Source organism: Triturus cristatus, chromosome 10 (genome assembly GCF_964204655.1).
Source record: "Triturus cristatus chromosome 10, aTriCri1.1, whole genome shotgun sequence".
Lineage (NCBI taxonomy): Eukaryota > Metazoa > Chordata > Amphibia > Caudata > Salamandridae > Triturus > Triturus cristatus.
In genome coordinates, this window is record NC_140593.1 from 709,505,383 (window position 1) to 709,577,471 (window position 72,089).

Genomic DNA, 72,089 nt, shown 5'->3' on the forward strand with positions numbered 1-72,089 from the left:
AAGCCTCTGCTTCTTCCCCCAAAAATTCGCTCCCCCTTTCCATCTAATGCAACTGTGAAATCACCAGAGCAAGACGCAATAAATCTCTGTCTATAATTCTTCTATGCACACAGAGTCATGTTTTCACATTAGTGCCAAAACGAAATTTCTTTGCCAATTTCAAAGCACACTTACTGCTCTTTTATTTTTCCAGGGGCAAGTGAAAATCTCTTTTTACAATTTGAAATCACTTTTACAGACTGACACATTATGAAACCACTATTTTTGCTTTATTTAATTGCACGTGACCAAGCTGTTTTTTTTTCAGACCACCACCATGTGCATTCTCTGTGACTGCCTACACTCCACCAAGGGCAACCAGCCTTAGTGATGCTGAATGTATTTGCATTACAGACTTAAACCTGAAAACCCCACTGGCTTGTACATACTGTGCATGACTATACACGGCAAGGACATGGGTGTGGGCTAAGCCTCTGCTTCTTCCCCCAAAAATTCGCTCCCCCTTTCCATCTAATGCAACTGTGAAATCACCAGAGCAAGACGCAATAAATCTCTGTCTATAATTCTTCTATGCACACAGAGTCATGTTTTCACATTAGTGCCAAAACGAAATTTCTTTGCCAATTTCAAAGCACACTTACTGCTCTTTTATTTTTTCAGGGGCAAGTGAAAATCTCTTTTTACAATTTGAAATCACTTTTACAGACTGACACATTATGAAACCACTATTTTTGCTTTATTTAATTGCACGTGTCCAAGCTGTTTTTTTTTCAGACCACCACCATGTGCATTCTCTGTGACTGCCTACACTCCACCAAGGGCAACCAGCCTTAGTGATGCTGAATGTATTTGCATTACAGACTTAAACCTGAAAACCCCACTGGCTTGTACATACTGTGCATGACTATACACGGCAAGGACATGGGTGTGTGCTAAGCCTCTGCTTCTTCCCCAAAAAATTCGCTCCCCCTTTCCATCTAATGCAACTGTGAAATCACCAGAGCAAGACGCAATAAATCTCTGTCTATAATTCTTCTATGCACACAGAGTCATGTTTTCACATTAGTGCCAAAACGAAATTTCTTTGCCAATTTCAAAGCACACTTACTGCTCTTTTATTTTTTCAGGGGCAAGTGAAAATCTCTTTTTACAATTTGAAATCACTTTTACAGACTGACACATTATGAAACCACTATTTTTGCTTTATTTAATTGCACGTGTCCAAGCTGTTTTTTTTTCAGACCACCACCATGTGCATTCTCTGTGACTGCCTACACTCCACCAAGGGCAACCAGCCTTAGTGATGCTGAATGTATTTGCATTACAGACTTAAACCTGAAAACCCCACTGGCTTGTACATACTGTGCATGACTATACACGGCAAGGACATGGGTGTGTGCTAAGCCTCTGCTTCTTCCCCCAAAAATTCGCTCCCCCTTTCCATCTAATGCAACTGTGAAATCACCAGAGCAAGACGCAATAAATCTCTGTCTATAATTCTTCTATGCACACAGAGTCATGTTTTCACATTAGTGCCAAAACGAAATTTCTTTGCCAATTTCGAAGCACACTTACTGCTCTTTTATTTTTTCAGGGGCAAGTGAAAATCTCTTTTTACAATTTGAAATCACTTTTACAGACTGACACATTATGAAACCACTATTTTTGCTTTATTTAATTGCACGTGTCCAAGCTGTTTTTTTTTCAGACCACCACCATGTGCATTCTCTGTGACTGCCTACACTCCACCAAGGGCAACCAGCCTTAGTGATGCTGAATGTATTTGCATTACAGACTTAAACCTGAAAACCCCACTGGCTTGTACATACTGTGCATGACTATACACGGCAAGGACATGGGTGTGGGCTAAGCCTCTGCTTCTTCCCCCAAAAATTCGCTCCCCCTTTCCATCTAATGCAACTGTGAAATCACCAGAGCAAGACGCAATAAATCTCTGTCTATAATTCTTCTATGCACACAGAGTCATGTTTTCACATTAGTGCCAAAACGAAATTTCTTTGCCAATTTCAAAGCACACTTACTGCTCTTTTATTTTTTCAGGGGCAAGTGAAAATCTCTTTTTACAATTTGAAATCACTTTTACAGACTGACACATTATGAAACCACTATTTTTGCTTTATTTAATTGCACGTGTCCAAGCTGTTTTTTTTTCAGACCACCACCATGTGCATTCTCTGTGACTGCCTACACTCCACCAAGGGCAACCAGCCTTAGTGATGCTGAATGTATTTGCATTACAGACTTAAACCTGAAAACCCCACTGGCTTGTACATACTGTGCATGACTATACACGGCAAGGACATGGGTGTGGGCTAAGCCTCTGCTTCTTCCCCCAAAAATTCGCTCCCCCTTTCCATATAATGCAACTGTGAAATCACCAGAGCAAGACGCAATAAATCTCTGTCTATAATTCTTCTATGCACTGTGGAAATGTGGATTTTCCTGGTCAGTTATGTCCCCTATCTTGGACCCCAACGGTTCTATGTGCATGTCACAAGTACATGTATGTTCCCTCCAGTTCCAGTTATGAAGACGCAAATACATGTGCGTCCACCGTCAACATGTCCTCTGTCAGATCCGCCATGAACAGGCCGGATATTCCATTCCTAAATATGAAAGGCCACCGGCTTTATATGGTTCACTTATGCCATTTTTACAGTCCAGGCAAGTAGGCCCTGATTCTGCCATCGAAACTCCTCTTGCCTTCTGCCTCTGAAAGCTCCAGTCTGAGCCTGCATCTGTGACCATGAACTTTGTCTCATTCTCTGCGCGGCTCACGAAGCCTGACATCAGCCTATTCTCTGCCAAGAACTGTATTTCACCTTCGAATTATCTGCTTCCCCCTCAGCCGATGCATTCCTGCCTAGTAGTTTAAGTAAACATTCTTCCAGTTACCAAGCAAAAGGCCCGGCTTCTCTGTCCTCATGCAAGTAATTCATAGCCCTGTTACCATGGAATATTCCTACCCCCTCGCATTTAGTGTAGACACTTAGACGCTTGTACACGCACACACAGTCAGTATAGAATAGATTCTGTCCAAGAGCCCTTCCCTTGTGGATAACATAGTTCTTTAAACATAGGATATTAGATATGATTTGGGATTAGGTTGACATAACCCCAGACTTTTTGTCTCCACATGTAGAGCTAAATGTCAAGTCCCCTTCACCCTCTAGTTGCGCGTCAATCACACGTCATGCTGCTGCGCGCGCATCTCTGCCAAGTATTTCTGCTGACATTGCGAAATCATCTCCAGGTATCCACCCACACATGACAATTTACCCATTATCATCAAGTGGACGCCCACATGGACGCCCACCTTCACGCCTACTTACACGCCCACATGCTCTTATCTCATTCTCTCTTGCTCTCTTGCTTACGTACAATTGAGAAATGTATATATACTGTACTCTGTGAATAATGTTTTGAGAATATTGAGAATACTTTTCAGCCCCGTCCAGATCCTTTTTTGGTGATGGAGATATTCTCCCTTTGACTCGAGTTATTGGAATAAAGCCCTTTATGAATCTGATACCACAGACTCAGCCTCTTGCTTTATGCATGATCTTATTGATATCTGAAAAATTATGACAGCGTGATATTTTATTTACCACAGAATGGCGCCCGAACAGTTTAATCTCTTTCCCCACACGCCGGAGATGAAGGTCCAGTTTTGCCCCCTTCCATAGCCGTGATGGACTTCAAGCGTGCACGTCGCGGGTTTTCCCGCCAACTCCCTCAGGCCACCGAAGGGGACAGACTGCGACCAGGCATCCATACGAGGCGGTGAGGAACGCAGATTGTCTACCCAGAGCCCACCTGCGAGAGAGCTGTGTCCGAGGTATACAGAGGCCCACCAGGTTTTCGAAGTCCCGATGTCCAGAGGGTCCGATGTCCGCAGTCGTCGAGTCCAGTCCATTCTCCGAGGCCTTCCGTTTCAAGGAGCTACCCGGTGAGTACCATCGCCGGGGAGGCGTGTTGACGCGCACATAGGTTGTGCCGGTCAAGACGGATTTGGGTACACAAATCCGGTCTGCACTGTTTAGCAGTGTATATGTACTGTTTAGCAGTATATCAAGTATTCCGAAGTATCTAGTTATTGTCAAGAATTCTGCTTGGTGATTAGTTATGCAGACTGTCATCATTGTTGGTCATTTTTAAAGGTTAAAATGTTTAATGTTTAATGTTTAATGTGTTAAAATGTCCTGCATATTGTGGTATGAATGATTGTTCATTGTTGTGCTTTTTGTATTAAGTGTGTTCAAGATTAAGTATCAGATCAGTTGTCAATATGCCGCTCTTTTCGAAGTTAAGACAGATTACTACTAGAAAAGGGGTGCTTGAAGAAGCAGTTCCTATTCCTCCTAGGGACACTCCAGGGCACTTTATGTATCACAAGCATGGCTTAGACGCCATATTATTCCTTGATCTATGGGTGGACTACACCAAAGAGTTACCAGAAAGTCAGAGATGGCCCGTAGCTGGGACCTGGGATGCCGAATGTATCATGAAAGTCGAAGAAGAGTTGTGGAAGAGGAAAGCTAGACAGTCACAGAAAGACGCTGTTGAATTATGGCGTAAAGAATAGCATAGACGCACAGAGTAAGCGCTCAGAAAAGAAGAGAAAAGTAGGGAGGATTCAGACAAAGCCCGAGAAAACGTGTTGGTTGAGGAAGGTATCTGAGTAAAAGCAGAACAAGTAGACAGACAACGAAACACTCTTATGAAAGAGGAAATGTAGACCAGCTTGGAAGGATGCCATTGAGTTTTTGGCGCAAGGAGTGACATAGAAGGACAGAGTAAGTGTTTCACGAAGCAGAGAGAAGTGGACTGGAGTCTGGAAAAGCCAAGGATGAGATGTTACAGGAGGAATTTGAGCTGGTAAAATGAGCGCAGGCTGACAGAAAAAGAAATACTGACGTTGCTGGTATTTATCCCGTCCTTTCAGAGGACCTAGCAAGAGTGGCCCCAGTAAAAAGACCAGTTATAATACATATATTAATTACATAGTAGCCCAAAGGTTCTTGAGCCCCCCACCAAATGAACAGCGCATAGCTGGTGTTTACATGGTCCAACATTTGACTACGTTGTCAATAGGAAATTGAGAGGGGTGCAGCTAGAGAAGGAGCAACTCCTGTGATTTGATGACACCCCTAATGTACAAAGTGTTAACGAAAAATAATTAGTGACAAGTTTAGCTTGGAAAAAGAATTGTGGGTATTTCGAATTTGCAAATTTTTCATGAATACAGGTTTGTGTTCTTGATGGTCCAGTGAGCCAATGTGCTGGGTCAAGTCGGTAAGATTATGACCCCCTGAGTGCAAATTGTATGTAAAAATAATTTTTCAATTGAGCGAATTATTGCAGTTTTTATGGAATTGAGTAAGTCTTTTTGTCTTTGACAGCTTCAGAGTGAGGAGAAGGTGGGGGCCGTGTAGAGCAGAATGTGATACAGAAATCGGAGACAGATTCTGACCTTGTAGCCAGTGTAGGTGGGGGCCGATGAGAGGAGCAGAACAGGGCACTGCTTAGAAGGCTTCTCTGACATCGCATCTGTGTAATGCCTGCAGCTGGAGAGCCTTGGGGCCAGGAGTAGGAAAAACAAAAAAAAGATGGCTGGCAGCCCAGGCTCAGGCCGCGCTGAGGGGCTATTTTTAACTTCTCTGATAAGACAGGGCAGCTGAGAAATGTAAGTCGAGAAAGATTCCCTTGTTCTATTCTGTGCAAAACAAGTGCCCCGAGGAAATGTCTATGGAGAAGATTTGTTTTATTTTTTAGCAATTGTTATATTGCTTCTGGTCAGAAAGTAAAATGTTGCTCTTGCTTGGAATTTTAAGGGCTATGTGCCTATATAAAAACGATTTTCAAATTCAGACATTTTTGAATTGTGGCCACAAGCTGCCACCAGTTGCATTGGATAAATGATCCAGTGGTTACGGGTCTGTGAGGAAAGATGTGGGATGCATCTTCGACTAGGACATGAGGGTACATTGTGTACAAAGATGCATAGCTCATTTTTATAAAAAAAAAAAAAAAAAAAAAAAAAAGAGACAGGTTCGTGTGTTCGTCATTTTTTGATTATTGTTGCTGATCCTGTGTGTCAGACTTGACGCGGTCATCATTGCGATGACCCACTGCCAGATGGGGTTGTATAGGGCAGGTAAATAAGTTATTGATTATAAGCCTGACAAATTAAGCAGGCCAGAATGTTCGCATCTGAGCTGTAGGTACTGTAATTACGCATCGCTGCTCATTTATATATGTTAGTGTAATTATCTATGCTTTCTGTGCCCGGTATACTGATGGCTTGGCACAATTACTAAATTTCACAGACATGATATTACCATTATCATGCTGTCAAAATAGCAGACAACACGTTATCAGTGTATGTCTAATTGGTGTTGGAGATGAATGAAACAAAAGAAAAAGGCTATGCAAGACTAAAATATTTTTCACATAACTGCCTTTCTCTTATAGACAGGCAGCCTCGGTCATATGTTTCCAGATTGGACATTAAGGAACAATTATGATCTGTGCACTCGCATTTTAACTCTTGAAGGCCTGTTTTAAATAAGGACTGCCACCACAGAGTGACATATAAGGCTCGGTATTTAGGGTAATGAGAAAATATCTGACAGGATTTCCTTTTTAAAGTTTGCTTTAGTAAGCTCATTCTTGTAAGTGGTGGCCCCAAAAGTTGACTTGTTTTTGAATTAGGCTATTTATTGTATAGGTGGAAATTATTGCACAATGACTGATTTCTTTAGCAGATAAATTATTAATTATCAACATTAACAACTGTTCTTAAACTTGGTTTTCCGAATATTTAGGTAATTTAGCATTCCTATTAGGGCCTCCTAGCATTAATATTGACTTCAGGTTGGTGTAGGTTCATGTAATAGGGACATTTGCATATGAGATGTCATTTGGCCAGCTTATGAGCTAACACAATGAGGTTTGTACATTAATTTGAAGGTTTGCTCGCCGTTTCACATACGCTGTGTATCTCCTATAATTTTGCTTACGCCCAGTAGCTACACACAGGGATTAATAGTGTTGACAAGACACAGGGTTTGATAGTGTTTGACAGCAGTGAAATCTGTTTCAGATTTCCTCCTGTCAAAAAAGGGGGGGAAGGAGGAGAATATTGGCTTTCTGCTGGCCCCTGAGGAGGTTCGCTTCCCGCTAGCCCCTTAAGAAATTAAGCCCCTTAGAAATTAGCCCCCTTAGAAATTAAGCCAAGGAAATAGGTATGGTGTTTTCCCCTTTTTCTCATGTTTTATTGTGATCTTTCAGGGGAATTAGTCCAAGCCCCTAATACAGCTTCTACTAAAGTCCTCCCTTGGACACAAGAACACACTGTGGCATTTGAAGAATTAAAGAGAGCTTTATGTCAAGCACCAGTTTTAGCAAACCCTGATTACAACAAATCGTTTATGTTTTTGTGACAGAGCGGGATGGAACAGCACTATCTGTCCTAACACAAGATCATGCAGGAAAACACGAGCCCTGTGCTTATCTTTCTAGTACATTAGACCCAGTAGCACAGGCTTTGCCTGCGTGCCTAAAATCAGTTGCAGCAACGGCCTTAGCCATAAGACAAAGTGACTCGATAGTGCTGGGCCACCCTCTGACAGTACAAGTACCACACGCAGTAGAGGTTCTCTTGAACCGGACACAAACACAACACCTGACTGTAGCTAGACTGACGGATTATGAGCCAACGTTATTTCAACCACACATAGAGATCAGACGATGCAACATACTGAATCCTGCTACCCTTTTGCCCTCCAGTACAGAAAGCGTTTCACCACACAACTGTGTTGAAGTAATACATACCGTGACTAAACCAAGACAAGACTTGACAGATGTTGCACTCCCAGACCCCGAGCTAACACTATATGTTGACGGCTCATGCATGAGGACAGGGGCGGGAGAATTAGTGGCAGCATATGCAGTGACTGCTGATACTGTAATAATAGAGACTAAAAGAATAGACATATTGTCAGCACAAGCAGCAGAGCTCATCGCCCTGACACAAGCGTGCATAAGAGCTAAGCACCTGAGAGTAAACATTTACACCGATTTTCTGGCGAGAAAGAGGTTTCTTGACCTCTCATGGGGCCAAGATACAGCATGGCCCCCTTATTCAAGCCCTACTGGAAGCAATACATTTACCAACAGCCATAGCTATCCTAAAATGTAAAGCACATACTAGAGCCACAGATACCATTTCCCAAGGCAATGATCTGGCAGACCGAACTGCTAAACAGACAGCTCAGACCCCACTAGACATGACAAAATCACAGATACTATCACTGTCCAAAGCCATGACAGTTAGGGATCCTTCCAAGGATGTACAAGACATACAGACACATGCTACTATGGACGAATTAAAGAAATGGTCGGAACAAGGAGGGGTACTGACTGATCAGGGTTGGATGAATAAGGGCAAATTCGATGGTACAAGTGATTATAAATACCGCACATAGTCCTGCACACTTAGGAGAGAAAGCAATGATAGATAGCTTACAGAATATATGGTTCAACAAGCACCTGCGTGCAGCAGCGAAACAAAAGGTCAGAACATGTATGATCTGTTGCCAATTCAATGCAGGTAAAGGCATTCCGATGGAACAAGGTGGATTCCATCCACCTGACCACCCTTTTGAAGTGCTCCAAATGGATTATATCCAAATAAACAGATGTAGAGGTTACAAATATGTCCTGGTACTAATGAAGCAGGTGTCCCTTCTGTTAGGGTATACCTGGAAATTCCATTGTGTGCGACATCCTGAAGCAGCAGGCCTTGTAGAAAGACATAATCAGACATTAAAAATTTGCGCAGACAAAGGTATAGACTGGATGGTAGCCCTGCCGGTTGCCCTCTTTTACATGCGAATTGTAGCTCATTCTAGAACAGGCTTATCTCCCTATGAAGTGGTCTTTGGTAGACCACCAAAATATGTGGGCACTACAATGCCTAAAAGATTACTTATGTTGACAGTAACATGCTGACAGATTACCTGGCTTCCTTGATGTCTGCACTACTCTCTTGTTGTTCGCAGGTTGCTGCCGCCTTGCCTGACAACACCCAGGTCAAAGAATACTCCATCGCTCCTGGATGAAAGGCGCCAAAGACAGTGCTCTGGACCACGGGGACGGCCGTTAAAGTCAAAGTGCACCTTCACCACTCTTTTACAAAGGAAAAAAAAACTTTGAACTTGGATTTTGGATTTTGAACAACATTTTCTAGAGGAGAATGCCCAGAAGTTTCCACAAAGCTAAACCTTGATTCAAAAAGTCAGAACCCGTTTGATCAATTAAGTCCACTAGGTGGTGAAGCGGTTGAACATGTATTCTGGCTCGCATAAGATCTTGGACAATAACATAAAGCAAAAATAAGAGAGCTAGATAAGAAGCAAATAGATGTATAGTGACTGTAATTTTTCAATCTCTTATGTACATCACGATAATATGTATCAGCTTAATACTACATGCTATTTTTCCTCCTATTGCCTCACTTTTACACTCCTCCACTAATGATACCATAAAGCACACATTTAGTGATCTGCCATCCTATGAGCTATCATATCGACTTGCCTTACGCAACAATACCTTTATTCAGATGCTGCACCATTCACATCAGACTAGCAATGCTACAGACTGCTGGGTCTGTGGCCGACTCCCCCCCTATCAGAACTATAAGGGAGTTTTTGCCCCTTTTTCTCTATCCGTTCACACACAATGGCTCCTGTGGAGCATGGTTTAGTTTGATTAATTCCCTAGATTCGAATTCCGCAGTTTATCAAGACAACTGGGTATGGGGAAACCTGAATTTAGTTTTTGCTTAAAGTCTGCTACCCTAACAAGGAGGGACTTCCCAAAAGAACAGGAACTGATCTAAGAAATGAAGTATATGGATTAGGTAATTTTACACTTAACCTCATGATCCTGAACGTTGAATCTGAAGCTACACCAATCTTGCCCGCCATGTCCGTATTCCCAGTAAAAGAGGAATTATGTATAAGAAAGAATGGCTCCATACACATGGGCCATAGTAAATGCACCACTGTAATAAAATTCAGTGATCAAGGCAAGTCTACATTTAGAGCTTCTCGTCATTCCTACTTTATATGTGGCCAGACCGCATATATACGCTTACCTCTAGATTGGGATGGTACCTGTTACATAGCATTCCTCCTACCACCTGTTTTCCTAGCTCCTCCTGATTCTCATAGAAATACTCATTTAGTACACAATAGACAGCAGAGAGATCTCCCAATTGTCAATTACACTGAAACAGCATGGGAAAAATACACAGATTTCAATAAAGGTTTCTTTCCCTATATAGGTACAGTTACCAATAGTAAGCTGATACGTAGATTAACCAGAACCCTTGAAGCAGTAGTGAACGAAACTATTCCCGCCTTAGGCAATTTAACAGAAGAGCAGTCTGCTATGCGGATTGTTGTGCTTCAAAATAGTCTTGTCCTTGACGTTATCCTGGCCGATAGGGGCGGAGCTTGTAGGGTCATCGGATCAAGCTATTGCATTTTTCATACCAGAAAATTCGCCATCTGTATATAAAGCCATAACTCGCCTTCATAAGATTGTAAGCCAGATACACCAGAATCCAGGCACCTGGACTTGGTCCGGTTGGTTTTGGAGTGTATTATCTACCTTTGGATGGAGGGTCCTATCCTTCCTAGGTATTGGCCTTCTCATACTATTCAGTTGCTGTCTATGTCTACAATGTGGACCAGCGATCTGTGGTCTGTGTGCCACATCGTGTATTCCACCACCAAGATTTCATTCAAGATCACGGAAGAAGAAAGAAGAACAAATGATGCTATATGAACAGATCAATGGATTGATGAAGATTGATATCTCTTGAAGGGCAAGTAGGGGACAAGGAGGGAATGTGGAAATGTGGATTTTCCTGGTCAGTTATGTCCCCTATCTTGGACCCCAACGGTTCTATGTGCATGTCACAAGTACATGTATGTTCCCTCCAGTTCCAGTTATGAAGACGCAAATACATGTGCGTCCACCGTCAACATGTCCTCTGTCAGATCCGCCATGAACAGGCCGGATATTCCATTCCTAAATATGAAAGGCCACCGGCTTTATATGGTTCACTTATGCCATTTTTACAGTCCAGGCAAGTAGGCCCTGATTCTGCCATCGAAACTCCTCTTGCCTTCTGCCTCTGAAAGCTCCAGTCTGAGCCTGCATCTGTGACCATGAACTTTGTCTCATTCTCTGCGCGGCTCACGAAGCCTGACATCAGCCTATTCTCTGCCAAGAACTGTATTTCACCTTCGAATTATCTGCTTCCCCCTCAGCCGATGCATTCCTGCCTAGTAGTTTAAGTAAACATTCTTCCAGTTACCAAGCAAAAGGCCCGGCTTCTCTGTCCTCATGCAAGTAATTCATAGCCCTGTTACCATGGAATATTCCTACCCCCTCGCATTTAGTGTAGACACTTAGACGCTTGTACACGCACACACAGTCAGTATAGAATAGATTCTGTCCGAGAGCCCTTCCCTTGTGGATAACATAGTTCTTTAAACATAGGATATTAGATATGATTTGGGATTAGGTTGACATAACCCCAGACTTTTTGTCTCCACATGTAGAGCTAAATGTCAAGTCCCCTTCACCCTCTAGTTGCGCGTCAATCACACGTCATGCTGCTGCGCGCGCATCTCTGCCAAGTATTTCTGCTGACATTGCGAAATCATCTCCAGGTATCCACCCACACATGACAATTTACCCATTATCATCAAGTGGACGCCCACATGGACGCCCACCTTCACGCCTACTTACACGCCCACATGCTCTTATCTCATTCTCTCTTGCTCTCTTGCTTACGTACAATTGAGAAATGTATATATACTGTACTCTGTGAATAATGTTTTGAGAATATTGAGAATACTTTTCAGCCCCGTCCAGATCCTTTTTTGGTGATGGAGATATTCTCCCTTTGACTCGAGTTATTGGAATAAAGCCCTTTATGAATCTGATACCACAGACTCAGCCTCTTGCTTTATGCATGATCTTATTGATATCTGAAAAATTATGACAGCGTGATATTTTATTTACCACAGCACACAGAGTCATGTTTTCACATTAGTGCCAAAACGAAATTTCTTTGCCAATTTCAAAGCACACTTACTGCTCTTTTATTTTTTCAGGGGCAAGTGAAAATCTCTTTTTACAATTTGAAATCACTTTTACAGACTGACACATTATGAAACCACTATTTTTGCTTTATTTAATTGCACGTGACCAAGCTGTTTTTTTTCAGACCACCACCATGTGCATTCTCTGTGACTGCCTACACTCCACCAAGGGCAACCAGCCTTAGTGATGCTGAATGTATTTGCATTACAGACTTAAACCTGAAAACCCCACTGGCTTGTACATACTGTGCATGACTATACACGGCAAGGACATGGGTGTGTGCTAAGCCTCTGCTTCTTCCCCCAAAAATTCGCTCCCCCTTTCCATCTAATGCAACTGTGAAATCACCAGAGCAAGACGCAATAAATCTCTGTCTATAATTCTTCTATGCACACAGAGTCATGTTTTCACATTAGTGCCAAAACGAAATTTCTTTGCCAATTTCAAAGCACACTTACTGCTCTTTTATTTTTTCAGGGGCAAATGTAAATCACTTTTACACACTGACACATTATGAAACCACCATGTGTAACTACAACAAAAACAATTCCCATTTCTATTATTCATTTCTTAAGTTACCACATACATACCCTCTCAAACTGTAAACTCACCTTTAAAATTAGTTAGTTCTGAAAGAAATGTGACACTCAAACAGCAGATTATCAGAGCCAGGATCTCTGTTCTCTACACCTCTCTCCTCTCAGCAGAACCAGATAATGGCAAACTTTCCCTCTATTTTTCCACACATATACATGTAAGTTTCAAATCTCAGTGCTTCCCCCTTTTTTTCAAATGTAATGACACATTTCTATTGGTTGAAAACCAACCCTTTTCCAAAAGTACCCTGCCCCCAACTTGACTTCTGCCTAGTACCCTTCCCCCAACTTGACTTCTGCCTGCTACCATAGCAACAGCTCATGGAACACTGCTGTGTGCAGTTAGGTCAGAAGTTCGACACACAATGTTTCAATTCCACAGAGCAAGAGTGCTTGACTTTTCAAACCTAACAGCAAATCCATAGTACTGTTCTTTGGTTACACATTTTTTTGTACCAATACAAAACATGCTTCTTTTAATTTTCACATACAGCCTAGTTTTTTTTCTAGAATGGTATGAAACAGCCAATCAGTTCTTTTTGTTTTGTAAAAAATATGTATGCCTCCATTTCCAAACTGTCTTTCTTTTCATATTGCCATTCTACTGAAAGACACCTCCTGAGTGCATCCAGTTCTCCTTTGAAGATGTTCACAGTGTGGATTGTAGGGCACAGCTATGTCTTCTGGAGTGAAAAGTTTGCAGAGAAAACAGATATGGTGAGAGACCTTGCTTTGCCAAATGTAGACATTAAATGGATTGGTCAGAGAGGGTTAAAGTGGCACCAATTGATGCCATTGGTGAAATCCTTCATTCAAATCCAACACCCTGACCTCATAATAGTGCACTGTGGTGGCAATGACCTAGGCACTTTGACTGGGGTAGGTCTGGAAATGCTTATGAAGGACACCTTTGCACAACTGTTTACACTTTTCCCTAAAACTGCCTTTGTGTTTTCCAACATATGCCAAAGGCAAAAATGGAACTGGTCCAATCATTTCTGTCCGCAGATTGACAAAGCAAGAAAGCACGTCAACAAATCTGTTTCTGCTTTCCTCCGTGACTATGGTATGGGTGCCATTTACCACAACAACTTGCGTTATGACATGCAAGACATTTATAGAGGAGATGGTGTGCACTTCAATGATGAAGGGAACAGAGTCTTCCTCTTGAACCTTAGACTCTGCATCGGTACTTACTTGTAGGTACCACTAAAAAAATGACTTCATAAACACAACAGCTCTTTTTAGAGCTCCCTAATTTCTAAACTCTTAAATCTGCTTTTCATTTATTTATTTTTATTTTTTTTACCGTACGCTTACCGTAAGCTTACCGTACGCGTACCCCGTGATTTTTTTTAAAATCAATAAATGTTTTTTTTGTACTTTTCTGTCCTTCTTTGACCCCCTTACAATTGTTAGGGGGTCTGTAACTCTCCTCATTGCCCCCTTTCCTTGTTTTCACTCTTTTTTTTCAGAGTGAAATACACAAAATGGCGGCCGCCGCTTCCTGGTTTCGGCCGATTCGAATGTTTACTAAGATCTAAGAGCCAATCAGAATCGCGCTCGCGCACGCCACCGTACGCTTACCGTAAGCGTACGGTAAGCGTACCATAAGCGGGCTCAGATATATATATTGATTTAAAGGCTATTTTCTCAGAATCTACTGAACAGATTTACACCAAACCTACAAAAGGCACTTCCTTGACCTAGGGACTACCTCTCTGCCAAATTTTGAGTCATTCTGTTCAGCCGTTCGGGCTGTAGCTCGTTCTAAAGGTCCTATGGAAAAATGCATGGGAAAAACGCGTTTTGGGACCCCCCTTTTATCTCAGCCCCCGCTTGACGGATCCCCCCGAGACTTTCAGGGTAGGAGCGGAGCGTAGCGCCCCACCTATTTTGAGAAATTCGCGAGGATTCGTCGACCGGCGCCAAAGTTATTCAAAATAGAATGTTGAGGTTTTCCTATGGAAACGTGGTCCTAACTATAACTACCTACTGGCGACCGCCAGTAGGTAATATAGATATATATATATGTCGCTCCAAGTACACCAAAATACGAGTCACTCGTTGCGGGCGGGTGCCGAGTGCGGTGGTGTACCGCACACAATATAGGCTCCAAAGATTCCTCCGTTTTCTAGAAGGAAAAAACGGCACTCACGGGGCTTTGTTTCAGCAGGGTTTAATGGTTTAAACCGAATACAAACAGACGCGTTTCAGAATAGATCCTTCTTCAGTGTTTGCCTAACGCGCTATGAGGCGCCATTAAAAAGGGTTACATCGATTAGCCTAGACATAAACAGGGGACTAGCGCATTTCCATCATGTGCGCCATCTTAGAATGGTCAATTATGCACGGTTTTTAAAATACAGTTGATTAAATACAACGTTTTAAGCATTTCACAAGAAAATTCATAAGCATGCTTGATTCTATAATCATAACCTTGCTATGACCCATCAATTCATTACGATTTAACTGTTTATCGGTCAATTACACCAAACGAATTATGTTACGTGTGTCCCTCGTTTATCATTATTTGGCCGTGTATCGGCAAATGCTTTCGATGCTCCAGGTTTTTCACCAGTCGGCATATCAACGATCAATGATCACATTAAATTACGTAACAATTAGTTACCCAGATGAACTGTTAATTCTTCCCCACCGTTTAACCCATTCGGGGACTTGGATTGGAGATCTATAATATATCGTGATTCAAGTCTTCGCAACTTCAGAACTCTGTCTCCTCCCCTTACATCAAATGGAATGCAGTCTATGCTGAAGTACTGTAACAGATCCCTGTTACTATTGTGTTTAAGGGCAAAATGACGTGCCACAGGGTAGTTAAAATCTTTTTTTGCAATTGCACGCATGTGCTCTAAAATTCTAAGTTTCACACAATGTATCGTGCTCCCTATGTATCTCAACCCACAGGGGCATTTCAGACAATAGACCGCATGGGTGGTATTACAGGTCATGAATTTCTTGATTTTTTTAGGTGCTTTCAGGCCTTTGATCTCATACATAAGCACCCTTCTGCTGTACGCACAGGCCTTACATCTCCCACAGGGGAAAAAACCCTTCATTTCATTAATGGTTCCCTGTTTGGATGGTATAGCATCTAGATGGCTATGAACCAAGCTGTCTTTGAGGGATCGAGCCCTTTTGAAGGTGATTAGTAGTCCTGCTGGAATATCTGTGCCAATAATGGCATCAGTTTTTAATATGTGCCAGTTTTTCTTCATTATTCGTCTTAGACTGTCGGCATCTTCCGAGAAGGTGGTTTTCATACGGAATTTGCCAATTTGATCATCACGGACCTTTTGCTGAAATAAGTCCTTTCTAGGTATTCTTTCTACCTTCTTAAGTGTGTTTTCAAGGAGGCCTGAAGTATAGCCTCTTTCTATGAATCTATTTATCCTTGCTCTGGCTGCCAGTTTAAAATCGTTTTCTTCAGAGCAGTTCCTTTTCAGTCTAAGAAATTCCCCATACGGAATGCTGTTTTTCAGTTTCTGAGGATGGCTACTAGCAGCATGTAGCGTGCTATTTCCAGCAGTCGGCTTTCTATATAAGGCTGTGGTGATTTTCCCCTCCTGTATCTCGACTCTCAGGTCAAGATAGTTTACTGCCACCAAACTTATCTCGCCTGAGAATCGTAGATTGATCTCATTCTTATTTAGATGTTCAATATATCTCTCTGCCTGATTCACCGTGCCATTCCATACCAGGAAAAGGTCGTCTATGTACCTGTACCACGATATGACTTTATTAGTCCAATCTGTATTTACTTCAGACCATGCCACCTGCTCCTCCCACCAGCCCACGAACAAGTTCGCGTAACTGGGGGCGAAGCAGGTGCCCATCGCGGTACCCGAGATTTGTCTAAAGAGGTCCCCCTGGAAGATAAAGATGTTATTATACAGACAGAATCCGATAAATTCCAACAACATCTCGTTATGAGTACTGAATTTCAAGGATCGTTTCTGGAGAAAATATCTCACTGCGTTTATGCCTTGTGTGTGGTTAATACAAGTGTATAAACTCGTGATGTCTAAAACAATTAGGCAATAAGATGGTTGCCAAGTGAGTTTCTCAATCTGTCTTATGAAGTCGGTAGAGTCTTTAATATAGGATTTTAGTCCCAATACGGCTTCAAAAAGGAAATGATCCAAGAATCTGGAGAGATTCTCTGTCAAGCTTCCTATGGAGGAAACTATCGGTCTACCCGGCGGTTGATTTCTATTTTTATGCACCTTAGGTAGGTGATAAAACGTGGGTAAGACGGGGTTATTAGTTCTTAGAAATAAGTATTCATCAAAGTCCAACATTGAATGCTCATACCACTTTTTTATTAAAGTGTGTAGTTGTTCTATGCTTGTCTGGTATTTCGCCATTGTGGTTGTCTCATAGCAACTTTTATCAGAATACTTATTTCTAAGAACTAATAACCCCGTTTTACCCACGTTTTATCACCTACCTAAGGTGCATAAAAATAGAAATCAACCGCCGGGTAGACCGATAGTTTCCTCCATAGGAAGCTTGACAGAGAATCTCTCCAGATTCTTGGATCATTTCCTTTTTGAAGCCGTATTGGGACTAAAATCCTATATTAAAGACTCTACCGACTTCATAAGACAGATTGAGAAACTCACTTGGCAACCATCTTATTGCCTAATTGTTTTAGACATCACGAGTTTATACACTTGTATTAACCACACACAAGGCATAAACGCAGTGAGATATTTTCTCCAGAAACGATCCTTGAAATTCAGTACTCATAACGAGATGTTGTTGGAATTTATCGGATTCTGTCTGTATAATAACATCTTTATCTTCCAGGGGGACCTCTTTAGACAAATCTCGGGTACCGCGATGGGCACCTGCTTCGCCCCCAGTTACGCGAACTTGTTCGTGGGCTGGTGGGAGGAGCAGGTGGCATGGTCTGAAGTAAATACAGATTGGACTAATAAAGTCATATCGTGGTACAGGTACATAGACGACCTTTTCCTGGTATGGAATGGCACGGTGAATCAGGCAGAGAGATATATTGAACATCTAAATAAGAATGAGATCAATCTACGATTCTCAGGCGAGATAAGTTTGGTGGCAGTAAACTATCTTGACCTGAGAGTCGAGATACAGGAGGGGAAAATCACCACAGCCTTATATAGAAAGCCGACTGCTGGAAATAGCACGCTACATGCTGCTAGTAGCCATCCTCAGAAACTGAAAAACAGCATTCCGTATGGGGAATTTCTTAGACTGAAAAGGAACTGCTCTGAAGAAAACGATTTTAAACTGGCAGCCAGAGCAAGTATAAATAGATTCATAGAAAGAGGCTATACTTCAGGCCTCCTTGAAAACACACTTAAGAAGGTAGAAAGAATACCTAGAAAGGACTTATTTCAGCAAAAGGTCCGTGATGATCAAATTGGCAAATTCCGTATGATAACCACCTTCTCGGAAGATGCCGACAGTCTAAGACGAATAATGAAGAAAAACTGGCACATATTAAAAACTGATGCCATTATTGGCACAGATATTCCAGCAGGACCACTAATCACCTTCAAAAAGGCTCGATCCCTCAAAGACAGCTTGGTTCATAGCCATCTAGATGCTATACCATCCAAACAGGGAACCATTAATGAAATGAAGGGTTTTTTCCCCTGTGGGAGATGTAAGGCCTGTGCGTACAGCAGAAGGGTGCTTACGTATGAGATCAAAGGCCTGAAAGCACCTAAAAAAATCAAGAAATTCATGACCTGTAATACCACCCATGCGGTCTATTGTCTGAAATGCCCCTGTGGGTTGAGATACATAGGGAGCACGATACATTGTGTGAAACTTAGAATTTTAGAGCACATGCGTGCAATTGCAAAAAAAGATTTTAACTACCCTGTGGCACGTCATTTTGCCCTTAAACACAATAGTAACAGGGATCTGTTACAGTACTTCAGCATAGACTGCATTCCATTTGATGTAAGGGGAGGAGACAGAGTTCTGAAGTTGCGAAGACTTGAATCACGATATATTATAGATCTCCAATCCAAGTCCCCGAATGGGTTAAACGGTGGGGAAGAATTGACAGTTCATCTGGGTAACTAATTGTTATGTAATTTAATGTGATCATTGATCGTTGATATGTTGACTGGTGAAAAACCTGGAGCATCGAAAGCATTTGCCGATACACGGCCAAATAATGATAAACGAGGGACACACGTAACATAATTCGTTTGGTGTAATTGACCGATAAACGGTTAAATCGTAATGAATTGATGGGTCATAGCAAGGTTATGATTATAGAATCAAGCATGCTTATGAATTTTCTTGTGAAATGCTTAAAACGTTGTATTTAATCAACTGTATTTTAAAAACTGTGCATAATTGACCATTCTAAGATGGCGCACATGATGGAAATGCGCTAGTCCCCTGTTTATGTCTAGGCTAATCGATGTAACCCTTTTTAATGGCGCCTCATAGCGCGTTAGGCAAACACTGAAGAAGGATCTATTCTGAAACGCGTCTGTTTGTATTCGGTTTAAACCATTAAACCCTGCTGAAACAAAGCCCCGTGAGTGCCAGATATATATATATATATATATCAGCAGAACGCTCGCTCTACTTCTCCTTGCTGAGCTGCTGGAAAAAGCGAGAATGGACCCAACTTGGTGCTTAGTAGATTTTATTATGCAAGCACACCTTCCACCATGACGCGTTTCGGCAGCTCCTCTGCCTTGATCACAATATATATATTCACGTAAAAAACCATAGGTTTCACACATGTTATAGTTAGCTGGACATTTCACTCATGAAAAACCATTGAAATTCCCCCGTTATAGTTAGTGCAGGCAACTATAACTCACGCGACCGCAATCCTCTGCTGATGACGTCAGATATTACATCACTGTATTTAGACACTTATTTACCCATGTCTTCTTCCATTAATTTTTAGCTATACATATATTACAAATATTTTTTTTTCAGAAAGACACATATGTCATCAGTGATGTAATATCTGACGTCATCAGCAGAGGATTGCGGTCGCGTGAGTTATAGTTGCCTGCACTAACTATAACAGGGGAATTTCAATGGTTTTTCACGAGTGAAATGTCCAGCTAACTATAACATGTATGAAACCTATGGTTTTTTAAGTGAGTTTGCAAGGTTTTTTAAATGCTAATTCCTAACTATAACGTGTGTGAAACCTATGGTTTTTTCAGTGAATTTTTACGTTTTTTTAAAAGCTAAGTTATGTATTTATTTTTTTTTTTTTAAGGTTATTCACCGTGCGCGTACCGTACGCGTACAGTGCGCTTCGCGCACCGTGCGCGCGCTGTTTGCGCGCAGTGCGCTTCGCGCACCGCACGCCCACGTTACGCAGTTCACGGAATTTTTCCGTTTCTACCGTACGCGCACGCTACGCGCACTCCGCGATTTTTTGAAACAAAATTAAAAGAAATTTTGGCCCTTGGGTGTCCTTCTGGGACCCCCTGACAAAGGCTAGGGGGTCAGGAATTGTCCACCCTGCCCCCTTTTCACGTTCTCCACCTTTGTTTTTCACCCCCTCAGACTGCGAGAGACAAAATGGCGGCCGACACTTCCTGGTTTCGACCGATTCGAATGTTTACTAAGATCTAACAACCAATCAGAATCGCGCTCGCGCACGGCAGCGTGCGCGTACGGTAAGTTTTACCGTACACGCACGGTGCGCGCTTATAGATATATATATGCTTTTAAATGCTATTTTCTCAGGAAATACTGAACAGATTTACACCAGACCTGCAAAAGGCACATCCCTGACCTGAAGACTACCTCTCTGCCAAATTTCAAGTAATTCTGTTCAGCCGTTCGGGCTGTAGCTTGGACTAAAGGTCCTATGGAAAAATGCATGGGGAAAACGCGTTTTGGGACCCCCCCTTTTTCTCAGCCCCCGCTTGACGAATCCCCCCGAGACTTTCAGGGAGGAGCGGAGCGGAGCGCCCCACCTATTTTGAAAATTTTGCGAGGATTCGTCTATCGGCGCCAAAGTTATTCCAAATAGAATGTTGCGGATTTCCTATGGAGACACGATCCTAACTATAACTATCTACTGGCGACCACCAGTAGATAATATATATATATATATATATATATATATATATTGTCGCTCCCAAATTCCTCCTGATTGGTAAAAAAGGAATCTCGAGCACTCACGGGGGGGTAGTTTTCGCAGCTTCATTTATTTCGGCAAAAACAACAAACGCGTTTCGGAGCTAGTCCTTCTTCAGTGTTGTTACCAAATTCATCACAAGGTGCCATTTTATCAACACATGATCGCTTTGTAAACATAGAAATAATAGAAGGGGAGGGGGTGACGGCCAGCATATTGCGAGCGCCATCTTGAAAAGGTCAAATCCTTACTCTTCATTAGTGTTACATACAAAAGCAAAAGAACCAGGTTTCCTAAAAGCAAATAAAACGATCAATTCGTTTATGTGCTTTAAACACATTAACCCATATTGCTTAAAGATATAGCCATGGATCGGCAGCTAGCAACCAATAAAATAAAGGTTGCAAAACCCCTCCCATTTGTATGGATAATAGCTGTGTATCGGCTAAATATTTCAAAGTCAAATTGCACACCGATAAACAGTAAACATTTCAAAAGATATCAGAAAGGATACAAAATCATTTGCCTAATCACCACGTAATTTGCAAAAAATCTATTGCATTACTATACAATAATGGCTACTGGAATACATACTTCTAGATCCCTAGATGTACTATTAATTCCTCTCCAGAATTTAGCCCATATGGGGTTTTGTCTGGAGATCGATTATATATCTCGATTCCAGTTGTCTCAATCTTGACACTCTGTCCCCTCCTCTGGCATGTGCTGGAAGACAGTCAATAGCAAAAAACTGCAAAAGATCCCTGTTACTCTTATGCTTTATGGCAAAATGCCGTGCGACAGGATAATTAAAATCTTTTTCGCTATGGCTCGCAGGTGTTCTAAAATTCTAATCTTGACATTATGGATGGTACTGCCAACATACATGAGCCTGCATGGACATTTCAAACAGTAGACAACATGTGAAGTGTGGCAAGTCAAGAATTTGGTGATGGTCCTCCCTCTTTTTAAACCTTTCACATTGTAGCTTAGTACTCTCTTGCTAAAGGCACAGGCCAGAAAGGAGCAATGTTTGCTGTAATCTGTCTGTTTCTGAAAACAAGCTGCTGACGTAACAGAAAAAAATGATAAAACATGCAATAACACTTTTTTCTAGATATAAATGTTTAAATATTGGCAAATGGCTACGTATTATAAATATCTACGATGCCATAATCAAACAACTTACAACTCCGGAATATGTTTTGTTGCCGCAAAACAAGAATCCGACGCTAGAAAGGGGAACCTGCATCACAAAATAGACACGGATAAATAACTCACGAAATTAATTAAACTAATCGAACAACTGTGTGGTTTAAATACTTTTTGGTTATTGAGTAGTCTATGGAAGGAAGATACGGGTCCGCCTATTTAGATGTCAAGTTTTATAGTTTACACGTGCTCACGTTTTAACTATTTAACTTGTGCACTTGTTGGGAAAAGTTAAAAAATGTGAGGCTGTAAAGGTTTCGATTTACATCGTAAAACGTATAAGGTCCTTAATATGTACAAACGTTGGAGAGTTTAAAAACGGTTACTCGGCAAACTGTGTCATTTGCATTCTCATGATTAAAAACATCTAAATAGAAGAAATAAAAAAAAATAATTCACAATAGAAGAAAAAAAAATACGTGCTAATATTTGTCATCAATATGCTGTTAAATAAAAAAAATGCCAGCATTTGTAAAGCATACAGCTACCCCCGGAAAGGTGTGCCGGAGCTCTGGGATGTTGGAAAGATTAAGCAAGGTGTTGCCCACAGTGAGATAGTGGTGGGCTAACACACTGCTTGAGCCGGGAATCGAACTGTGAACACTGTTGTTCAAAGTCAGGTATTGTAGGTGTTGCGTCACACTTTTACTACACTTATATGTTAATTACTGCTAAGTAAGTTGCAAACATTGTTGAATTATACGTAGGGCTTCCTGTTTTCCATTTTTACTGATTTTTACAGATAAATACAGACAGAAAACTATTTATTTTCCTCTGTTTTTATTTTAAAATGTGGATAAAAATGGAAATTGGGTTATTTTTTGACCGATTCTAAATACTGTCAATCATGACTACCAGGCCAATAGGTCTGTCGTTCTAAAAGTAAAAGGGTTAAAACAATAAAAATAATGTGAAGTAAAGAGCCTTAGCAGCAATATATATGCTCGTAAAAGAAAACATGAACATTTTAATATCAAGGTTGTGCATATTTTATCATCTGAGAGTGTTTATATGACTGAAAACGGTCAGTCCTTCAGGCATGAGTGCATATTTATCAGACAAATGAATTTGGAAATATACTCATTTCAGATTCATTTTTACACAAAACCCAAAATATATATGGGTAAATACAGATACAATTATTTAAAAAAAATATGGATAAATACAGACAAAATGCTTCTGAGCCACAAACGTGTGGCAGGAGCGTTAGCTAGAGAACATCACTCCTCGCAGAGCAGACCTGTGGCTCTCGCTCTTATGATCTTTACAGCCAAAGCAGTTAGTTCGGCCCTTTATGGTGCTGAATTAGGGGGTTTTGACAACGTAGATAGAATTAACAGATCTGAACACAAATTCTTAAGAGATCTAGTGATGCTCCCCTGCAAGGCACCACTAAAACCCCTGATGAGCGACATGGGTAGGCACTCTTTTAAAGACATAGCCAGGCTGCGGCCCTTGTTATTTTGGGCCCGCCTGCGACGGACCCCCGAGCTTGCCAGTTACTCCACCGCGCTCACAGAATTTTTCGCCCTAGATGGCAACCAAAGAATCAGTTGGTTGCTTAATATAAAAAAAACCTCTTTTTGCGCTTGGCCTCAAGGAGTCGTGGGATACCCAAACCCCACCTAGCAAGGCTGAGCTCAAAAAGCGATATTGGCCATGGGTAGATGCCCAAGAGCTTAGTAATTTGAGATTAGGAAGGCTCACAGAAGAATTTTATCTTCACAAGCAGCACATACTTTTAGAACCTTATTTAGATTTTATCTAGACGCCACGAGACAGGGCACTTTATATTCAGTTTAGGATAGGCTCACTCCCGGTACGAGAGCTAACTGTAAAGTGGAGCGCCCCACATCAGACAACAGCGGACTCCCTCTGCTGTAAGGCACCAACTGAAAGTGTGGCCCATCTCATGTTTGCTTGTCCCGCCAATAAGAAGGCTAAAACAAGATGGCTCAAACCAATCTCTAACCAACTGGGCACCCATGAACATAGTGTTGCTTTGCGCATTCTGAAATCGGATGCAAGGACCCTCTTTGAGTGTGGCGTGGCCAAGTACCATGGCAGCGCTTGGATAGTAAGGTTTAAATCCCTACTTGCGACATTTTTATGAATTATCATGTCTTTATATTTTTTATCCTGTGGCCAATTGGTCTGTCTATTTTTATTGCACTGTCACTTTATATACCATCATGCGTATTAGCTGGAATCGAATTAATTGTATTGTTGCAATAAGTTTTGATTTGTAATAGTTTGCCTAAACTATCTTCTGGAAATATAAATGTATTGCTTTTATGGATTGCATATTTTCTTTTAATTGTTGCTTATCTGATAACTCGCATTTTTATTGATGATTATATGAATGTTATTGCTTTTAAGATACTTGTTATCAACTAAAGCTATCTTTGACTAGAAATACCATAAAACCAGGAGCCATAATAAGTTATAAGAACTATTGTTAAGTTAGTTTTCACTATAAAAAAGTATACACGTCTTTTTAAAATTTACTTAAATATATTATAGGTTATAGGGACATTGTAGTTAGAAATTAGCATTTAAAAAACCTTTGAAATTCACTGAAATTCCACCGTTATAGTTAGTTCAGCTAACTATAACTCGCGCCCCCGCAATGCACTGCTCATGACGTCACATATTACATCATTCATGGCATGGTCAGTAACATCACTGATGACATCTCAAATGACATCACTGATGACATCACTGATGACATCATCCACGTGATAATCCGATGCACCTCCTCACACCCTACAACCATTCTAAAATACAGACTACCATTTTTGAAACCATAGAGACATCAATACCAGTTACTACATACGCACTCACTGATTCTTGGGTCTACACACACATTCACTAATTCACCCATACAATCACTTATACATGCAGTCACTCCTCAATACAACACTATCATATGCAGTCATGCACATATTCAAACAGTAACATACCGCCACTCATCCATGAAGTTACTCACAGATCTAGCTAGTCAAGTAAAGAATCAATCACACTCAAATTTACTCACCAATACAGTTATACACACACCACCTCACTAATTCATACAGATAGTAGTGCATACTTACTCTCTTATAAAATCAGTGATACAAGTACACACTCATCCATACAGCCGCTTTCGTAATTACTCACTGTCACATATAGTTATTTATATACACTATCACTCACATAAACTGCCTTTTACATATGTAGCTACTTACATGTACCACTGAGATCTCCATTCACTCACAAACACACCCATACACACTCACCCAGTCATAGAGCTGTTTCCACATGCAGCCTTGAACCCATACACCCAGTAAATCAACTAGTCACACACCTCCAACCCACCCACACACACACTTAGGCACCGCTACAAATACTCAGGCAAACAGTCAATAACCCATATAAACTGTCATCTAGCTACTGACTAACCCATGTATTAGCTTACACAACAACAGACACACTGATACAGACATTCACACAGTTTAGTCACTAATGCATGCATTCGGTAAGATACGTTTAATCAGTCACTTATACAATCAGTCACACACCTCGTAAATCCTTCATCCAGACACTTATACACCCACAGATTCATCAATACAGCTTGGCATATATATAAAACATATATAAACTTTAGAGAAACACACAGTCACTGGATGATGTCATCAGTGATGTCATTTGAGATGTCATCAGTGATGTCACTGACCGTGCCATGAATGATGTAATATGTGACGTCATGAGCAGTGCATTGCGGGGGAGCGAGTTATAGTTAGATGAATTAACTATAACGGTGGAATTTTTATGGTTTTGTACGAGTGAAATGTCCAGCTAACTATAACGCCCCTGAAACCTATGGTTTTTTCAGGGAATTTCTAAGTTTTTTAAATGCAAATTTCTAACTATAACTTCTGTAAAACCTATTGTTTTTTTAGTGAATATATATATATATATATATCTATATTACCTTCTGGCAGTCGCCAGTAGGTAGTTATAGTTAGGACCTATTTTAAATAGGAAATCTGCAACATTCTATTTGGAATAACGTTGGCGCTGATTGACGAATCTTCGCAAAATTTTCCAAACTTTTGGCCAGCTCCGGTCCGCTCCTATCCTGTTCACGGTGATTTGTCAAGCGGGGGCCGAGAAAAAAGGGGGGTCCCAAAACGCATTTTCTCCATGCATTTTCCCATAGGACCTGTTGACGCAGCTACAGCCCGAACTGCTGAACGGAATTAAACCAAATTTGGCAAAGAGGTAGTACTCAGTTCAGACTCGTGCCTTTTGCTTAAATAGTATAAATCCGTTCACTAGTTCCTGAGAAAATTAGAGTTAAAAAGATAGATATATGGGCGGAGCCTAACCACACATCTCATCGTGAGATCTGATTGGCTGTCAGTACTTCATCCAAGAAGTGTTGACAGCCATCTTGGGACCAATATACATGATATCACCTCATTAAAAAGCATTGCAGTTAATAGAAGGTTTTAAGACTTTAGTTACATTATAAATCATTTGTTGATGGTACCATACTTATTTTAGGAATTGTGGTGTGTTCTAAGGTGATTTTGCCACGTGAAAAAGCCTTCTGCTGTGATATCATGAATCATGTTTGAGAGAAAACTATTTTCTCATGCTTTTCCCACAGAGGTTTGAAAGGTGATCTATAAGCTAAACTGAGAGCATATTTTCTGTAAAGTCACATTATCTTTCTCAGTCATGTGAGAATGAAGTCTGACATTCTCACTAAAACATGTACATCCAACAAGGGCAAAGACTGTCAGTTGATTCCTCTGTGTTCTACTGCAGCTTCCAAGAGTGTTCTAACGAACAACTAGAGCGCTAACAGTCTTACTTATGACAAAAGTATGGCACACCGAAAGCCATCTTTATTGGAAGAAAGTAGTAAAACCTAAAACATTTAATTTACAAAGGAACAAAATGAGGGGGTTCATTTTGCCACAGAAATTATGATTAGTGCTGCAGAAAGAAAAATTAGGGCACATTTTGACTTCTTAAATCCTCTTCTATTTCATTAAAAAATTCTGACATGCAGACTGAAACATGCACTTTCAATACCAGCAGCAGACTTCCCTGGTGAGCAATAGCTTTACTACAGTGATCTAATGAGCAACTAGAGTGCTAACGTTCTGAACTTATGGCAAATGTGTGACACATCTGAATGACTTCTTGATGGAATCAAAGTAAAAAACTGAAAGTATTTCCTACTGAGGAGACTGTAGTAAATGAGGAAATTAGGAAACTTCATAACAAATAAGTCTCCCAAAATGGCCACCAGAGACAAAAGAGCCCAAATGTAGCCCAAATATCTCCCAGATGTAGCCCAAGTATATCCCAATGACAGAATGTCCCAGAGTGTTCTAACGAACAACTAGAGCGCTAACAGTCTTACTTATGACAAAAGTATAGCACACCTAAAGCCATCTTGATTGGAATAATGTGGTAACACTTAAAACATTTAATTTACAAAGGAACAAAATGAGGGGGTTCATTTTGCCATAGAAATTATGATTAGTGCTGCAGAAAGAAAAATGAGGGCACATTTTGACTTCTCAAAGCCTCTTCTATTTCATAAAAAAATTCTGACATGCAGACTGAAACATGCACTTTGAATACCAGCAGCAGTCTTCCCTGGTGAGCAGTAGCTTTTCTACAGTGATCTAATGAGCAACTAGAGTGCTAACATTCCGAATTTATGGCAAATGTGTGACACATCTGAATGCCTTCTTGATGGAACCAAAGTAAAAAACTAAAGGTATTTCCTACTGAGGAGACTGCATTAAATGAGGAAATTAGGAAACTTCATAACAAATAAATCTCCCAAGATGGCCACCAGAGACAAAAGTGCCCAAATGTAGCCCAAATATCACCCAGATGTAGCCCAAGTATAGCCCAATGACAGAATGTCCCAGAGTGTTCTTAAGAACAACTAGAGCACTTACTATCTTACTTTTGACAAACGTATGGCACACCTGAAGCCATCTTGATTGGAATAAACTGGTAACACTTAAAACATTTAGTTTAACAACGAACACAATGAGGGGGTTCATTTTGCCATAGAAATTATGATTAGTGCTGAATAAAGAAAAATTAGGGCACATTTTGAGTGACTTCTCAAATCCTCTTCTATTTCATTAAAAAATTCTGATATGCAGACGGAAACATGCACTTTTAGTACCAGCAGCAGACTTCCGTGGTGAGCAGTAGCTTTACTACAGTGATCTAATGAGCAACTAGAGTGCTAACATTCATAATTTATGGCAAATGTGTGACATATCTGAATACCTTCTTGATGGAATCAAGTAAAATACTGAAAGCATTTCCTACTGAGGAGACTGCAGTAAATGAGGAAATTAGAAAACTTCATAAGAAATAAATCTCCCAATATGGCCACCAGAGACAAAAGAGCCCAACTGCAGCACAAATATCACCCAGATGTAGCCCACATGTAGCCCAATGACAGAAGTGTGCAAAACACTTATTTTTTGTGTATTTGCAGTTTTATATAGTGCAGACTTGTCAGGAATTGGAGTGCTTTACATGAGCATTGGTTACATCACACAAGATCGATTTCATTTTGGTTGTTGACATGGGGAGATTAAGTGATTTGACCAGAATCACAGAATGTTGAGCTGAAACAGAAACTCCAACCTGGTTCCCCAGTTGCAAAGTCTGCAGCTCTGGAAGTAACACCACATCCTCTCCCCTAAGATCAACATTTAATCAAGTGGTCAACTGGATAAAAAAACATAAAGATTACAAATAATTTAAAAGTTCTTTGTCGCTATTTGAAAAGTCAGAAAATATGTCCTCAATTTAGTTTTTTAGAGCACAAACCATAATTTTGATGCAAATAAGACCCTCTCATACATGTAATTTCTAAAGGAAATGTTCTAGGTATTACATTTTTGATTACATCAAGATGACATCAGGCGTTCCACACTTTTGTAATAAATACAAAATGTTAGCAATCTAGTTGTTCATTGGGATACTGTTGAGAGGCAGAGGCTAGGGGCATGGACTTTAAAAATTGAAGGCAGGTAGGAGAGTTCAGAGGCAACAATTTGACCACACTGGGCAGACAGGAAGGGCAGTGGCAGCACAACAGACTATGGAGGGCAGTGGAAAGGGGGGCAGGGGCAACAAACCAACAATACAGGACTGGAAAGAGAGGCTGTGGCAATATAATAGACCATTGTGGGCAGAAGGAAGAGGCTGTGGTAGTACAACCATACAAGCCAACAGACCCGTTTCAGCCAGAAAACGTCCAATGTTTTTAAGCTCAAATGTGCTTTATTCGATCTGTCTCCTGTCTACAATCTCCTCTTTTTCAATGTAACTCAAAGGGGAAAATCAATACCCCAGTTTTTTTTCAAAATCTCCCTCTTACCAAGTTCGAATTGTTCGCAAGTATGGTACATTGGATCATGGTAGGCAGGAGGAATTGGGGTAGGGACATGGACTCGGATAACAGAGGACTGGAGAGACATGGAGAGGTGCACCAAACTGACCCTACAGGGCAGGCAGGCATCAGGGTTTGCAGCAGCAGCATAATACACCACACAGGGCATGCGGGACGGGAGTGCAGTACAACAATCCATAGAAAGCAATAGGGAGGGGACAGGACCATTCACATGGACAACAGAGAACAGAGGGGAAAGAGGCAATGGTAGCTAGCTGACCATAATGGACAGACAGGAGAGAAAGCTGCAGCATAACAGACCATAAAGGGCAGGAGGAATGGATCAGGGGCATTACAATGGAACAGACAAGCTAGTAGGGAGGGAATAGGGGTCTGCACATGGAAACAGAGGGCTGGGGGCAAGGGGGCAGGGCAGGAGCAGCAAGATGACCATGGAGGTCAGGTAGGATGGGCACTAGAAACAAGACACACCATGGAGAGCAACAGTGAGACTATGATGGCATAAACACAGACCATGGAGGGAAGGTGGGAGGGGGTCAGGGGCAGCTAGCTGACCACACAGGGAAGGTGGGAGGGGCCATGGCAACACAGAAGACAATGCATGGCAAGCGGGAGTGTTAGTGGCAGCACAATGGCTATGATGGGCAAGAAGGAGGGTGCAGGGGCATGCAAAAAGGACCATGGAGGATAGAAGGGAGGGTCAGTACCTGGGAACAGACAAGAGAGTTCAGGGGAAGGGGCCTCACAACAGACCACGTGGGGCAGGCAGGAGGAGCAGTTGCAGCATAACAGACCAGGGAGGGCAGAAGGGTGTGGCAGTAAAATGGACCATGGAGGACAGGAGGAAGGGGATAGGGGCATGGCATGTGGACAGGCAGGGTGGAAGTGGCAGGGACAGGTTACAGTCACCTGACAATGCTAGGCAGGTGGGAGGGGAGTGGCAGCTCAACAGAACACTCAGATTAGATAGGAGTGGCAGGTCCATGGAAGATGGTGGGCAAAAAGGATGGAGCAGGGGCATGCACAAAGACATCGGAGGGCAGGGGGAAGGAGAATAGGGGTAGCAAGCTAAGCACAGAGGCTAAGCAGGAGGTCAATGATGGGCCATAGAATTGGGCAATGGAGGGCAGGAGGAGTGGACTGGTACATCATGCTAAATGGAGGGCAGTGGCAGCACATCAGACCATGCATGGCAGGAGGGAGGAGGCTAGTCCATGGATTCAGACAACAGAGGATAGGGAGGATGTGGATGGGGCAGCAAGCCAACTGTTCAGAGAAGGTGGGTATTAGGAACTTTACTGTTTTTAAAATGTGTGTCTGTGCGAACTACTTAAAATATGAACAAGTATGCAGCATAATCTCACTTTTATTCAGGAAGAAGAGGACGTTTGTAACTGTGACTCCGGGCTCACTTGGCAGAAACACCCCCTGACCCTCCACCCCCCATCGCAAAATGTAATGCCCGTGAAAATGGTAGGTGGATGTAGTGTTATATAGAACATAGTCCTGAGAGCACGATTGAAAATGAAAAATAGATGTAGTATATGGTATAAACTATGCACCAAAAAGTGTGATATAAGATGAACCGGGGCGTGAAATATAATGTGCGCAATGACAGATTCATTGGAGAGCGCGAGATAGCACAGGCACTAGCGCGTGCGATGCGATATGAGCCTTGGTGTGTAATATGCACTGGGCAGTATTGTGTAACCTAACTAGTCTCTAAAGTTGCAATATAAAATATGTGCTGGGGTGTGTAACGTTGCATATGCACTGTGACAAAGATATGGATCCCAGATTGTAATATATATGGCATAGCGCTGTGCGTTATAACATAGGCATCGAGGAAGGCACGTTAGATGGGGCAATATAACCCGTGCGAAGGCAAGTGTGGCATGACATATTCACAGGGTGGTGTTACAGTGCACATGGGCTAGAGAGTGTCATAGCATACGCACTAGCTGGTGGAATACAACACAGAGGTGTGTGGCACTCTGCGGGAACTGGTGGTGTAACACAGCATTGGGCTCAGCCAGGAGCACGCTGTGACTCTCAAGTGAGGTTCGTCTCCTCTCCGGAGAGTAAAATAAAAAGTATTACTCATCCGGCGGTGGATGTGTGTATTATTAACCGTGAGGGGGGTTTCTTGCATAGTTTGGTCGAATTTTTGTCGAATCCCCTTTGAATGGCTTGGTGTGCGTGTGTATTAAATGTGCCCGTCAATAGCTACCCATGTTTGTATAAATAAACAACAAGGGTGTCTACTTAGAGAGCACCCGCGCTGGGATTAGGCACGGTAGGGCGTCAGACACGTCAGAGCTTCACTAGCGGTGTAAATACATTCCACGTGGATTCATTGTATGCTTAGTCACCTTTTAATGAATATCACGCAAATCGTCATGGTGATAGGTACATATGGTTTGTCCAGCATGTCCTAGGTGTTCTATAAATATATTTTAAAAAAGTAAATAATAATAAACAAAGGCCGGCCCCGGGGGATGGGGTCCTCGAGGCCATAAGTGGCCTGAGGAGGGGGGCAACGCAGCCCCCCACCTAAACAATTAAAAAAAAAAAAGGCCATGACCCGGGGGTCAGGGTCCCCGAGGCCGATTAAGGCCTTGGGAGGGGGCCACTCAGCCCCCTTCCAAATGTATTTTTTTCAACAAAAAAAAATGAGGGTGCAGGCCCTGGGGGATGGGGTACCCAGGGCCAATAAATTAGAAAAAGAAGGGTGGCCACACAGCCCTCCTTCTTAAAAAAAAAAAATAAATAAAAAACCGTCATCGCGCCGGAGGCCACGCCCCCTCTTTCTAGCACTCTGCAAACGCGCTCCCTGGCCAGTTGTAAGTTGGGGAATTAATTCCACTTCAATACTGAGGGTCCCTGAGGGCCAACTAACCCAACAGGTATCTCCAGTATGCGCCAGAGAGCTGCGTTGCAGACAGGTGTTCTGAGGCCACGCCCCTTTTTACACCTGTATGCAACGCAGCTCTGTGACGCTTACTGGAGGTACCTAGTGGGCTAGTTTGACCCCAGGGACCATTAGGATTCAAGGGGACTTAATCTCTCAACTTAGAGTGGCCACAGGGTGCGTTTAGACAGTGGTCAAGGGAGGGGACAGGGCCTGAGGTGACGTGTGCAAACACGCCCTGTGGCGCGTTTTACATTGGGGAAATAATTCCCTTTAAATCCTGAGGGACCCTGGGGGACAACTGGCCCACCAGGTGCTTCCAGTAATCACCACTGCTCTGCATTGCAGAGAGGTGGTGCAGGCCGTGCCCCTTTTGACACCTCTCTGCAATGGGGCTTACTGGACTTACCTAGTGGGCTATTTTGCCCCTAGGCACCCTCAGGATTCAAGGGAACTTAATCTCACAACTTAAAACACAGCCACAGGGCGTGTTTACACAGTGGGGAAGGGAGGGGACGGGGCCTGAGGTAACGTGTGCAAACACACCCTATGGCGCGTTTTAAGTTGGGGAAATAATTTACCTTCAATCCTGAGGGCCCCTGGGGGCTAACTAGCCCACCAGGTGCTTCCAGTAAGTGCCACTGAGCTGCGTTGCAGAGAGGTGGTCCAGGCCGTGCCACTTTTTACACCTCTCTGCAACCCAGCTCTGTGGCGCTCACTGGAGGTACCAAGTGGGCTAGTTGGACCCTAGGCACCCTTAGGATTCAAATGAACTTAATCTCCCAACTAAAAACGGCCACAGGGAGTGTTTACACAGTGGTGAAGGGAGGGGACGGGGAATGAGTTTTTTTTTTTGTGAAATATTTTTATTAAAGTTTTTCAAACAACGCAATGAAGCCAACTACAGAGAAAACCAAAAGGATCCAATCCTCAGTGGACACATCAGGAGAAATCCGTTCTTCCCTCGTTTCCCCCCTAAACCCCCAACCCTCCACCCTCTCTACCCCCACCCCCCCCTGTCAGTGTGCCCGCATCAACCCCTTCTTCTCTTCCGCTGGGAGGGACCGGGGTCCGAGAAGTCCGAGCCCAAGGTAACCCCGAGGGCATGGCCGCTATTCTCAAGATACTGGAAACCCCCCCTCCCCGCCATCCATCCAGACCCCCTCCAGCCACCACTACTATTCAACAGTTACCCATACATTGTGCAAACGCCAAGACCTCCCCAAGCGTACCTAAGTGACTCCATTCAGTGCGGGCTCCCCAGTCGTCCCAGAGGGCCCCACCCCGGGCGCCACATGCCTATCCCCGTCCCCAGGATCCCTATCCTCCACACGTGACTCCTCCGAGGATTTAAGCCCTTCCACCAGAGCCCCCCAAGCCCGTGCCACCTCCAGCGCATTGTCATTAGACACGCGTCTGGTCATCTGCAAGCGCAGCGTCCCCTCGCTCCCGGCCCAGGACAGGAAGCTCACCTTCCATCTCCTAAAACTCGGCCCAGATCTAGCTTTCCAATGCATAGTGAGCTCCCTCTTTGCCATTATCAATCCTAGATCGCAAAGCTTGCTGGTAATCTTGGTTTTGGATGTGTGCGGAAACCACAACAACAGGCAAGTCCCCAGCTCCACCTCTAGCTCTCGCTCCGTCACTTGGTTCAGGCACTCTACCACATCCACCCAATAAGAGCTCAGTCCCACACAAGACCAAAACATATGGCCAAAATCAGCCCCCTCCTCTCCACACCGAGGGCACGGTGACTGGGAGCCTCCAAAGTACTGAAGGAGTTTGACTGGGGTTAGGTAAGCCCTGTGTAAGGTGTAGAATTGGAGCAGTTGGAATCTGGCATTGCGCGTGCCCTTCCATGCCCGCCGCACTATCTGCACCCACGTCATCTCCGGAATGGGCCTGCCCAGATCCCCTTCCCATTTGCCCCTCAGGGCATCCATAGGTGGCACCGTCTCCGTGGATAGCCACCTGTACAGACAGGTGATAGCCTTGAACGTACCCGCCGCCATGGTAATATACTGACACCCCAAAGAAATCGGGGGCTCCGAAAGCCCCTTCTTCCACTGTTTCTGGATCGCCCCTACCAATGCGGTGTGCAACAGATAATCCCCCCTCGGTAAGTCATACGCCTCTCGCAATTCCTGGAACGGCAACAATACGCCATCCCTATATAAGTCCCCTATCATGTGGACCCCCCGCTCTTCCCAGCCAGCCAACGCCGACCAATCCCCGCCATGAAGGAGGGCCGTGCACATGCCCAACGGAATCTCCGGTGCATACGGGGCTGCGAAGCCTGCTCGCTTCTGACTCCGATTCCAGCACAAGCGGAGCGTACGCTCCTCGAGGGTAAGCTGATCCAGCCGGAGGCTCTGCCGCAGCACAATAAAGGACAGCACATGCCGTGGAATGCCCAACCCTGCGGGCCCTCTGGACCCCGAAACTCGCGCGCCACGGCCTGAGTCAGCCACTGTAGCTGCGCCGCCAGATAGTACCATTCAAAGTCCGGGACCGCCAGTCCCCCCTCCTCCCTCTGCCTCATCAAAGTGGACAGGGCCACCCGCCGCCTCCCAGTTCCCCATATGAATCCAACCATCAACGTCCGAAGCATCTTAAAAAAGGTGACCGGGATCCATACCGGCAAAGTGCGGAAAAAGTATAATAGTCGCGGTAGGGCTATCATCTTCAGCAGCGCGACCCGCCCAGCCACCGATAGGGGAAGGGTGCGCCAGAACGCCATGCTACCCTTGAGCCCCCTCAGCGCAGCACCCACATTCCCCTCGAAAAGGTCAGCTGGGGTATGGAATATTCGGACGCCCAGGTATGGCAAGCAGGCCGACTCCCATCTCAAATCTGTAAGCGCCAAAGGCAGCCGGGTGCCCGGGGACAGAGGAAACAGGCAAGTCTTAGCCCAATTTACCTGCAACCCCGACAATCTCCCGAACTCCCGAAGTAGGGTTCTGGCTCCCATCAAAGAGCCCTCGGCATCGGCCAGATACAGCAATAGGTCATCCGCATATAGCGATATGTGATGCAGCTCGTCCCGCAGCTGAACGCCCCCGTAACCCTGCCCCAGTCGGGCATGAGCCGCCAGGGGCTCAATCGCCAGCGCGAACAACAATGGGGATAAAGAACAGCCCTGACGAGTGCCCCTCGTCACCTGGCAGGCCGCCGAAATAGTGCGCCCCGTACGAACCCTAGCCATGGCGGAACTATATAGCAGTCTGGTCCACCGCACAAAGTTATCGCCCAGCCCAAACTCCTTCAGCACTCGGAACAGATACGGCCACTCCACGCTATCGAATGCTTTTTCAATGTCCACTGATAACACTACTGCCTCCGGCATATCCTCCCTGTCTACCCCCATTATCCGCACCAGCCGCCGGATGCACGTCGCGGTATTCCTAGTGGGGACAAACCCCGACCGGTCCGGATGCACCAGAGAACACATGTGACCCAGGAGTCGCGTGGCCAGAATTTTGCTAAGGATCTTATAGTCCACCGAAAGCATGGAGAGCGGCCGGTACGCCGTCCGAGAGGTGGGGTCCCCGCCCTTTTTTAACAATGGGACTATGATCGCCTCCCTCATAGAGGCCGGCAATCTGCCCAACCCCCACGCCTCGCTATACACTGCCTGCAACTGTGGTGCTAGCACCTCTAGATAAGCGGCGTAAAACTCAACCGGGAGACCATCAGCCCCCGGAGTCTTTTTCCTGGCCATGTGCTTAACCGCTGTCTTGATTTCCCCCAAAGATATAGCTGCTCCCAGTGCAGAGGCCTGGTCTGGGTCCAGGTGTGGCAGCCCCGCAGCCTCTAAATAGGCGTCCAGGCCGTCAGGGAGGCCCCTCATCCTGCTCCGGTACAGCGACGAATAATAACCCAGAAACTGATCATTAATCTCCCTCTGTGAATAAACCAGGTTCCCCGTCATCGCAGTCAAAGCCACCACCTGAGACCCCCGCGCCACTGGGTTAGCCAGCCAGGCCAAGAGGGTCCCCACTTTGTCTCGTGCAGCATGGGCCCGCACCAGGTATTCCTTGTAATCGTAGCAACGAAGTTGTTCAACCTGAGAGGCCACCTCCTCGCATGCCGCCAGCACCTCTTCCCGCCCGCCCCAGCTGCGTGACCCGCTAACTCCGCCTGGTGTAGCTGCGCCTCAGCCCAGTCAACATCCCGCAGCAGCACCCTACGCGTCCCCACTACGGAGGAGATACAGATCCCTCTCACCACCGCCTTAAGCGCATCCCACTCCTGAGCTCTACTCGCCGCCGTCCCCGAGTTACCTAGGAAATAGCGCTCTACGCCCTCCCCCAACTCCGCATTGAACACAGGGTCCTCCAGCGTCACTGGATTCAAACGCCATGTCGGAATCGCTTGCCGCTGCTGCGACCATTGAATCGTGATCAAGCAGGGGTTGTGGTCCGAGATTGTCCTCGCCAGATACTCACTATGCCGCGTAAGCTCCAGGGCCCCCAAAGTACACAGAAAGCCGTCGAGCCGGACATGCAAATCATGCAGGGCCGAATAAAAGGAGTAATCCTTGTCTACCGGGTGGTGCACCCTCCAGGCATCCAGAAGGCCCCAAGCTTCCTGCCAGTCCCGCCTCACCTTGGCCACCCTGCGCACCACTGATTGGGCCAGCGACGGATGCGAGCGATCCAGCTCCACATCAGCAACCGAATTAAAGTCCCCCCCGAGGAACACCGTGCCAGCCAAGTACGACGCCAACTTCCCAGAGAGCCGCGCAAAAAAGGCGGAGTGCTCGGAGTTCGGGGCATACACACTGCAGAAGGTCACATCTCTGCCGTCCAAACGGCCAAACACCAGCACACACCTCCCCTCTGGGTCTACGAGTGTGGACAAGGGTTGGAAAGGGATCCCGGCTCTAACCCAAATCAAGGTCCCTCTGGCAAAGGCAGAATATGTAGAGTAAAACAACTGTCCCCTCCATCGCTTCTGTAACGCCTGCCCCTCCGCCCGATCAATGTGCGTCTCCTGCAGGAAGGCAAACACGCCCTGTGGAGCGTTTTAAGTTGGGGAAATAATTCCCCTTCAGTCCTGAGGGACCCTAGGGGCCAACTAGCCCACCAGGTGCTTCCAGTAGGCGCCACTGCGCTGCGTTGCAGAGAGGTGGTCTAGGCCGTGCCCCTTTTTACATCTCTCTGCAACGCAGCTCTGTGGCACTTACTGGAGGTACCTAGTGGTCTAGTTGGACCCTAGGGACCCTCAGGATTCATGGGGACTTAATCTCCCAACTTAAAATGGCCACAGGGCGTGTTTACACAGTGGGGAAGGGAGGGGACGGGGCCTGAGGTGACGTGTGCAAACACGACCTGTGGTGCGTTTTAAGAGGTAGTTTTAATCCCCTGCCCTATTATATACTAGGGGCTTACAGAGGAGGTCATGCTAATCACAGGGGGACCCCAACGCATAGTGTTCCCAAGTGTATGTAGGTGTTTTCACTGTATTCTGAGTGTCTTGTAACATAGCACTGGCTCTAGGACTGGTTAGTCAGACTCAGTTACCACCAGTATCCGTCTGAAAAAGTTGAGGGTACAGGATAATTTTGCAACAAGGCTTCTTTCTGCTCTTCTGGTTGTTCTTTCTGCACGTTATCCTTCTTCGTGCACTTTTCTTCGTCTTTGAGGACTTCTGTTGCTTCTTTCTGCATTTCTTTTTTTCTTTCTGTGTGTTTTTTCTTCTTTCTTCATATGTCCTATCTCTATAGGCATAGTTAGAAATTAGCATTTAAAACACCTTTAAAATTAACTGAAAAAACCATAGGTTTCAGGCACGTTATAGTTAGAAATTAGCATTTAAAAGACCTTAGAAATTCACTGAAGAAACCATAGGTTTCAGGGGCGTTATAGTTAGCTGGACTTTTCACTCGTATAAAACCATTGATATTCCCCCGTTATAGTTAGTTCAGCTAACTATAACTCGCGTGCCCGCAATGGACTGCTGATGACATCACATATTACATCACTCATGACCTGGTCAGTGACATCACTCATGACATCACTGATGACATCTCAAATTACATCACTGATGACATCACTGATGACATCATCCTTGTGATAGAGTGGCAGACCTCCTCTCCCCCTAATATAACCTTTGATACACACATTCAAAAATAGAAACAAAAATTTTCAAAACAATGGACATACCAATACCAGTTACAACAACCTATTCAGTAATTCTAAGATCCACATTCACATCCACTCATTCACCAACAGTCCTATACAGTCACTCATACATGTACTCACTCATCATATGTACTCATACACCTATACATCCTGTTACACAACGCCACTCATCCATAGAGTTACTCACACACATAGTCACTCATGCTAATAAAGAATCAAACATCCATGTACTTGCATATACAGTTATACACTCACCACCACACTTACTTCTACATAAAATTACACATACTTAGTCTTTTAAACAATGACTTATAGAAACACATACTTATTCAAACAGGAACTCTTCCAATCTCTCACTCTCACATATACTCACTTATATACACCAATAGTCACATATACTAGATTAAAACATATGTAGTTACTCATAAAGACACTATTGAGACAGTCATTCACTCACTAACACACCCATGCACACACTCATCCACCCATACAGTCCTGCACACATGCTGTCTTCAACACATACAAACTGTGAGTCACTCATTCATACACCTATGCACTATGTAATACCCCCCAGCGAACCATACAGACACTCAGACACTCATACTGATACTCAAAAAACCAACTAATAACCTATGTAGACACGCATGTAGCTACTCACCAACCCATGCAGCCACTTATACACAAAGTGAGAGACTGATACAGATATTTACATATTTAAACATTACTCACTAAGCCATGTATTCACTAAAATAAACTTAATCAGTCAGTTATACAATCAATTTTTCAAAAACAAATCATCTATTTAGACACTTATATACCCATTTATTCTACTATCGACCTTGAGATATACATATATAAAACATATGTAATTTTCAGAAAACACACATTCACTGGATGAAGTCATCAGTGATGTCATCAGTGATGTCATTTGAGATGTCATCAGTGATGTCACTGACCATGTCATGAGTGATGTAATATGTGACGTCATCAGCAGTGCCTTGCGGGCGCGCGAGTTATAGTTAGCTGAACTAACTATAACGGGGGAATTTCAATGGTTTTATACGAGTGAAAAGTCCAGCTAACTATAACGCACCTGAAACCTATGGTTTCTTCAGTGAATTTCTAAGGTTTTTTAAATGCTAATTCCTAACTATAACGTGCCTGAAACCTATGATTTTTTCAGTGAATATATATATATTCACAGAAAAAAACATAGGTTTCAGGGGTGTGATAGTTAGCTTGCCATTTCACTCATACAAAACCATAGAAATTCCTCTGTTATAGTTAGTTCTGCTAACTATAACTCGCGCGCCCGCAATGCACTGCTGATGATGTCACATATTGCATCATTCATGACATGGTCAGTGACATCACTAATGACATCACTGATGACATCTCAAATGACATCACTGATGACATCACTGATGACATTATCCAGTGAATGTGGTTTAGTTTGAAATTTAAATATGTATTATATATACCAATCTGTATTGAAGATTGAGTGGATATATAAAATGTCTGGATGGAGGATTTAGTAGCTGTCTGACTGTCTGTTTAAGTGAATAATTAAAAGTGTCTCACTAAATACAGGGATAAGTAACTAAACTATGTGAATGTGTGCATCACTGTCTCTGCTGTTGTATAACATGCTGCATCAGTTGGTCACTAACTACATGAGTGTGAATATTAGTTATTGATTAGTTGGGTGAGTATTTGTATGGGACACTGAGTTTGTATGTGGTTGGATGGGGTGTGTGTAACTCTATGCATAGATGTGTGAATGGTTGATTGATTAGGTGTGTAGGTTTAAGAGTGCATGTGGAAACAGTTGTTTGGGTGACTGAGTGTATTTATTTGTATGTTGGTGAGCAAATATATGCTTTAGTTGTACATCTTCAACAAAGTAAAAAAATAAAAGCCATACTATGTGAAAGTTGGTGTATATAAATAAGTATGTGTAAGAGTCAGTGATTGTGAGAGTAAATATATGAATGACATATTAACTATGAGTAACAATGTGTTTGAATAAATGAGGTGTTGTTGGATAATTGTGTGAGTAAATGTAAGTGTGATTAATTTTTTTCATGAGTGAGAAGGATGACTGCATAACCGACTAAGATAACTGCTGATGTGTCAATGTCTATATATGTGCTTAAGTGCATTTGATAGTGTTCTATTAATTAGTGACTGCATGTATAAATGATTCTGTTGTTGAATGGGGAGTTGTGTGTGTAGACTTACAAATCAGTGAGTGGGTATGTAGTAACTGGTATTGGTGTGTCAATGGTTTCAAATATGGTACTCTGTATATTATAGTGAGTGATGAAAGGTTATACTAGTGTAAGGTGAGGTGTGTCAGATTGTCACGTGGATGATGTCATTAGTGATGCCATCAGTGATGTGATTTGATATGTCTTCAGTGATGTCAATATGCGACATCATTAGCAGTGCATTGCGGGCGCGTGAGTTATAGTTAGCAGAACTAACTATAACAGAGGAATTTCTATGATTTTGTACGAGTGAAATGGCCAGCTAACTATAACACCCCTGAAACCTATGTTTTTTTCTGAGAATTTCTAAGGTTTTTTAAATGCTAATTTCTAACTATAATGTCTCTGAAACCTATGTTTTTTTCAGTGAATTTCAAAGGTTTTATAAATGCTAATTTTTAAGTGTGATAGTAGTTATACCTTTTTTGTACTGATTTTCTACAGATTTTTAACTGTTTATTTATAAATATTTTATTTAATTAAATAACATTATATATTATTCTGAAAATTGCAAACAAAATTTTTTAAAACATTCAAACTGAAATATTGATTACTTTTTTGTTTTCATTTTTTATTTTAATATATTTATATTATTTTCTTTAAAAAAAAGAAATTGCGTGGATTCTAGCTGCCATTTTAGAAAAGTTGTGAAGGATCCACGTACGTTGTGCGACGGCTGCATGTTTTTCAGTTACATCATATACATTTAATATTACGTGATGTGTGTGATTGGTATGCGACCAGTCCGTGACTCCTGCTCCCGTGCAATCGCGACACATGCGCATTATGGTATGAGATGCTGGTCCCGCGTGACATCATATACATGCTGGGGCATGCTGGGTGATGACTCCCGCAAAATATGGTATGTTCAAAAATGATATGTATGTGTCTTTAATATACATATTAGGGCAAGAGTTTATCTAAGATATTCATAAAAATAATTTATTTGTACATATAATAAACTTTCGCAAAGTCAGGTGCGTGCATCGTGAGCGTAGAGAACCAGGTCAGCAGAGCTGCTTTAGAGCCAGAGAACCAGGTCAGCAGAGCTGCTCTAGCTGACACTGACTGACTGACACTGACTGACTGACACTGACTGATTGACATTGATTGACACTGATTGACTGACACTGAGACTGACTGACACTGAGACTGACTGACACTGATTGACTGACACTGACTGACCAACACTGACTGACACTGATTGACTGACACTGACTGACTGACACTGACTGACAGGCTGACACTGACTGACACTGTTTGACTGACACTGACTGACTGACACTGATTGACTGACACTGACTGACTGACTGACACTGACTGACTGACATTGACACTGACTGACTGACACTGACTGACTGACACTGACTGACACTGACTGACACTGACTGACTGACTGACACTGACTGACACAGACTGACACTGACTGACTACTCTCTACTACTCTACTACTCACTCTGTACTACTCTGTACTACTCTCTCTCTAGTACACACTCTCTACTACTCACTCTCTTTTACTCTCTACTACTCACTCTCTACTACTCTACTACTCTCTACTACTCATTCGCTACTACTCTCTACTACTCATTCTCTACTACTCTCTACTACTCACTCTCTATTACTCACTCTCTACTACTCTCTACTACTCACTGTCTACTACTCTCTACTATTCACTCTCTACTACTACTAACTCTCTACTACTCTCTACTATTCTCTATCTTCTACTCACTCTCTACTACTCGCTCTCTACTACTCACTCTCCACTACTCACTCTCTACTACTCGCTCTCTACTACTCTCTACTATTCACTCTACTACTCACTCTCTACTACTCTCCTACTCTCTACTACTCTCTCTAATAATTACTATGTACTACTCTCTATTACTTACTCTCTACTACTCTCTCTCTACTACTCTTCTACTCACGCTACTACTCACTCTACACTACTCTGTACTACTCTCTACTACTCACTCTCTGCTACTCACTCTCTACTACTCTCTACTACTCACTCTCTACTATTCACTCTCTACTACTGTCTACTACTCACTCTCTACTAGTCTCTACTACTCTCTACTACTCTCTACTGCTCTCTCTCTGCTACTCACTCTCTACTACTCTCTACTACTCACTCTCTACGATTCACTCTCTAATACTCACTCACTACTACTTTCTACTACTCACTCTCTACAACTCTCTACTACTCACTCTCTACTACTCACTCCACTCACTCTACTGCTCTCTACTACTCACTCTCTGCTAATCTCTCTACTACTCTCCACTACGCTCTACTACTCACTCTCTATTCTCGACTCTCTATTACTCATCTTCCACTCTCTACCTCTCTACCTCTCTCTACACGCAATCATATGCACATGTATATAAGCAAATATATGCATATGCATTTATATATATGTATGTATATATATATATACATACATATATAAACATATATATAATCTGCATATCTATATAAATACAAATATAAATGCATGTATATATATACATATATGCATACATATGCATGTTATGTACATGAACGTTTGAAAAACACTAATCAAAGCAAAGCTAAAAAGCCACCTAATTACAAAAAGAAGTGCTTTAACTTAAACGAGGGCGAGACCTATTGCATTTTCAATGCTTGTTTACTTTAGTTCCATCAAGAAGGCATTCAGATGTGTCACACATTTGCCATAAATTCTGAATGTTAGCACTCTAGTTGCTCATTAGATCACTGTAGTAAAGCTACTGCGCACCAGGGAAGTTTGCTTCTGGTATTCAAAGTGCATGTTTCAGTCTGCATGTCAGAATATTTTAATGAAATAGAAGAGGATTTGAGAAGTCAAAATGTGCCCTAATTTTTCTTTCTGCAGCACTAATCATAATTTCTATGGCAAAATGAACCCCCTCATTTTGTCCCTTTGCAAATTAAATGTTTTAAGTGTTACCACTTTATTCCAATCAAGATGGCTTCAGGTGTGCCATACTTTTTTCATCAGTAAGACTGTTAGCGCTCTAGTTGTTTTTTAGAACACTCTGGGACATTCTGTCATTTTGCTATACTTGGGCTACATCTGGGTGATATTTGTGCTACATTTGGGCTCTTTTGTCTCTGGTGGCCATCTTGGGAGACTTATTTGTTATATGAAGTTTCCTAATTTCCTCATTTACTACTGTCTCCTCAGTAGGAAATATTTTCAGTTTTTTACTTTGATTCCATCAAGAAGGCATTCGGATGTGTCACACATTTGCCATAAATTCAGAATGTTAGCACTATAGTTGCTCATTAGATCGCTGTAGTAAAGCTACTGCTCACCACGGAAGTCTGCTTCTGGTATTCAAAGTGCATGTTTCAGTCTGCATCTCAGAACTTTTTAATGAAATAGAAGAGGATTTGAGAAGTCACTCAAAATGGACCCTAATTTTTCTTTCTGCAGCACTTATCATACTTTCTATGGCAAATAATCCCCCTCATTTTGCTCCTTTTTAAATTAAATGTTTTAAGAGTTACCACTTTATTCCAATCAAGATGGCTTCAGGTGTGCCATACGTTTGTCATAAGTAGGACTGCTAGCACTCTAGTTGGTCTTTAGAACACTCTGGGAAGCTGCAGTAGAACACAAAGGAATCAACTATCATCTCTGCCCTTGTTGGATGTACATGTTTTACTGAGAATGTCAGACTTCATTCTCACATGACTGAGAAAGATAATGTGAATTTACAGAAAATATGCTCTCAGTTTAGCTTATAGATCACCTTCCAAACCTCTGTGTGAAAAGCATGAGAAAATAGTTTTCTCTCAAACATGATTCATGATATCCCAGCAGAAGGCTTATTCACATGGTAAAATCACCTTAGAACACACCACAATTCCTAAAATGAGTATGGTACCATCAACAAATGATTTATAGTGTAACTAAAGTCTTAAAACCTTCTATTAACTGCAATGCTTTTTAATGAGATGCTATCATGTATATTGGTCCAAGATGGCTGTCAACACTTCTTGGATGAAGTGCTGACAGCCAATCAGATCCCACGATGAGATGTGTGGTTAGACTCTGCCCAGATATATCTCTGATTTTACTTTTGATTTTCTCAGCAACTACTGAACATATTTACACCATTTAACCAAAAGTCACGAGTGTGAACCAAGGGCTACCTCTGTGCCAACTTTGGTGTAATTCCGTTCAGCAGTTCGTCCTGCAGCTGCGATTAATGGTTCCTATGGATAATTGCATGGGAAAACGTGTTTTGGACCCCCTCTTTTTTCTCGGCACCCGCCTGATGAATCACCCCGAGACTTTCAGGCTTTCAGGATAGGAGTGGACCGGAACGCCCCACCAGCGAAGATTGGTCAACCGGCACCAAAGATATTCCAAATAGAATGTTGTGGATTTCCTATGGATAATAGGTCCTAACTGTAACTACCTACTGGCGACCGCCAGTAGTAATATATATTATCTACTGGCAGTCGCCAGTAGATAGTTATAGTTAGGACCTATTTTCCATAGGAAATCCGCAACATTCTATTCCCAATAAGTCTGGCGCTGGTTGATGAATCCTCGTGAAATTTTCCAAACTTTTGGCCAGCTCCGCTCCGTTCCTACCCTGAAAGTTCGTCAAGCGGGGCCGAGATAAAAGGGGGGTCCCAAAACGCATTTTCCCCATGCAATTTCCCAAAGGATCTGTTGTCGCAGCTACAGCCCGAACCGCTGAACGGAATGACACCAAATTTGGCAAAGAGGTAGTCCTCAGTTCAGACTCGTGCCTTTTGCATATATGGTGTGAATCCGTTCAGTAGTTCCTGAGAAAGTTAGAGTTAAAAGTACATAAATATCTATGGCCGCGGAGGATCCGCGGACCGCACACGCACCGTAAGCGCACCCTCCCAGAACTGAGCGCGCACCCTCCCGATCACGCGCTGAATGCTAATTGGCTGTCAAGTGTCTCTCTACATTCGAAACCAGGAACTGTTGGCGGCCATTTACTGCCTCGGTGGAAGCGAGGCTGAAGAAGCAAGGGGAAAAAGTGTGTAAAACATATAAAGGGGGCAGAGTGGAAATACTCTGACCCTCTAGAGGTGCTTAGGTGGTCCCAGAAGGACCCCCAGGGCCCCCCCTTTTTAAAAAAAGAAAACGGTGAAATACGCGCACGGTGCGCGCATCCTATCGTGTTGGATGCACGGATTCTCACGCAGTGGGTTCGCGGATCCAAGGGAAAAAAAATGAAATTGTTGGAAAATAAAGATTACGCTTAAGTGTTTTGTTCTTGAGTGGCTCTAAAAAGAGCTGTTGTGTTCATTCAGAGTTTTTGGTACTTATAAGTAAGTACCTACACAGAGTCTAAAGTTGTTGAGGAAGACTCTGTTTCCTTCATCAGTAAAGTGTACTCCATCTCTCCTATACATCTCTTCCATATGAAAGCGCAGATTGTTATTGTAAATGGACCCCATTCTGTAGTCTCGGAGAAAAGCAGAAACAGATTTATTCACATGTTTTCTAGCTTTCTCAATCTGTGGACAAAAATGATCGGACCAGTTCCATTTCTGCCTTTGGCATATGTTAGAATACACAAAGGCAGTTTTAGGGAAAAGTGAAATCAGTTCTGCAAAGGTGTCCTTCATAAGCATTTCCAGACCTACCCCAGTCAAAGTGCCTAGGTCATTGCCACCACAGTGCACTATTATGAGGTCAGGGTGTTGGATTTGCATGAAGGATTTCACCAATGGCATCAATTGGTGCCACTTTAACCCTCTCTGTCCAATCCATTTAAAGTCTACATTTGGCAAACCTAGGTCTTTGTGAATGCCTTTGTTTTTTGCATACCTTTGTGTCCAGAAAATATAGCTGTGTCCCACAATCCACACTGTAAGAATCTTGTAAGGAGGTCTGGATGCACTCAGATGGTCTCTGTAAATGAAATGGCAGTTTGGAAAGTATGATGTTTGTAGAATGGTGGCTAAGATGCAATTTAAAAAAAAGACAAGAAATCATTGGTTGTTTGACAACCTTCTTCACTGAAAGGTAGGGTGCATATTTCTGTTTTTTAAACGCATGATTCTTATTGGTTAACAAAAACTTATTGTAAGGAACATTATATATGATAAGCTGATATGTTGAGAAGTCAAGCACACTTGCTGTTTTGATTAGCAACATTGTGTGTGCTGAACTTGTGACCTGTGCGCTCAGTACAGTGTTCCATGACCTGTTTCTATGGTAACGGGCAGAAGGCAGATTGGGGGAAGGGTTGAAGTTTATGTCATTTGGAAATGGTTGAAATGTTGAACCAATAGAAATGTGTGTTTGCTTTTGAATTTATGTGGGAAGGAATGTGATTTGATGTTTACATGTATATGTGTGGAAAATGAGAGGGAAACTTTGCCATTCTTTGGTTCTGCTGACATGTGCACAGTGCAGAGATTCTGTATTAGAAAATCTGGTGTGTGACTGATATCTGGTGTGTGACTGATATACTTCTTAATCTACAAAACATCTTGAAAGGTGAGTTATTTAATTGTGAGGGGATGTATGTAGACTATTTTTATTTTAATCAGACTAATGTATTTCTTCTGCTAAAGTGTAGGGAGTACGTTTTTATCCCTACAATCTTATTGACAGTGAGTGTGCATGTAGAAATAAGGATTTGTTTTTTTCATATGTTTGTAGACAGATAACTATGCAGTTTTTACATTTTGGTAGAATTAGAAACCAGTCATTGTTTATGAATTTGTGAAATGAGTTATGTTTCTGCAGTAAAATGTAGTACTCCTTGTAGATGAAGAAATGTGTTTTGGTATAGTGCAAAGAATAGTGTTGTGTGTCTAGAATCACACAGAGAGCCTGTGTGCATTTGGGAACCACTGTGAGAGAAGCACTTAGTAATATCTTGTATTTGCTGACAGATAACTCTTTTAAAACCTGTCATGTTGTCAAGTTTTAGTAGCATTAGAAGCCAGTCTTTGCTTATGCGTTGATTACATGAGTCAGGCTTTGACACAAAAGTGCACTTTTGAAATATGCACATTGTGTGCAGTTCCCTTACCACTTCCATAGTAGTAAATAAGGTTTGGTAAACTCGTAGGGATAGTTGTTGATGTCTAGAATCACACTGTGAGTCTGTGTGCATTTGGGAACCAATGTGAGAGAAGCATTTGGTAACATTGTGTATTTGCTGACAGATAACTATTTTAAATCCTGTCATGTTGTCAAGTTTTAGTAGCATTAGAAGCCAGTCATTGCTTATGCGTTGATTAAATGAGTCAGGCATTGACACTAAAGTGCAGTTGTGAAATATGTAGATTGTGTGCAGTTCCCTTACCACTTCCACTGTTGTGAATGAGTTTTGGTAAACTCCTAGGGATAGTGGTGCTAGTCTAGAATCACACTGTGAGTCTGTGTGCATTTGAAAACCACTGTGAGAGAAGCGTTTGGTAACGTCGTGTATTTGCTGACAGATAACTGTTTTAAAACCTGTCATGTTGTCAAGTTTTAGTAGCATTAGAAGCCGCCAGTCTTTGCTTATGCGTTGATTAAATGAGTCATGCATTGACACTAAAGTGCAGTCGTGAAATATGTAGATTGTGTGCAGTTCCCTTACCACTTCCACTGTAGTGAATGAGTTTTGTTAAACTCCTAGGGATAGTGGTGCTTGTCTAGAATTACACTGTGAGTCTGTGTGCATTTGGGAACCACTGTGAGAGAAGCATTTGGTAACATTGAGTATTTGCTGACAGATAACTATTTTAAAACCTGTCATGTTGTCAAGTTATAGTAGCATTCGAAGCCAGTCATTGCTTATGCGTTGATTAAATGAGTCAGGCATTGACACTAAAGTGCAGTCGTGAAATATGTCGATTGTGTGCAGTTCCCTTACCACTTCCATTGTAGTGAATGAGTTTTGGTAAACTCCTAGGGATAGTGGTGCTTGTCTAGAATCACACTGTGAGTCTGTGTGCATTTGGGAACCACTGTGAGAGAAGCGTTTGGTAACATTGTGTATTTGCTGACAGATAACAGTTTTAAAACCTGTCATGTTGTCAAGTTTTAGTAACATTAGAAGCCAGTCTTTGCTTATGCGTTGATTAAATGAGTCAGGCATTGACACTAAAGTGCAGTCGTGAAATATGTAGATTGTGTGCAGTTCCCTTACCACTTCCACTGTTGTGAATGAGTTTTGGTAAACTCCTAGGGATAGTGATGCTAGTCTAGAATCACACTGTGAGTCTGTGTGCATTTGGGAACCACTGTGAGAGAAGCGTTTGGTAACGTCGTGTATTTGCTGACAGATAACTGTTTTAAAACCTGTCATGTTGTCAAGTTTTAGTAGCATTAGAAGCCAGTCTTTGCTTATGCGTTGATTAAATGAGTCATGCATTGACACTAAAGTGCAGTCGTGAAATATGTAGATTGTGTGCAGTTCCCTTACCACTTCCACTGTAGTGAATGAGTTTTGTTAAACTCCTAGGGATAGTGGTGCTTGTCTAGAATCACACTGTGAGTCTGTGTGCATTTGGGAACCACTGTGAGAGAAGCGTTTGGTAACATCGTGTATTTGCTGACAAATAACTGTTTTAAAACCTGTCATGTTGTCAAGTTTTAGTAACATTAGAAGCCAGTCTTTGCTTATGCGTTGATTAAATGAGTCAGGCATTGACACTAAAGTGCAGTCGTGAAATATGTAGATTGTGTGCAGTTCCCTTACCACTTCCACTGTAGTGAATGAGTTTTGGTAAACTCCTAGGGATAGTGGTGCTTGTCTAGAATCACACTGTGAGTCTGTGTGCATTTGGGAACCACTGTGAGAGAAGCGTTTGGTAACATCGTGTATTTGCTGACAGATAACTGTTTGAAAACATGTCATGTTGTCAAGTTTTAGTAAAATTAGAAGATAGTTATGGATTATGCTTTCATTAAATGAGTCAGGCATTGACACTAAAGTGTAGTCGTGAAATATGTAAATTGTGTGCAGTTCCCTTACCACTTCCACTGTAGTGAATGAGTTTTGGTAAACTCCTAGCGATAGTGGTGTTTGTGTAGAATCACACTGTGAGTGTGTGTGCATTTGGGAACCACCGTGAGAGAAGCATTTGGTAACATCGTGTATTTGCTGACAGATAACTATTTTAAAACCTGCCATGTTGTCAAGTTTTAGTAGCATTAGAAGACAGTCATTGCTCATGAATTGATTAAATGAGTCAGGCATTGACACTAAAGTGCAGTCGTGAAATATGTAGATTGTGTGGAGTTCTCTTACCACTTCCACTGTAGTGAATGAGTTTTGTTAAACTCCTAGGGATAGTGGTGCTTGTCTAGAATCACACTGTGAGTCTGTGTGCATTTGAGATCCTCTGTGAGACAAGCGTTTGGTAACATCATGTATTTGCTGACAGATAACGGTTTTAAAACATGTCATTTTGTCAAGTTTTAGTAGCATTAGAAGATAGTTATGGCTTATGCTTTCATTAAATGAGTCAGGTATTGACACTTAAGTTTAGTCGTGAAATATGTAGATTGTGTGCAGTTCCCTTACCACTTCCACTGTAGTGAATGAGTTTTGGTAAACTCCTAGGGATAGTGGTGTTTGTGTAGAATCACACTGTGAGTGTGTGTGCATTTGGGAACCACTGTGAGAGAAGCATTTGGTAACATCGTGTATTTGCTGACAGATAACTATTTTAAAACCTGTCATGTTGTCAAGTTTTAGTAGCATTAGAAGCCATTCATTGCTTATGCGCTGATTAAATGAGTCAGGTATTGACACTAAAGTGCAGTCGTGAAATATGTAGATTGTGTGCAGTTCCCTTACCACTTACACTGTAGTGAATGAGTTTTGGTAAACTCCTAGGGATAGTGGTGTTTGTGTAGAATCACACTGTGAGTCTGTGTGCATTTGGGAACCACTGTGAGAGAAGCATTTGGTAACATCGTGTATTTGCTGACAGATAACTGTTTTAAAACATGTCATGTTGTCAAGTTTTAGTAGTATTAGAAGACAGTTATGGCTTATGCTTTCAATAAATGAGTTAGGCATTGACACTAAAGTGCAGTCGTGAAATATGTAGATTGTGTGTAGTTCCCTTACCACTTCCAATGTATTGAATGAGTTTTGGTAAACTCCTAGGGATAGTGGTGCTTGTCTAGAATCACACTGTGAGTTTGTGTGCATTTGGGAACCACTGTGAGAGAAGCATTTGGTAACATTGTGTATTTGGTGGCAGATAAGTGTTTTAAAACCTGTCATGTTGTCAAGTGTTAGTAGCATTAGAAGCCAGTGCTTGCTTATGCATTGATAAAGTGAGTCATGCTTTGACACTAAAGTGCAGTACCATGTAGTATTGTCTTCACTGCACCAGAACTGAAAATTTTAAATTTTTACCCAGGCACTGTCCTAGAAGTAGTCTGATGATTTAGTCAGTTTCTAAGTACTTATGTTGTGAACCATTCATTACCAAATAGACTGCTTCAAATGTCTATGCAGTATGCATGTAGTTCTCTAACCACCTACACAGTTGTTTTTTACACCTTCAATTCCCTAGTAAGTATCTATACACTTCCAGGAAACACCCTGTCACTCCCTTTGCAGTCTTCTAGTGACCCATTCAGCACCATGTAGTAATCCATTCACTGTGCCAAAACCCAAACACTTATAAATTCACCAATACACTCTCTTTCCAGTACTCTAATGATTCAGCCACAGCCTAAGTATTCATGCACTGAGCCAGGCCTTAGCATATGGACTGCTTCAAACCCCTATGCACTATGCATGCAGTCTTCTAACCACCTAGACACTTGTCTTTTACACTTTCAATTCCCTAGTCAGTATCCATATAGTCCAACAAACATCCTGTCACTCCCTTTGCACTCTTCTAGTGACCCATTCAGTACCAAGTACTAATCCATTCCCTGTGTGAAAAGCCTTCCACTTATAAATTCATCCAGGAAGTCTCCTTGCTGTAGTCTAATCATTCAGTCAGTACCCAAGTACTCATGCAGTGAGCCAGGCCTTAGCACATGGACTGCTTTAAATGCCTATCCAGTATGCATTTTGTCCTCTAATCAGCTACACAGTTGTCTTTCACACTTTCCATTCCCCAGTTAGTATTCATACACTTCTAGCAAACACACTGTTACTCACCCAGTGTGTCTCCTTTTAGTACTGTAATCATTCAGTCAGTTAGCATGTAGTCTTTTAGTAAGGTAGGCTTTAGGGCATGAACTGCTTCAAAGTAGTATGCACTATGTATGTAGTGTTTTAATCATCGGCACACTTGTGGTTCAGGGCTATAGTTTCTTAGTCAGTTTTTATATAAAATGTGTTTGTACAGTAATGGAATACTGTAAACTTTTAAGTTATTAATATACATTTATTTGTGATTCTTTTTTGCAGATACTCTTTTCAACGTTAAAATAGAGAAATTATGCCAGAAAAAGAAAAGAACAGAGACAGGAGGATTATTTGAAGAAACATCAACCACAAGCATTGAATGAACAAGATAATGTGGCTAAAAGGAAAAAATCTTCTGGTAAGATCACGAAGCAATTTATTAAAAATGTTTGTAGGAGCAAACAGAATGTAGATAATGCTGCAACTTCAGAGAATTTTTTAAGTAAGAAAAAAAATCAAAATAAGAGGAAAAGTAAAAAAGCAAATGTATAGTCAAAGTAGATAAAGTATGGTAAAAGAAGACAAAATCAGTATAAGGAATTACGCAAAAAAATATTTTACAAGAGAGTAGAAGATGTGAAGAAATATAAAAAGAGAGATTTATTTTAGAAAAAGAAGAAGCATATTGAAAGCATTGTGGAAAAGCCTTTTGAAGTAAAAAGGAAACTGTTTATTTTAGTGTTAAACAGAATTCGATCACTAGATAAACCAATATATGTAATGAAGGCCAAAAGTAGGAGGAACATTTTTGTGATGTTTTTTTGGGCGAATGGAAACACAGTTCTAGTTCAGAGCCTTTTTTTAATGAAGAGAGTTATTCACTAATTGAAAAATTATTGTATGCAGTTGACACCAGTGGAAGAGTTTATGAGGTTAGTGATGGTTGTGTACACTTGGGATTGCAGTAGTGTTTGTAGTCTACGACAGGAATCTATTGAAAAATTAAGTAGTTTTTTACGAGTCTATACTAAAAAAAGTGTAAAACAAAAGATTAAGCTGATGCAAGGACTAGACCCTTGCAGAGTGAGAAAACATACTGGTTTGCAAGGTCATTCTCTGGCTTGTCTTTCTAGGAAAGTTTGTGAAAGTGTTTTTCACCATTTCAGAATGCTGGCAGTACATCATACTCAAATGCGGAAGTTAGTGAGAAGGTTGTATTATGCAAAAAGTCCAGCACTAAAGTTAAGTGAGTTGAACAGTGCTCTTTTACGTGGGTCAGTTTCAGATGTGAAGCAGGTCTGTGAGGATATTGAGTTTTGTTACTTTGGGCCTCAGCAAGAGAGTGAAGAAACGGACACATTAGTAGAACAAACTGTTGAAGATTATGTAGAACCTGTAATTACAGAAAAATTTGAGGATGAAATCACAAAGTTTAAGGTAATTTCAGGTGAAAGACCAAATGTTTCTTGTATTTGTTGTCGGCGAAGTCACTATAAAAATCAGACTAGGGGTGTCAATCTGTATTTAAAAAGTGAAATAGAAGATAATGATAAGTGGATGGAATTTGCAACTTATTTGTTGGTAGAGGATTGTTTTGATTTGGGATGTGAGCAGTGTATTTGCAAATATTGTTATAATAAATTAGATGAGAATAAAATGCCTGCTAGAGCTGTTCATAATAATCTAGATTTGGTTGCTATTCCTCCAGAGCTGATAGATTTAAATACGTATGAGTCTATTCTGATACAATGTGTTCACCCGTTTCAGGCTATTGTTCGTATGGAGCCCAAAACAAGTAAATTACCTCCATCAGAGTTGCAAAGAGGATTGAAAGGAAGAGTTGTGTATTTACCATTAGATTTAAGGAAAAATGTTGAAACTATTGGTGTAGATCATGCTGAAAATTCTAATTAATGGTGTTCCTACTAAGAATAAGAAAATCTGGCAAGAGTTAGTGGATGTTAGAAAAGTGCAACAGGCATCATTGTATCTGTTAAAAAATAATGAGTACTATAGAAATGTGTTTGCTGGAGAAGAAGAAGAAATAGATTTAGCAGAAGATAGTGAAACATTAAGGTGCCGATTCCGATCCTGTAAAACCCGGGTATGAACCGTCGGACGGAGCGTTTTCTCCGTCTGACTCGTACCCGGGAAAAACATCTTACAAACCCGCAAGTACGATTCGTACAGAAACACCATTTCCATACGAATCGTAAAAAACACCGACCGGCTAAAAGATACCCACAATTCGGATCCGGGACACCGCGTACGCGACATTCGCACGGAGTCAGGCAGCGTTTTACGGATCAGCAAGTATGATTCGTACCCACAGCACTTCGCACGGCAAAATTTTTCCGGGACCCAAAAAGTGCCGGAAAAGCTAAGTACGCCGCGATGCATGATGAAAAGGGGGCCCGGTACGCACCGTACCCACAGCCCCCCCATGTACGCACCGTACCCCAGCACCCATACATGTACGTGCCATACACCCAGCCCCCTGTAGGTACGGAGCGTACCCCCACCCCATAGGTACGGAGCGGACCCCCACCTCCGTAGGTACGGAGCGTACCCCCACCCCCGCACCGTACCTATGGGGCTGGGGGTACGCTCTGTACCTACGGGGGTGGGGTTACGCTCCGTACCTACGGGGTGGGGGTATGCTCTGTACCTATGGGGGTGGGGGTCCGCTCCGTACCTACAGGGTGGGGGTACGCTCCGTACCTATGGGGGTGGGGGTCCGCTCCATACCTACAGGGGTGGGGGTACGCTCCGTACCTACGGGGGTGGGCGTCTGCTCCGTACCTACGGGGGTGGGGGTACGCTCTGTACCTACGGGGGTGGGGGTCCACTCCGTACCTACGGGGGTGGGGGTATGCTCCGTATCTATGGGGGTGGGGGTCCGCTCCATACCTTCGGGGGTGGGGGTCCACTCCGTACCCATGGGGTGGGGGTCTGCTCCGTACCTACGGGGTCTGCTCCGTACCTACAGGGTCCGCTCCGTACCTACGGGGGTGGGGGTCCGCACCGTACATACGGAGGTGGGGGTCCACACTGTACCTACGGGGGTGGGGGTATGCTCCGTACCTACGGGGGTGGGGGTATGCTCCGTACCTACGGGGGTGGGGGTACGCTCCATACCTACAGGGGTGGGGGTCCGCTCCGTACCTACGGGGGTGGGGGTCCAATCCGTACCTACAGGGGTGGGGGTACGCTCCGTACCTATGGGGGTGGGGGTCCGCTCTGTACCTACAGGGTGGGGGTACGCTCCGTACCTATGGGGGTGGGGGTCCGCTCCATACCTACAGGGGTGGGGGTACGCTCCGTACCTACGGGGGTGGGCGTCTGCTCCGTACCTACGGGGATGGGGGTACGCTCTGTACCTACGGGGGTGGGGGTCCGCTCCGTACCTACGGGGATGGGGGTATGCTCCGTACCTACGGGGGTGGGGGTCCGCTCCATACCTACGGGGGTGGGGTTCCACTCCGTACCCACGGGATGGGGGTCCGCTCCGTACCTACGGGGGTGGGGGTCCGCACCGTACCTACGGAGGTGGGGGTCCGCACCGTACCTACGGAGGTGGGGGTCCGCACCGTACCTACGGGGGTGGGGGTATGCTCCGTACCTACGGGGGTGGGGGTATGCTCCATACCTATGGGGGTGGGGGTACGCTCCATACCTACAGGGGTGCACCAAGTCCGCCTCCGGTCGTAGATACGGGATACGGGCATCCGGGTGGAACCATGCCGACGCATAACGGCACTGTGCCACCAAGTAGCACAGCTGAAAGTCCGGGACACTGAACCCGCCTCTATCGTATGGCAGAGTAAGCGTGGACCAACGTATGCATGGTCTCCTACCACCCCATACCAAACGTATCGTGAGTGTGCGTAGCCTACGGAAAAAAGGGTCAGCGAGGGGGATCAAAATGTTGTTGAAATAATATAGAAATTTTGGTAGGACCACCATATTCAAAATGGCTACCCGGCTCGCAAGGGAAAGGGGCAGGCACAGCCACCTGTTCACCTGCTCCTCCAGGTCAGTAATGGCCCGCCCGTAATTCAGTCGAATGATTTGAGCGGTATCCAATGTACGCCCAGGTATTTCACTGAATCGACACACCACTCAAAAGGAAATTCGCAGTCCCACCTGGCCGTGCACGCAGTGAGCGGGAATATGGTCGATTTGTGCCAATTGAAACCCAAACCCGAAAAGCCACCAAAGTGGATGATTTCGCGAATGAGGGGCGGTAGGTTAATGTGCGGTTCCCGCACATATAGAATAGTATCATCCGCATATAGGGAGGCGAGGAGCGGGCCAGTGTTAAACTGAAGCCCTCTCTGTAGGTGACGTTCCTGGAGGTGTCTGACCAGTGGGTCCATAGCCAAAATGAATAGGAGTGGGGACAAGGGACATCCCTATCTGGTCCCCCTGTATAGTCGAAACGAGTTGGATAGGGTGCCATTTAAGCGGAGTCTAGCCGATGGTTAGCTATATAGCAAGGAAACCGTAGCAATGAAACCGAGAGGCATCCCCATACGTCTCATCACCTCCACGAGGAATGGCCATTCCAAAGAATCGCTTTTTCCGCGTCCAATAAGATAGCAGCTGCTGGGACATCAGGCTGTATTCTATGTATGACCGCAAAGAGTGTGCGGAGATTCAATGATGTCGAGCAAGGGGGGACAAAGCCAGACTGCATCGGTGAAATAATGTACTCCATCAGTTGCGAAAGCCTGTTGGCCAGCGCCTTGGCAAAGATTTTATAGTCTAGATTTAATAAAGACAGCGGCCGGTAGGAGCTGCAGAGTGTGTGATCTTTGCTGCAGGGTATCTATAGCATGTTCGACCTCGATCAAAGTTATGGGATTAACCATGAACTCTAACATGTCTTTCTCCAAATACACCAAAGCGACCTCATCAAGATATGCCGTCTGGGCCGTGCCGTCCGGCTCAGCCCTGGAGGAGTACAGCTTGGTGTATTAGTCCAGAAATTCATACCGAATCGCGGCCGTCGATGTAAGGGCGGAACCCAACGTTGAATGTAGTGTAGTGTTGTTGTACGGCGATCACAGCATTTGTGCCAAAACCCTGCCCGGGTGGTATAAGATCATGTCATAATTGCTGCTTAGATGTATATACATGTGCATATATATAGATGGTTTTATACTTGCTACTAAAATGTTAAGAAATGTCATATGTAGTAGATAATTACAGTTATTTGAAAACAAATTGCATACTTCCCCACAAGTTACACATGCACATGAGATCATGTAATTATTGCTGCTTCTATGTATGTACGGCTATTTATATAAGGGATTTTCACCGGCCACTTAAACTGTACCAAGTGTCATAGATAAATATGTCTGCATAAGTTAATTTGTGTTCATTTATAAACAAATTACTCCCTTCTACCTCTGTCCCATCCCTCCTCTCGTTGACTCATTCGAAACCTTTCTGACTACTATGATCTACCAAACATCCTTCTCTGCAAGGGTAGAATCAATATCGATGGCCTGGCTAGACCTTCAACATTGTAAGATAGGTGAAGGTTATTATACAAATAAAACCAATCCTTTGTTTAGACAGAGGAGCATTTTGCTGTCACTATCAAGGTCACACCATGCAGAAATTCCTACCCAGCTGAATCCTGTATACCTTCCTGAGAAGGACAATGGCCTGCTCTGCACAAGAAGGGGCTCCCATATGAAACACACCCAGAGGTAACTGGGGAGTTAGATCACCCTTGGGTATTCTGACAGATGTGCCCCCCTCCAAGCCTACTAGGTTAGGAAGTACCTAGGTAGGATTTTAGATATGATTATATATGAATGCATATGTAGGAGCACAATGGTTGAATTGTTTATGTTTTTTACCATCCTCATAATGTTGACTATTCTGTTCTGTTTCCTTCTAGTAATCATTGTAGCATACATATTTTACACACAAATGTTATTGCTTCAATAAATGACTGAAATACCAAATTGAGTATTTTTTCTGTCTTTTTTGTGCATGCATGCGTTACTAATTATAGGGACTGATCTGTTTCCACGTTTTCCTTGTGGAGAAAGAGTTGTCATGTTCTGACTTTGCACGTACCATCCGGTACTTTGTAAGGTTAGAAGTCCAGGTGGTGTACTGTAAGCTAGCCAGGACTAGGGCCAACATATCCTGATGGTGTTCATGGACTAAGTCTTGCACAGTTTTGACAGTTATATTGTCCAAGCGCACAGTCTTACTGATATAGTATGAATGTACTACACTGGCTACCAACATTCTAGCTTTTGTACTTATTTAATGGGTCTCCCAAGTCATTTTTGTTTTGTGCGCACAAAAACCCCCACTCACCAATAAATTGGACACAACGGTGGTGTTAGGGAAAATATCCCCCTTAGTGAAGTAGGAAACCTCTATTTCTGGCTGTCAGTTGTTCGAGCTTGAATCTTTAAAAGGATTATCCCACAAAGGTTCCCTCCCTGTATTCCAGAATTTTACATACCTAATCCAGCACAGGTGGCTTTGCCACAAAATTGAAGATATGCACGAACACAAATTTTATTACAACATGGCTTCACCCTTGTGGGTGGGGATGTTACCTTTGTGGTAGAGGCAAACGAAGCTTATGGAACAGAGGTATTCTATGCAGGGATCACATTCACAGCATCAAATGCCAACACAGGAAATTTTCACACATACACTGAAGCACGAGTATCAAACAACTATATACCATATGAGAATTTAGAAATCCCATTAACATATCAGGAACACATGAATTGGTTCCTAGGCACCCTACCACATACATTAGAAAATGTTAGAGGTGCTTAAACAGATTCAAACTGAATACAGGACAGTCCCTGCCTTGGATTTGTGGATGGCATTGATGGACAATTTTCCTATAGTAACCAAAATATTATTAAGTAATATAAAAGAAGAAGCAGCAGCATTGACAATATGCCAGTAGTTTTCGCAGGTTGCCCCTGTAGACCTAGAGCGAGAACTAGCTAAAATGTTTGCAGAAAACCTATTCCTCACTAGATCGAGATAATTTGAGAGCCAGACCTAATAAACCACAACTAAAGGGTAATTCTGAAAAGGATAACTCAAAACAGGCACCAGAGTCTTCTAACATAAAATGCTGGGATAATAAGAAAAATAAATAAAAGATTAAATCATGAGGTGGATCTCCTCATCAGGAGTTCTCTGAGAAGAGCAATAAATAAAAATAAATAAATACAATAAATAAATGGCATAAACCTGATACAATTAAATAGCCTGAAAGGTATCAGGATACTGATTCACGTCCTTCTTGTTCCTTTCAGGATTCATCTGAAAAATTGCTCTGAGAGCGAAGGGCGTTCAGAGCACAGATCAGAAGAGTGCATGAAACTTAAGAAGGACTCACCACGCTCTTCTGACTTCATAATAAAAAAGGAAGAAAAACTTCCACAGCAAAAGCCTCAATTGAAAAAGAAGAAGATGACTGGAACAGAGGTCTTTATTCTTGGGAAAAATAAAGAGCTTTGGGGCCCCCAACATTGGCCCAGTGAAATGGGGCCTCTACACTAGCCCACCTCTCAAGTCCGCAATCTGGGATTTATTATTGATAATAAATTATCCATTAAGCACCATGCGGTAAAAACTGCAGCCACCTGCTTTATCATTTTAAAAAGGTTGAAGAAAATCATCTGGATGCTCTCTAATGTTACCCAAAAGACTGTAGTCCAGGCATTTGTTACATCTAGGCTGGACTATGGGAATATTGTTTTTCTGGGAGCAAATAGGGATGTGCTACGAAAGCTCCAGGTGGTGCAGAACTCTGCCGCTAGATTGCTTTGTAAAATCCCAAGAATGTCTTCTACTTCTAATGCTTTGAGAGATTTGCACTGGCTTAGTGTGGAAAATCGGACAAAGTTTAAAGCCCTGAACTATATGTTCAAGATTAAGACTGGTACTGCATCCCAATACCAGCAAAATCTTGTCCGCCCCTATCAGCCTTCTCGCCTGTTACGTTCTACGACTCAGAAAAATTTGTGGTTCTCAGGGTCAAACTCACAAGAATGGGTGGATGCTCTTTTTCTTATCTTGGCCCACTCTTGTGGAACTCTCTTCCCATAGCGATTCGTAAAGAAACACTCCATTCAAATTTCCGTAAATTACTAAAAACCTGGTTGTTTAATCAATAATCTTCACTTTTTCTATTTTTTTTGGTTCCTCCACGTCTGCGCTCGGAAACCCTTTTTGGGCAGCTGTGCGCATTATAAAAGCAGTTTAACATAACATAACATAACATAGAAGTAAAACATGACACAAATACAGAGGACTGCTTCTGAATGCAGAGTAGGCTCTGACTCTGCTAGACAGCAAGGCAGAAGTCACAAAAGTTCAATGGAGTGGGCACTGACTCTGCTAGACAGCGCAGCAGAAGTCAAGATAGATAGATGAAGTGTCTGGCAGCAGTAGCAATGAGTGACTATGTCCAGGTGGAAACACCAGACCAGAGACTGAGTGTCCCAAGTCAATTATATGAATTATAACTCCAGATTGAGGGGGATTTCCACATACAAATAATGCTCTCTTTAAGGGAGAACTTGTCATTCATCTATGACATTGTATTGGCTGAAAAGAGTGGTTAACTGAGTTTTTTAGAAATTTCACACCAGGAGAAACAGTAATACAACCAGTTTTTTCTGACACTTATATGCCAAGGTGTGGGCCCTTGCACAAGCCTCGTTGTTATATCGCAACAAGGTGTGTTGAGATGAATGATCCACCTACCACATCATACTCATAAGGTCCAGCCCAAAACCACAATACCCCATTAAACATGAGACAACAGGTTAGAGAAATACTCACACAGCTTGAATATCAGGGTGTAATAAAAAGTTGCACCTCATCTATGAACAATGCTTTGCTTCCAGTAATCAAACAAGCTCATTCATATTGCTTAGCCTTAGACTATAAACAATTGAACAGTGCTACACGCACATTTGCAGTACAAAACATGCTTAGTGTGCCACTAATTAAATATATAGTTTACAAAAAATATAAAACCACATTAGACAACTCAACTGGGTTTTTCTGCCAAAATATAGTGCCTGAAATCAGGTATCTGACTTCATTTAGCACCCTCTGTTCCCCAGAAAATTTTGTCTATTGCCACAAGGGTATAAGAATAGCTCCGGGATGTTGTCAGGCCGTGTCACAGAACTGTTTTAACAATTTGATGACCAAGCATTGTCCTGTGTCGATGACAAATACTTGGTGGATGATGACTTAGCAACACACTTGGGGCCCAATTCCGATCTCGCTCGGAAGGGCTCCTAATGGCAACCATCATGAGCGAGTTCGAGTCACAAGTGCGACTTCCGACCGACTTTTCCCGCCGTATTAGCGAGTGAGTACGATGTGAATATCCCCTCATGCTCCGAGCGACTCATACCCATCAGTGAACCCCTCCAGATGACTACAACATGTCCGACTCATGCAGCGCAATTGGTCTGATTTCCGAGCAAACAAGTACGATGCACTTATCGAGCCACCGGATTGACTCGGAGCCCTCAACTCAAAAAAGCTCCAGGAAGCAGCCTTCGGGGTGCTGTAGCGAGCCCCCCTTCACCTGTAGCCCTACAACTTGGTCACAGTGGTCTCCCCTACACATGCATGTATGTTTCTGGGGCACCGACACGTCCGCACAACAGGGGGTGCCCTTTTCCACAACGTCCTTTTTTCACAATGGAAGCCTATGTACGCAACGTTCAACCGGCTCCCATTGACTTCAATGGGGCTCTGAGCGACCTGAGTCCGTCAGTGCATACTTGCATCGTACTCGGGCGCTCGGAGCCCAGGAGCACGAGTTGGTCGGAAAGCTCCATGGGACCGAGTCATCCGTAGGGCTTTCTGAGCGAGATCGGAATCGGGCCCTTTGTTGGAGTAGACCGCATATTTCTAGGATTTCCTCACATGGACTACAAATTAACTTTCAAAAAATCTAAAATTGCCTATCTCAGTGTCCTGTTCTTGGGATACAAGTTTTCAAGCAAATGCAAAAATATAATAACACATATCCTAGAGAAGTGTGCGCTTTACAACCTCCAAAAAGGCGTGGTCGGCGCAGGTAAGAGTGATGGAGTGGGACGGGGTCGGGGGAGTTGACAGATGACAAAATAGAGAAAAAATAAAAAATAAAATAAAATCACATACCTTGCACTTGACACATCACCGAGTTGATGATGCGGTGAGTGCAAGGTAAGTGTTTTTCTTTTTTAATTTTATTTTTCCTATTCCATCGTCTGTCTACATTATAGACACAAGCATACCTCCTATATGAACACAAATAACCTCTATCCAGTGAAATAATGCTCCTAGATCAGTATGACTTTGTATATTATACTGATGGTTCTGCCCAGCTTACAGTAGGAACTAAACATCGATACTCAGTGGCTTGGTCAGTGGTTAAAGATAAAATGAGGGATGAAAAATTCTTGCGCCTTACAAATTAGAAGCAGTAACTAGGTGATTGCACTGCACAGCTGGTTGAACTAAAAGCTCTAATTCTTACACTTGAGAATATAAATCCTTTGTTCCCACACTTATAGTGTGTGAAAGTCTCATAATGAGAATCTACACTATTCGAGCCGGAATAGGTTCTGAGATTCAAATGAGTGCACAATTAAGCGTAAACTACTATGGGGACAAGTGGCAAATCTAGTTTCTACAGGCTTGTGTGGTCCACACACTGAGCCACCAATGTGCTGTCATATGGGTTCCACTTCCTCAGTAGGAACTGTTTGTTAGGCAACATAAATGTTGGGATGGTGCCAAACTGAGTTATGAACCCCCTCAGGATATGTTGGCCTATAGACCAGCTAGCTTACATTGCCATCATAGGTACCCCTAACCCTAGTAAGGTAACAATGGTTTGGGCAACCTCAGAACATGACAACCCTGACTCCCCAAGGAAACATGTAACAGATCTAGAACCTTTTCTCTCAGTCACTCATGCATACTCAGGAAGGTGCACAAGAAGTACAAATAGGGGCATTTCAATATTTATTGAACCACTGTGATTTTTGTTTGAAAGGTATGCACTTAATAGACTGAAGCAGATATAAGTAATTAGCAGTACAAGAACAGTGAAATGGATAAACGATTCCACCATGGTGCTGAAACAGTGTGTATATATGCTGGCATATAAGTACTGAGATTAGTGTGCTCCTACTATGCACTCCCTAACCTAGTTGTCTAGGGTGGGCATTCTGCCAAGACTCCTATACTGAAAGATCTAACTCCACATTACCTAAAGGTAAGTGTATGCTGGTCCCCATCTTGGTCAGAAGTTGGACATTCCTCCTCTCAGAGGGTAAACAGGAATCAGCTGGACTGAGACTCTGACAATAGTGATGACTTCGCAATGACAGCAGAGTGCTCCCCTTATGTGAACATGGAAATGTGCGTGTGCTTATTATAACATCATCCATGCTTCCATGTCGAGGCTTTAGCCATGCAGACATTTGTTTATTCTCTTGTGATAGCCTTGTCGCTGCATGGAAAAATAACAAACAACAACATTTGCACAATGTATGGTCAGGCTTTGTACTAAATATTCAAGGTGTCATGATAGTCTACTTAAGAAGTGGAATTGTAAGCAATGTGGTTTTAGAGAAGCTAATCAGTACTGTCACTCAAGCAAATGTGTGTCAAAAGTCATTGCGTCGACAACTTAAGAAATGTGTGCATGTAAAGATGGCAGTGATTTCGCAGACCTATCCTAGTCACATGACCATGTAGTAATACAAATTGCAGGGTATTCACTGGCTGGTGAAACTACAAAGGCAATGGAGCAGCCTGCTGCCATAGCTTCAGTGACTTGTTCCAGCACAAGACTATATGGAGACATTATGAAGGCTTTCACAGCTTCGCGCTGTGACACCCTCTTACGGAAATGTTTTCCAGCAAAATACTCCTACCAGTTAAGCGCACAAAAAATTCTGTTTGCCTATTTTCCCTGAGCGGAGGATAGAGTAATTCCTAAATTAGACCGCAGTTTAGGATTAATCCTAGCAGCACACAAGGGTCTATCATCTGCTCATTTTCTATATTTTGATTTTGATGTATATTTTTGTGGTTATTGTTTTTTTGTCTTTTTCTATGTATTATTTCTAAATGTCCTTGACGTGTATGTTTGAACGGTTGATTTATGTACTGTGACTAAAGGTATTGCTTCGTCATTGTTAGAAATTCCGCTGAATCTGGATGAAGAGCTCATCTGTAATCATTTCTATGATAAAAATATAAAGATTGAGTCTAATAGGAAAGTAAATATTTTTAAATTATATACAAAAAAAATGTATTTTGATAATAAACACTAAATGTTATATAACAGTGTTTTCTGTTTTGTGGGACAAGCCTTCTATTGTAAATTTTGTTTGAAGGGGTTTGTTGTGGTTTAATTTACTCTATCATCTGCTCATGCAGGGGTGGCAGCCACAATTTCACTATTGCAGCAACACTACTGGTGGCCAGGTCTATACAAACAGTCAAAAGTCGATATCCTTAAAAGTGGCATTTGCCAACAAAGAAAGCTCACACCACAGATACCTCTATTGATCATAAACAAGCCTCTGGTCTGTGTTTATTTGGACCACTGCAGACCCCTACACTCTGGTGGGTTTTATAAATGCATCATGTTCGCAGTGGATTCCTGCTCTCGATTTCTATGTGTTTGGCAACAGCGATCAGTTGATGCTCAAACTCTTCTAAATGACTTGTAAGTCTTTATCTGCAGATATGCAATTGCCAAATCCCATTCGGACCAGGGCCCAGCATTTACATCCAAAGCTTACTGGGATAGCATGAGAACATTGGGTGTGAATGTGCACTACACCTCCCCGACAATCCTGAGGGAATTGCAGTTGTGGAGAGTAAAAACCATGACTTAAAGCAGTCTTTTAACAGCCTTAAACAATCTGCTAAGAAGATTCTTGAGTAGTCAGACTCCCTATGAGGTCCTGTTTGGGATTAAGATGTGGGTTTTAGAACTTGATGGACACAGTTCAGTGGTGGCAGAAAAGCACTCTGATATCAGTGAATGTTTGACTGTCTTACAGGAACAAGACACATTCCAAGATAAGCAAAGCAATGAGCTACAGAAACATTCTGCCAAAAAAAGTTTGGTAATCCTATAGATCACCTGTGCCGGTTTTGGCTGTTGAAGGTACCAGAACTGTACTTTTACCACCTCTTGCTAGCAGCAAACATAAGAGATTTGTTTTGGTTGATCTCACCAAATCACCCTATGTGGCCGGATCCACATAGTAGACTGCAAGGTCTCTTGGGTAGCTACCTACCTCCTCTTTCTACCATGCAGGACATTTCTTTACAAGCTTTAACCAACAGTGAAGTTTCTTCTCCCCGGCTGGGGACAGCTAATACTAAAGTTTTACTACTTCCAGTTACATCTACAAACACCATTCAATCATTACGCATGAATACACAGATTTCCACACAATGAGCAATCATTGAAGTTGTTTACAGCACCCCACCATTGGAGTTATCTCCCAGTTCTACGCAGGTCCACAAGCCTCCAACATTTTCACAAACTGCCTCAGGCTACTGTGTTGGCTTTGATGACTTTTCTTCGGATTTGTTTGACCTCCCCACCACAGCATGGAATACGTGCATTTTTTATTCGGCTTAAAAATGCATACTTTATCCCACCTTAGATATACATTTAGATTGCAATTCCTTTTGTGACTGTCTTTTTCTTAATTCTGAATGGACACTACCTCCCAGAACGCTCTGCTGTTGAACTGGTAAATGAGGTTTTGAGACCTCATTCTTTATCACACAAAGTACCAAAAGACCTGTCCCTTGTGATCATTTCAGGGATTCTGGTTCCTGATGGAATAGTTTGGTACAAGGTACCCTATGATATATTTGGACCGACAGAGAATCTACAAATCCCATATGTTTTTTGTATTTCATTCAGTGATGTTATTACTCCTCGCAGCATCTCTGATGACTGGGACATTCGTACAGTGAAGGAAATGCTTGATGATTTGTAACATTATAGTGTATTTGATAGTGAAGATATGCATAGTTTACATCTAATTGTGATAAAGTATTTTGTTTTTACAGTTCTGCACACCATTATTTACACAAAGCAAGTATTCCACATGCAGTATTTGACTACACACAATGGGAACACTGGCCAACACCATCAGTGGGTAAAAAGACATTTGCACAGATATTTTTATATTTTTTTTGGTCATAATCCCATAGACCCAGAATTGTAATATTATAAGCTTCTCCCATCCCGGAAAAGAAAAATATGCTAGCGGACACAGTGCTCGTTTATTCAGCCCTTTTCATTTTACAGTTGTCGATACAAGGTATGACTCTTGGAAAGATAATATTGATTTGAGATCTATCTAGGTAAATAAATATTGTCAGGTTCAGGGTAATGAGGCTTTGTTTAGAGCATGCCTTATACCACAACAAATGATTTTCCTGAACAAAACAGTGCAGCAAACGTCCTGTCTCGGCCTGTCCAAGATTAAGGATATGAGTACACCAAATATTCCCATATTTACATGCCTAGGAAATTGGGAGCAATTTACAAACTGCATTGAGGAAACATTCAACAACATGCTTAGGAATAGTACGTACAATTTGTCTAGTTCCAGTCCAGAGGGATGGCTAGTGTGGTCATTAGATACTAATGGATATCATGCACGTTTTCTCAACAACACGAAAGGGTTTAGGTTCAATAGGCCAGATCCCCATTATGTGCATACATAACACTCAAGCGTGGTAACAATATATAGCAGTGGAAAGTTCTGCCAAGATTGGCTAAAACATTCAGCGTTAGAGGAGGTGTCTCTCCTTTCTGATTACATGGTTTTACAGAATTTCTTGTTAGGTCCTAAAAAACCAGGTCAAAAGTGCTTTTTGTATGCAATATACAATGAAGCATGGAAGGTTTTGCAGCAGAAATCTACTGGTAGAATACATGAAATTGTCAGAGCAAATTTAGAGAAGGCTCTAGCGGTAGTAGACAATGGTCCAACTATATTATCCACTAGGATATATTCTCTGAGTAACATTGTGTTGTCTGCTGTCAACATCATACAGAGTGAAATGCCCCTTTTACAACATGGACAGGCACAGCTTAGATCTATTATGCTACTGAGCTGAACTTTGCAAACTTTGTGCAATGATCGTGTTCCATTGAATCATTTATTTGACCATAACCAGAAAAGATGCGACATACATGATGTTACACATAGAACACCTGGAAAAATTCCCCTTTACTGTAGCAGAGACACAATCAGCTGAATGGATATTACATTGGTTTATTTCTCTTTCAATTTCAACTTTTCACTTTAAGTACTGCTTACATTATCAAGTAGGCAGATATGAAGTGATAGGGGAGGGATTTATACATGAGGCATGAGTCTAACCTTTCACTTATAGATGTAGAAATGGTACAACTGACATTTGTCTTAGTGGTAAAGACTGCAAGAACACTTTAGGACATTCTTTAGTTTGCAGGGCAGTTATACTTCATGGGGCATGTAATTGCTGGATTTGGTGAATACAATGACAATGAAAGGCCGGACAATGACAATATCAGTAAATACAATGTGAAGGTATGCCATAGACTGTGCCCACATAACTACATGAATGCCCATCAATGCAATGTCAATGTATACTGCAACTTGTACCTGCACAGCAGCGCCAACATCAGCAATAATGATACCAATGTATGTAATAAATCATGCTCATGCAATATTATTGTTGCCAATAAGAACAATGACAGTGTACATTCAGATCAAAGCAAACATATTTTTGACAGCACCAGTAAGAAAGATGTCAATGTACAAGATGACAACTGTATGCGCACTGTTGATGATGTCAATAAAAATGATGCCAGCGGCTGCCATATTATTCTTAGAAGTCACAAAGAACTCACATCATTGCTGTCGGATTCACCCAAGGTGAGCTCCTCATTAACCCCGTGTCAAACATACGTGGTTAGGCAGGTCCTGCAACCCATGCCTATGGACTTACAGGTCACAGGTGGGGGCCCCCATAAACTAAAGGCAAACACATGTCCAGGGAAAACCCTTATAAATTCTACAGATAGATAAGTGCACAACAAACAAGTCCAAATTACTTGGCCCCACTAAAATACATTTGGCCAAAGGCTCATGTTTCCCAGAAATACCACAAAGCTAGATACCACATGTAGATAGGTACGCTCAACCAATCAGGAGACGGCATGCATTTTGAGCAGACGCAATCTGTCCATGCTCTCCCAGCCACAACATTTCATTAAACTGACTTGTTCCTGTTTTGCCAAATTCTTCTTGTCTTTTTATTTATTTAAGGTAAATTCATATCCTAACAACATAATGTATCCATGGCAAACATGTCCTGTTATCTGAAAGGGTCCCTAGCTGCTGTAATTCATCCGGCACTGAGACTGCTTTCAAATGAAATCTTTTTAATGTTGAATAACCAAGGTTGCTGTGGGATGAAACAGGGAATTCCATTTAAGGAGGCGGTTTTTAAGGTTGTAACGTGTAGTACACAAGTGCTTTTCCACTTGCCCACACAGTTAGAAAAGTGATGATTTGGCCTTCAATTCTAATCTCAAATGTGAATGTTGATACTTTAAGCAGATTGAAAGCCTTATTGTTTCAGAAGGAGGTTGCCCTATCATCTGCTTGGGATATGTTTGATCTTCAAGCTGTAATATCTTCTTCTGAGATAAACTGACTACTGTGCACTATACTCCCACATGATTTCAGGGAGCAAGTGCAGTACATTGTTTTTGCCTCAAACAGTGCTGGAATGGTACACTGTTTTAGACAATTGGCTCTGGGTTTGTTAGTACCCTTCAGACTGTCTTTGGAGTACTTCCATCATTCACAAACTTCATGCTTGGAATAATTTTTGGAGGCTTACCACTTTTCCTGTTCCTACTTGTCGGGATATTGTTTTTATTTGCTGTTGCCTCTGATGTTTTTGTTGGTTTTAGACTGCTATTCAGTGCCACAGTGCATGTGCTCCCTATGTTAAATTGATGTATGGATTAATGACTCCGTGATTGGCTTATTTGGTTTACCTGTCAGACCCTAGTACAGTGTACTGCGTGTACCCAGGGCGTGTACATCAAATGCTGCTGGTGGGCTTGCATCACTGATTGTGCCACCTACCGGAGCAGCTTGTAAAGTGTTTCTCAGGCTTGCCATTGCAGAGCCTGTGTGCAGCCTGGTACTCCCATGTTGACTTGGCAAGTGCACCCACTTGCCAATCCCTAAACCTTCCCTTTTCTACATGTTAGCCACCCCTAAGTTAGGCCCAAGGGCAGGGTGCATTGTATGTAAAAGGTAGGATATGCCCTGATGTGTGTGGCATGTCCTGATAGTGAATTATAGGCCATTTTCGTTTTTCACTATTGCAAGGCTACCTGTCCCCATAGGCCAGAATGGGCAGTTTGATTATATAACCTTATAATCCTAACTGACCCAGGGAACATGGTAGAAATTCGAGATTAGTATTCCTGAACTCAGAATGATAAAATACATATTTTAGTGAAGTTGGTTTTAATATTCTGTGTTCGAAAATACCTCTTTTAGAAAATAGGTATTTTCTTGCCTAACTATCCAAGCCTGCCTCAGCTAGGTTGTGTATTCCATGTTTGGTTTGTGAGTGACAAGGGCTGGGGTGGCTCCAGGAGACAGGGTGAGTCAGTACAAGGCTGAATAGTCCTATCTGCATGAGAAGTGGTGGGAGGAGTAGCACCTGGGCCTTAATAGGGATGTGCCTGCCTTCCACAATGCTGGTTCCACCTCCTGTGGTGCGTCTGATGACACTGGTCCACACTGTCAAAGGAAAGAAGAAGTCCTGTAAACAAAGTACTCCAGGACTGCACAGAATTGGTTTGGACTAGGTACAGATACTCTCTGCCTTCAGAGACAAAGGATTTTGGTGTATAAAAAGGGGGACCCAGACCCCAGAACTTTAGATCACTTCTGGGAATCAAGACAAACCTTTGCTGAGGAGAAGAACCAGGAAGCTGAAGGAGGGGACTACCCCTGTGCTGTGTGTTTGGGGGCTGGCCAGCAGTGGTTGCTTCATTGACAAAAAAGGAGAAGAGGACTGAGTGTGATTTCATCATCTTGCAGAAGATCTCCAAGGGCTTGAGCTTGACTCCTCCTGAAGTCTCAGGGATACAAGACTTCACCGACCAGCTCCCACTCTGAATTCCCTTGCTGGGAATTGAAGTGCCAGCTGTTGTGTTGGGCCTTCTGAGAGACTTTGTGTTACTGGGATCTGGAAGTGCGACTCAACGACGAGAAGCGTGTTGTCGCCACAGCAGTTGCCGTTGCATCGCCAAGGATGTGTGCCGCCGCTGCCGCCACCGCATCACCGAAGCACGTTGCATCATCGGAAAAGTGTGTCACCGCAGCAGAGGTCGCCGTCGCATCACCGGAGTAGCTTGTCGCAGGGCCTGTCATGGCTCAGAAGATCTACAAGTCGCCGCACAGCTGTCGGGCATGCACGCATCGCATCAACGTTGTCGCATCGTAACGAAGACGCCATTTTGTCACATTGCACCGGAGAGAAGAATCGCATCGAGGTGCTATCTTATTGCATCGTACCGGAGAGCAGTAAGAAACCGATGCATCACCTCCCCACACAATAAGGAAGTGAGCATCAACTCCTCTGCGCAGCAGTAAGGAACCAACGCATCCACTCCCCTGAGTGTAAGGAACTGACGCATCACCTTCCCTGCAACCTTTTTGTTAGCTTTGCGTTATGCATCCAGGGTACTTTGAGAGTAAAGTGTCACATTTACAATTTTAAGAGAACTGAGCTATTTCCTACCATTTTAAAGTCTATTTTTGAGTACAGTATTGTGGATTTTTGTTGTTTGGTCTTGTGATAAGTCTATATAAAAATACTTATTTTTATAATACAACCTGTGTGGTGTCCATTTGTAGTGTTGCCACTGTATTACTGAATGTGTCCACAAATGCTTTAAACACTGCCTCTGAGATAATCCAGCCTGCTCGTGCCAAGCTACCAAGGGGGTGAGCAGGGATTATTTTAGGAGTGTAGCCCCTTACCCAGACTAGATGCAAGGGTCCCTGTTTGGTTAAAGGCTCCTACCTCTGCCAACTAGAGACCCCCAAATCTAAAAATAAACAACCCCAATACTTTGTTTAGACAGAGGAGCAATTTGCTGTCACTTTCAAGGTAACTCCATGCCAAAATTACAGCCCAGCTGAATCCTGTATATCTTCCTGAGAAGGACAATGGCACAGGAACCCACTCCCAGGTAAAACATACCCACAGGTAACTTAGACATTAGATCACCCTAGGGTATTCTGGCAAATTCACCGCTCCTAAGCCTTCTAATGTATATATTATTATATATGTATGCATATAATCAAAGTAACAGCACAATGGGTGAATTCTTTATCTTCTTTATCATCCTGCTAGTGCTGATTACTCTATTCTGTCTAATTGTATTAATCTTTGTAACCCACGTATTTTATATAAGAATCTTATTGCTTCAATAAATGGTTTAAACGCCAAATCCAGTATTGCTTGTGTCTCCCTTTCATGAGTTACTAATGAAAGGAACTGATCTGTTTCCACGATTCCTTTGGGGAGTTAAAGTTGTCATTTTCTGATGTTGCACATACCATCCGCTACCTTTTACGGACCAGTTGGTGCACTATGAGCTAGCAAGGACTATGGCCAACATATCGAGATGGTGTGTGTGGACTCAGTCTTGCACAGTTTTGACGTTTATGTTGTCCAAACACACAGTCTTACTGATATATCATGAACCGTATAACACACCTCTATACTATACTAAACACTCAAGAAACCAAGAAAACAATTAATGCACTTGGGGAATAAATAAACAGACATTACTAATTTGCTATTAACTCTAATCTTGGGTTTCAGAGTAGTGTGGTACTTGGTGCAAAGCACTTCAATGCTTCGCCATGGGTGATAAGTGCTATATACATGCA